Raw genomic sequence first — 72,089 nt, 5'->3', positions numbered from 1 at the left:
GATGCCTGGGTGGCTCAGCAGGTTAAGCATCTGCCTTGGGCTCAGGTCATGATCCCAGGGTGATGGAATCAAGTCCCACATCAGGCTCCTGGCTCAGTGGGGAGCCTATTTCTCCTTCTACCTCTGCTCCTCCCATCTGCTCATGCTTTCTCTCTCTTAAATAAATAAACAGAATAAAATAAAATAAAATAAACAGAAACCTAAAAAAAAAAAAGGAATATTCCTCTACTGAAAATTCGTGCAGATAACTGAAGTTTGTAGAGAAGCCGACAGCCCTGTTCCCAGCCGAACAGGGAAGTTCTGCAGAAGCAGTTGGTGTTAACCATGTTAAGGATGACCAGAAGGCAGAGAGAGATCAAGATAAATGATCTTGCTTTCACAGCATAGAGATCTTTGGAAAATGAGAAGAGGATTGTGTCTATGGACTAGAGGGAGATAAGTTAGATTAAATCAGGGAGAGAATGATGAGGTGTTCAATGTAATGTTTATCAATATAAGAATGCAGACATTCCAAGTTTCAGGGAACTGACATTGGAGACTTCATGTGGCTTTTACCTGTAAATCTTACTTTTTTGTGAGATAATATATTAAAGAATGCAATAGGAACCATGAGTCCATGAATTCTTTTCACTGAACTTAAATCACTGGGAATATTACACAATTTTGAAAAAGAAAGGGACCTGATCATTATAAGAAATATCCAATAGACCAGAGCAAAAGTTAATCTTGCTCACTTGTAAACTGCCAGCATTTGATGGGAGAAGGAACAGCAGAAACGCTGGATTACAGAGCTGGGACCCCCTGACAGGTGGGCAGGAGTTCCTCTAGGGTCCTTTTATTGTCATCTCACACAAACCTGCTATGGTTGTTTCAGCAGCGTGGTGAAAAGTGCTCTAACATACAGCCTTCTGGGAGAGGGCATGTAGACTGCCACGCTCAAAACCAGTGCGAGTCACCACGTGAATCACGGATACACACTCAGACACACCATGAGAATTTTAACAAATATTATCTTGATGCCAGTGGCAAAGCAGCGAGGGTATTTACCTTTCAAACACTTCTATTAGGGGGTGCCTGCGTGACTCAGTGGGTTAAGCGTCCAACTCTTGATTTTGGCTCAAGTCATGATCTCAGGGTTGTGATATTGAGCCCCTTGTAGGGACCCAGAGTAAGCAAGGAGCCTGTTTGAGATTCTCTCTTTCACTCTCCCTCTAATAGCCCCCTCATGTTCTTTCTCTATAAGAATAAATAAATAAATAAATAAACTCTTCTTTTTAAAAAAAGATTTTATTTATTTATTTGACAGAGAGAAAGAGAGAGTGTGCACAAGCAGGGTGGGGAGGGACAGAGGGAGAGGGAGAAGCAGACTCCCCACTGGTAAGGAAACCTGACATGGGCCTTATCCCAGGACCCTGGGATCATAACTTGAGCTGAAGGCAGATGCTTAGCCAACTGAGCCATCCAGGTGCCTCAATAAAGAAATTCTTCTAATAGGTAAATTCCACCTTCTTCTTGAAATGGGGTAAAACTTACTAAGCATTTCAACATCACTTAGCATCAGGGTAATACCAATCAAAACCACAATGAGACACCCCTCAACACACACCAGTAAGAATGGCTAAAATTAACAACTCAGGAAACAACAAATGTTTGGTGAGGAGACAGAAAAAGGGAAACGCTTTTACACTATTGGGTGGGAATGCAAACTGGTGCAGCCATTCTGGAAAACAGCATGGAGGTTCCTCAAAAATAGATCTACCCCCATGATGTACTATACACTGGCTAACTAAGCATGAAAAAATAAATAACCACCCTATGACCAGGCAATTGCTTTACCAGGTATTTACCCAAAAGATACAAAAATAGTGATTCGAAGGGGGCACACATTTACCCCTGTGTTTATAGCAGCAATATCCATAATAGGCAAAATATGGAAAGAGCCCAAATGTCTATCAACAAATGAATGGATAAAGAAGATGTGGTATATGTTTATAATGGAATATTATTTGGCCATCAAAAAGAATGAAATCTTGTCATTTGCAATGACATGGATGGAATTAGAGCATATTATGTTAAGTAAGTCAATCGGGGAATGACAAATACCATATGATTTCACTCATATGTGGAATTTAGAAAACAAAACAGATGAACATAGGAAAGGGAAGTAAAAATAAAGTAAAATAAAAACAAAGAGGGAGCAAACCAGGAGAGACTCTTAATGACAGGGAACAAACTGAAGGTTGCTGGAGGAGAGGTGGGGAGGAGATGTGGTAATTGGGTGGTAGCATTAAGGAGGGCACATGACGTAATGATCACTGGGTGTTACATGCAACTGAGGTATCACTGAATTCTACCCCTTAAACTAATAATACACTATATGTTAAATCAGTTGAATTTAAATTACTTTAAAAATTTCCAAAAAAATCAAGAAAAACCCTTAATGAACATTTTATTAAAGCAAGATCCTACTTCATCACGTTTTCAGAATGGACAGAGTTACATCATCAATAGAAATTTTCTAAAAGATTTGAAAGAAAATGGGTAAATATAAGGAAAACTTTTCTCCAGTCAAATATTGTCAACAATATTAAGGAAGGTAAATTGTAAAGTGAACCTTTAAATTTGGGAGGAATTTATGACTGTGTTTAGAAAGCAAACCAGCACCAAAAAACCTGGCTAGCTCATGTAAGTCAGAGTCAGTCAACTTCATTCAAAATGCCAAGCAGGGATCATTTTGGGGACAGAGGACAAGAGCAGTGAGGGCACTTTCTAAGGAGTCTCTACTGGGGGTTTGGCATGGGAAAGGCTGTTCCAGGTGAACGTCTCAGGAGTATACCTTTATAACTTTACAGGTATTTTCTCATATTACAGTCAATGTGTAAAATTCATTTTATTTCCACAGGAGACATAATCTGTTATTGCCATTTTTATATAAAATGCGGGGGTTAGACCAAGCCCTATAGATCAGGGTGTTACTTCTTACAACTTATAGGTGAGAGTGAATAAGGTAAGTTTACACTGGCATCAAAGGAAAACAGTGTTTTCTGTAATAAGAGAGAACTTTACCTCTCTATTAGGTCTTAGAACAACATAAAGCCATGAAGCATTTGACCAAAAACAGGGTCCATGAATATCTCTAAGTAGAAAATGTGACAACCATTTTTTCAATTTTATGAAACATGATTCTTTTCATTAAAAAAGGTTTTTTATTGCCAAAAACTTCAAATAAACACAAAAGCAGAGAGGATAGTCAAATGAAGCCCCATGCACTCGTCCGTCGACTCCAAAAATTATCATTTCATGGCCAATCTTGTTTTATTTACAGTACCACCTACTTTCCTCTCCACCTGGATTATTTTGAAATAATTCCCAGACATATCTTTACATTGATGAATGTGAAACATGCTTTAAAAATTGGTATCTATATTTTAAGTCTCTTAAGTGTACCATTAATACCACTGAAATGTGCAAGTGAGCCAATAATTCAAAAAATGCAGGGCCTGGGTCATATTGCATGGTGCAATCCTTCTATTCCATGAACTTTTACACAAGTGACATCGTATTAAATATATCTCAAGGGAGGTCTAAAAGCAAAAGACGAGAAAACCTAAAAAAAATACTGGAGGATATTTGCAAGGTATTTGTGGTTGATTGTGTGAGTCTCTGTGTGTGTGCATGTGTTTCTGTATTCATCTGCTATCGATCATCTATCTATAATATACCCAAAATTAGAATGATATTTTTGTGCTAAGGAAGAATACATCTTTTCCTACACTTACCACATTTCTAGATACTTTCTCTAGCTCAAGAGGCCACATGCACCCAAGCACACCTCTGGATCAAGGTAGAAATGCGAATGATGAGCAAGAGATCTGAGACTGACTCAAGTCCAAGAGAATCGTATAGCTAGTTTCTAGATGTCTTGGCTATTTCCTGTTATTTGTGGGTTTACTAATAATTCATGCAGTCATGTGGCTTCATGTCTCCATCCTCCGTGCTCTCCATTCCCTGTACCGGGAAGCCCCACTTTGGTTCCTCCCCCAGGCAACCTATCTTCCTCTATTAAGCCTCAGCTCAGCACTTTGAATTACTCCAGACACCTCCTACTTCCTCATGAATGTTATCATCAAACGGATCCTCCCAGTATAGTTGAAATCCTAGTGCTGTTTTACCAAGCAGACCCTAAATACCTGTGGGCAGCCCACTGTTAAGAGCTCAGCCTCAAACCAAGGCTTGACCATCAAATTTGCCATGTTTTATCTGTGCAACCTTACAGAGGTCCCCAACCTTTGATGAGTCATGGTTTCCTTATCTGCAAAATGGGGATAATACCATATATATTAGGATTTATATTTGAATTAAGTTGGATAATACAGGTTGGTATATAGGTTGTCTTTGAGTATCAGTCGGCTACAAAATATATTCCATTGACTCTAAGGCCTATCTTTTTACACATCTCTGAAATGGGGTGTCAAAGTCACTGTTTGACAGGTGGCAGCTCTATAAAGTTGTCATTGTCTTTTTTTTTTTTTTTTTTAATTTGTCAGAGTGAGAGAGAGGGAGAGAGAGCAAGCGAGCATAGGCAGACAGAGTGGCAGGCAGAGGCAGAAGGAGAAGCAGGCTCCCCGCCAAGCAAGGAGCCCAATGTGGGACTCGATCCCAGGATGCTGGGATCATGACCTGAGCCGAAGGCAGCCGCTTAACCAACTGAGCCACCCAGGCGTCCCGAGTTGTCATTGTCTTTGCACACATCAGAAGGGCTGAGCCCAAACTTGCAGAATGAATGAAAAGCCAGGACGCAATACTGAAGCAAACAATCTTTAGCCTCTAGTAATTTCTGGTTATTAGTCTCTTTGTACTAATTGTGCTTTAGGAAAAATGCATTTTCCTAATGGCCAAGTTACGCAGAAACTTTTATAACCCAACCCATGTATGAATGAAACAACTGCATGAACAGTTTAACTATGAATATAAAAAGCTGAGAACATTTTTTGTCATTTCAAAAATATGGCATATTAAAAAAAATGGCATATTTGCCAGTCAACTTATGTATTCATATCCTTTTATAGTATGAATTTAGTGCTATCCCTTTGAATGACTTTTAACTATAGATTGCTATTAAACAAGCACATGATTAGAATTACACTTGGAGTTTGATACATTTTCTTTTAAGGAAAGACTTTGCTCATCTTTGCCATTTTCATTGATACACTAAATGCTCTGTGCACTTAAACTTTTTCCCAAGTGTGTTGGTGTCTCTCTAATCTTTGCAATCAAAGGAACTGGGTAAATCACTTTGCTAGGGAAGCAACACTTGCTTAGTGCACAATAAATGGTAATCTAGAAGATTTTAGATTTATTTTCTTCACAGACTGGTAAGATGTAATTTTCCTCAACTCAGTGTATTGATTTTATGGACCCTATCATAAAAATCCCAAGCCTGAGAAGCAAGTATTCAGCACCTCTGGTTCCATAGAGAACCAACAAACCTCACACAAAGATATCCTGCAATTTTCTCCGGAAGCACATTTTAGTGTTTAATAACCCATACGATTCTCAGAATTTTTTTTCTTATATCCATATTAAATTACCAATGGCGCATAGGTTTTGAGTTTCAATCCTAAATCACTGGAATGAATTACTTTTTCTAGGGAAACAGACATCCACAGAGGCTCTTGAAGAAGTGCTGTCTGTGTAAAATAAACAGAAATTACTACCTTTCTGGCCTGGAGCAAGAAATTTTCAGTCAAGAGCTCAACTCCACAAAGTGCTTGTGCTGCAGGAAGCTGGACCATTGTCATCAAATGATCTTAGTCATAACCCTCTTGAACTCTCACGAGTCATGTCAGCACTGGGACCGACACTGACAGCACAAAATGAACTATGACACAGAGCCAGACAAGTCATAGTTGCGCTACCAGTGTGATGGGTTATGCGCACAGACACACATTTCCAGCCCATCTCAGGAGGCACCCTGAGTCTGAGCCGATGAGGACGGGCTGTGCCAAGCTTTCTGTTAATGTCTGTGGCCCCTGAGCAGAAGTGCCCTTACCCCAGTACTACTGGGAGTCATTTCCAGGGCAGGACCTCTTTTTTGTTTGTGTTTGTTTGTTTGCTTGCTTTGTGCTTGTTCTGGTTTGTCTGATGTTTGACCTTGACATGTTTGATGATTTCTGCTTGTGGACAGTCACACGTTTATAGGGACAGGAAGAAACTCTAGTGACTATATTGCGTAATGTTTCCAGGAGGGATGCCATTCATCCCCCACTCCAGCAAAGCAGTAGGACTGATGGACAAGACACGGGACAGCAGCCTGGAGAACCTCCTGAATGTAGAGCACAGTCCTTGTGAGTGGTAAACAAACTTTTATTGTCTTAAATCACTGCAATTTTTAAGATTTTGTTTTGTTTTGTTTTTTAACCGCTATGTGGCCTAGCCTCTCCTGACCCAACACGATTTTGAATCACAACGTGAAAGTGTTGCATTCTGCTTTTCTAATCTGACATTATGTCACTAGCATTTCCCACATTGTGTAGTATTTTAAAATAATTATCCTTTCCAAAGTGAGGTAATAATCCTTCAAGGAGATGAACTATCATTTACTTAACTAATCCTTTATGATCAATTATCTAGAACCCCTCCCCGCCTTTTAAAATAAATAATGTTGAAACCAGATGAATAAAATTTCTTCAGATTACTATCCAGGAGTTGGCTACTGATTTCTGTATTAAATTATAAGTCAATGTATTTCTTCGTAGTCTCAAACCAGGTAAAGGTTTGAACATTTACAGTGGACCATGGGGAGTGGTCCAATACACTACCTAACAGTTGAACTTGACAATGGTTGTGTGTCACTGAAGATAACACGAGAGGTCTACACAAAACACTGTGCTCCAGTGCACAGTGGACTCAGTCACTAGCCTTGCTTTCTGGCCCGAGAGGCCCTGACGGTGGCTAGTGCTGCTATCACGGGCTTGGCCTCGCCGTCCCCCCAGCAGCCATCAGCGCTGCAGACCAGGGCGAGGTTCCTTACTCCTGTGTGGAACCCTGATGGCACTCACGCTCTCAAGCTCCAGGGAGGGCGCTCAGCAGGGCTTCCACTTAATGCTTTCCAGTCCCTGATGCTACAGAGGCTGGAAGCTAGAAAGGATCTGATTGGGCAGGAGGTGGATAGAGGTTACCGCCCCCAGGAGAGCTGAACCAATGAGAGATGGAAGCAATGGACACGCTCCTCTACTGTCCTCCTCTCAGGCAGAGTCTGGAAACGCTGTAGTTTCCTATATAGCCTCTCTGAGGATGCTGGGCGAGACCAGACTCAACCTGGAATCACCAGGCCGTGTCCTCTAGCAGTGCACTCTCTTGTTCACCTTTCCGGCCTCCGGCCTGCCTGCATTTCCCCTTCATTCTTGCTTCCCTGGCTGAGAGACACTCAAAAGAGGTTAGCACATGAAGTTTTGCTTTTTAGGGATTTTGTTTTCTAGGGAACCTAGGCCATGAAGATTGCTATTACTTGAAAAGACACGGGGAAGAATGAGAGGAAAAAAGTTAAATGACTCTTTGTGTTAGCACTCTGATACTATTCCCACTATTCTAACATGGCTAAACGTGTTGCAAAGGAGACCAAATGCTGAATTCACGCTCATGTTAACTTATGTATGTCACCAAAATGCTTTGGGGTGGGTATAGCTAGGCGAATGGGGGCTTTTCAATATTCCATAAGCACTAGGAATATGCTTTGTGCATATAAGAAGAAAAGGAAAGGAAAGGAAAAAGGAAGGAAGGAAAACAAATAGATGATGTCTAAGTGCTAAACCAACTACTCTGCACCTAGGACTTTTTTCTTTCTTTTAACTCTAGAGCTAATAAGATGCGTAATTATAAATAGAAAGTGGAAGTAGTGTATTAGTATATTTTATGTTAAACTGTTAAAGAAAATATGCGAAATATAAAAAGCCCAAATGTAATACATTTTGCTACAATGGCTTTTTTTTGGTTTCCTGACCAGGTAGTTGGTATATCTAGGGTTTATGGTTGAAAAGTAAAACTGTGAGAAAGAAAAATCTTTTATAGTACTTGTCCAGCAAACTTAAACCTTTAAAATCATGTGTTCAGCTAAAGCAGCAAGCAGAATGATTATGTCATGCCCTTGGATAGTTCTTGCTCACCAACCATGTAAACCGTGAGGCTTTCACCCAATCCTTGTCATGACAGATTAGGAGGAGGATGGGCAAGACACCCACCCAAGGGAGGTGGTGTAGAACATGCTTCACGTCGATGCTCTGAGAAGCTGAGTTATCCTCCAACTGGCCATCTGTCATTGACTGAATGCTGTTTCCAGAGTCATTAACGCTCTTACCTCACATGGGGCCACAGAGAGTTCCCACACCCAGCAACAAGCTGTGTAGCAGATGCCCATATTCCTTAAGGCCTATTCTCCTGTCATTCAGCTATGCTCTGTCTTTCTGTGTCTGGGAACTTTTTCAGGATTTCCTGAGGGCTGGGCTGCCTGAATATACATAGCAGACTGGAAGTATCGGGGAATTAACACTATCAAATCCCTGGTCTCTCTTTAGAATCAGTAACTCTGGGAGCTGCTCCATTTCTCTTTTGCTGAATAATTCTAAAATTCTGAGATGTTTGTTTTTACCAGTGCTACTCAAAACATGCTCTATTGTCTGGTGCAAAAACGTTAGAGTCTGCTCGGGAAAGCATCAGTCCATTTGGCTAGGTGACATGTAATGCAAACCCATCAGGGGTCATCTCTGTTCTCTCTCTGTGTTAGTCTGCTCAGGCCACTATCACAAATTACCAGAGGCTGGGTGCCTTCACAACAAGCTTTGCTATCTCCTAGGACTGGAAACTGGGAAGTCCAAGCCCAAGGTGCTCGCAGTTGCTGTTCACAGCCAGGACTCCCTTCTGATTTGCAGATGACTGTTTTCCCACTGTGTTCTCACTTTCTGGAAAGAGAAAAGCTTTGTTGTTTCTTCTTGGAAGGGTACTAATCCCATCACAGGGCCTTTTGATTCTCGTGGCCTCGTTACCTCCCAAGCTGTCACCTCCTAAAGCCATTATCTTTAGGGTTAGGCCTCCAACATGGGAATTTTGGAGGGAAATGAACATTCAGTTCATAGCACTGTCCTCTCTTCCATCTTCAAGTATTTGTTTTCCATTGTGTCTCTCTCCTCAAATTCACAAATATCCTCACCAGCATAAAGCCTGTTAACAAATTGCTAGCTCAAATCCAACTTTTAACTATACCTTTCAAGGGAATTCTAGTCATCCAGTGCTGGGTTCCCTGAAGTGTCAGGATCATTTATAAGGTAATATCTACTTCTCTGTGGTAACATTTCAAGCACAGTGCCAGGAACGTGTTAGGTACTCTGTAAATACTATAGTCTTTCCCTTTATTCAAGTAACATACACATGAAGATACCTATGGCAATAAATTAAAGGGAGCATGTGTTTCAGTTAAGAGTTAGAACTATGATGCCAGAATGCCTAGGTCAGAATCCTGGCTCCATCACTTGTCAGGTTGGGAAATTCAAGTAACTGCGGTTTCCATAACTTCCTTATCTGTAAGTGGAGCTATTAACCGTATGTTAGTTGCAGGATTATGAGGATTAGATAAGCTAATACATGTAGAGTGCTTAAAGAAGTACATCAGTCAGAGTAAGTGCTACTTATGTGTTATTTTGAATTACTGCTATGGACAACATCCCCCCTTGATGCTTTCTTTTGAGAATAACACAGTGCCTCCTTTTAAATTTTTTATTCTTTAATACTTTTGTTCCTCCATAGTTCCATCAGAATTTCCCTATTTGGTCTGGGATTTTTGTTCTTTCTCTCACATTTCCTTTTATTTTGCAAAGTTGGTAAATCTCATAGATGATACTACAATGGGTAGTAGAAGCCATTGCTTCTACTTTCTATTTTCTTCTTCATTCTTCTACTTTCTACTTTCTATTACTTTACTTAGAGAGATCATGGACTACCCCATTCAACTACCTGCCTTCCAGACTTGCATCAGCATCCCCTGGGGGGCTCTTCATGCACACAGATTCCTTTAGCCCCATCTCCGTCCAGCTAAACGCAGAATATCCGGGCAGTAGGACTCAGAGAGCTGAATTTAATAAGATGCCTGAGGAATTCTCACGATTCTGTTTCTCCCCTGTCCGCAGATGGATATTTGCTTTGGTTCTTTGGGAATGGATCCCAGTATCAGCCTCCTTCTGCTCAGTTTCCTAAATGCCCTCAGTCTTGCTACTGTAAATCATCTCTTGTCATTAAGAGTTTTAGGATGAACATAATAAAGGGAAGGGAAGGCAGAGACTGCTGTATCATTTATTTGCTCTTGGAACAGAGAACTCAGCCCCAGTCTTACTCTGATCGCCATGGTCCCAACAGTTCCCAGGTGAAATCACTAACGTGCATAGGGCTAGAGGAACGCAGCTACCACGGCATCTAAAAGTGGAATGTTTTGGCAGCGACGTCTGTGACCAGACTCTGCCATTCCCCTTGTTCTTAGAGCTGTAGAGGCTGATTTTAGCCTTTCAAATGCAAGAATATCATCCACCTCCTTCACACAGGATTCACTCATTTTTTCTTCTTGTACATAATTTTTAAGTCCATAGAATGTATATGTCCTTCTTTGTTTTTTTTTTTTTTAAGATTTTATTTATTTATTTGACAGAGATCACAAGTAGGCAGGGAAGCAGGCAGAGAGAGGAGGGGAAGCAGGATCCCTGCTGAGCAGAGAGCCCAATGCGGGGCTCCATCCCAGGACCCTGGGATCAAGACCTGAGTCGAAAGCAGAGGCTTTAAAACACTGAGCCACCCAGGCGCCCCTGCCCTTCTTTGTTTTAAGATCACTTTAATGCAAAAAATATATATGACTTAGTGCTTAAATAGTTCAAGTAAGAATTAAATAGTTTGGAAATCTCCTAGCTTTATGGCTAGTATTCTTACTTTTAATGAAGGCCTACCACCTATCTGGCACATTGAAAACACTTCATGTGATATGATGAGCTCTCGGTGTTATAGGCAACTGACGAATTATTGAACTCTACATCTGAAACTGATGATGTACTATATGTTGGCTTTGAATTTAAATAAAAACAAAAGGAAAGACTGCAACAGGTACACCTGGGTTACACAACGGAAACTCCAACAGTTATACCCATGAAGTACCGACGAGATAATACAGTTCACTCCCTCCTCCTGCTGGCTCATAAAGAGAAGCAATAGTTCATAGAAGCACCAGTATTATGCACAATTTTCTCTTAAAATCCTATACAAAAATGTTAAAATTCTATTTTAAATAGTAGCTAGATAGGGGAGATTTTAAAATTCTGATTTGAAAACATCTTTAAATAGGTCTTCTCACTTGTCTATAGAACTTTGCAATGCCGTAAAACTGAACAGTCTTGTGATAACAATAATATTAAATTGGGACAGCTAGAAATGTAGTGCATAACACATTATACTGGTTATTTGCCTTTTATATCAATTGTTCTAAATATCCGCTATGGAGATTGGACTACTTGGCATTTAGTATTCCTTTCAGCTCACGTCTTATTTGTTTGACATTCAGATGAGTCCATCAAGACTTAGTTCAAGCACTGTGTTGCCCCAGAAGCCATATACAGCTTCCCCCACAGGCTCTCTACTGAACACAGGTGTGAGTACATTCTGCATAATCTGCCTCTTAAGAGTCCAAAGCAAACTCTGTGTCAAGATGAAGTGCCCTTTCTAGTTTTCTTTTATATTCCACTTGCTGAAATAATTTCTCACTATTAATCACATCAAATTAAGAATGAAGTAACATTTGCTCCTAACTGTACGTTGGTTACACCAACATTCATTTTTAAAGGATGTGGTTTCTTTACTCCCGTGATTTCTCATTCATTCACAAAATGCCACTTCCCCAAAAATAGGATCTTAAATATTGGTTGAATGGGAGAATGTTCAGTTCGACAACTGAACATTAAAAGCAGTTTTGTCATTATAACAGACTAATGTTTTGTCAAATGGCAGAGAATGATGTTTTGGCAGGAAACTCACAGTTACCCTAGTAAAATAAGATGATTTCTGAGAAGATAACATCAGCTACTTACTAAAACCTGATTATGTGCCAGATACTCTTAAACATTTTACATAGGTTAACTCATTTAATCCTGAAAGTAACCCTATAAAGTAGATGCTATTATTATACCCATTTCACAGATGAGGACATGAGGTAAGGTAAAGTTGAGTGATTTTCCTACAGTGAGATAATTAGTATTAGTATACAGAGTCAGTGTTTTCCCTCAGATAGACCCTAAAGTATGAATTCTTAACCAACGCAGTATATGGCAGAGCAATTTTCTAAAAGATGGTTAACCAATATTTATTTATTGCCACTTAGTAATTAGAACAAAAATAATAATTAGACATGTTGTCTGGAATGACTGGAAAACTAAAGTAACATTTTATGCTTGCATTTTCCATTCTTTGGATTATTCTCATCAGCTGTTTCTTGCACATTCAATATTAGGAGTTTCTTCCCAAATTATTGGGAAGATTGGGAATATTGGGAATATTGTTATTGAAATTATTAAAATTATGTTTAAAATTAAAATTATGTTAAAGAATGCCTACCTTCCACTTTGTAACATCTACCAAAACTCCTTTCGTATTATTTTCTTTTTTAATGTCTTTGTCCTATGTGTTTTTTTTTAAAAACAGCTTTATAGGGGCGCCTGGGTGGCTCAGTGGGTTAAAGCCTCTGCCTTCGGCTCAGGTCATGGTCTCAGGGTCCTGGGATCGAGCCCCGCATCGGGCTCTCTGCTCGGCAGGGAGCCTGCTTCCTCCTCTCTCTCTGCCTGCTTCTCTGCCTACTTGTCATTTCTCTCTATCAAATAAATAAATAAAATCTTTAAAAAAAAACAGCTTTATTGTGACAAAATTCACATACAATAAAATTCATCCATATAAAGTATATAATTTAGTAGTCTTTAGTATATTTAGAGTTGTACAATCATCACCACAACCTGATTTCAGAACATTTCAATAGCCCTCAAAAGAGACTCCATATCCACTAGCAGTAACTCCCTATTTTCCCCCTCTCACCTAGCCTTGTAACTACTAATCTTGCCTTTCTGATCCACTCCTAAGAACAAAGGTGCTATTTGAAGAAATAATAATAGACAGCTTCCAAAATTCAGCAAAAGCATGAACCTACAGATTCAAGAAGTTGGGTAAATATCAAACAAGAAAAACACAAGGAAAAAAACAAAAAGACACATAAACTCGGGAAAATGAAAGACAAAAAACAAAAAACCAAACACTGAAATCAGCAAGAGAGAAGCATCATCTTACCGAGGCAAAACAACTCAAAAGTCAGATTTTTTCTTTTTATCAGAAACTACAGAGGCTAGAAGGAAGTAACAAAAACATTTTCAACTGTGAAAAAAAGAACTGCCAACATAGAATCCTACATCACGTGGAAATATACTTCAGGAACGAAGGGGAAATCAAGACATTCTCGAATGAAGGAAAAATGGGAAAATTTTTCATCAGGAGACTTATTCTAAAAGAATGGCTAAAGGAAATACTCTAAACATAATAAAAGAAAAAAATATCCCAACATCAAGGAGGAAGAAAAATATGGCAGAAAAATATGGCTAAACTTAATAGACTTTGTCTTTCTCTTGAGTTTCCTAAATTATGTTTGATGGTTGAAGAACAATTACAGTATTGTCTGCTATGGTTCTCAATAAATGTAGAGAAATATTTAAGATAAGTTAAGTGGGGAAAGGTAAATAGTATAAAGAGAGGTAAAATTTCTATACTTCACTCTTACATCAGTAGATGTTTGACACCAGTAGACTGATATGTTTTGTACATATAATTTAATACCTAGTTTAACCACTAAAAATTCTGTAAAATGAGACACACTTAAAAACACTGCATATAAATCAGAATGGAATTCTTAAAAAAAAAAAAAAAAAATCCCACAGAGGGGCTGCTACCAAAGGGGCAGGTAAAATAAACCTACAGGAAGGAAGGTAAAAGAAAATAGGGAAATGAAAAACAAAGGGAAGAGACAGAAAAATATTTAAATGGCAGGTTTTATACCTAACATCAGTAATTTCACGAAATGTAAAATGATCAAAATACATTAATTAAAAGACAAAGAGTGGAAGAATGGATTAAACATACCCAAACTTTGATGAAAGGAATCAAAGAACAAAATAAATGGAGAGATATTCCATATCCCTGCATAGGAAGACAATAGTGTCAAGATGTCAGTTGTTCCCAACTTTAGAGATTGAATGTAATCCTGATCAAAATCTCAGGAACTTACTTTTGTGGATATTGACAAACTAATTCTAAAGATTATATGGAGAGGCAAAAGACCCAAAAGAGTAAACACACTATTAAAGTGGAAAAACACATTTGGCAGACTCACATCCAACTTCAAGACTTAGTGTAAAGCTACAGTAATCGAGATGGTAAGATATTAGTGAAAGAACAGACAAATAGGTCAATGGAACAGAACACTGTATGATTCCAAATATATGATATTCTGGAAAAGGCAAAAATATAGAGAAAGTAAAAATATCAGTGATTGCCAAGAGTTGGAGTGAGAGAGGGATGAGTAGGTAGAGCACAAACAGTGTTGAGAGCAGTGAAAATTTATGTATGATAATATGATGGAGAAAACATTTGTCATAGTAGTAGAATATACACCAAGAATAAGCCCTAATGTAAACTATGGACTTTGGGAGATGACGTGTGAACTTAAGTTCTTTGATTGCAATAAACGTACCACTCTAGTGCAGGATATAGATAGTGGGGAAGTTGTCTGTGTATGTGTGTGTATGTGAGGGAGTAGGGGCTACATGGTAACTCTCTGTACTTTCTGCTTAATCTTATTTATTTATTTATTTATTTTGCTTAATTTTTTATGAACCTAAAAATCCTCTAAAAATAAATTTTTAAAAAATTACCTAATTACATGTCCTGTACAAAAATTTCATAATAATGTAGGAATATAGGCAGTCTGAAAGTAAAAAGAAGGAAAATGATGTATTATGGAAACATTAATAAAAGATAATGAGAAGTAGCTATATTAGTATCATATAAAGTAGACTTCAGAGCAAAGAAAATTATCAGACAGACAGGGGCATTCTTTAATAAAAGGGTCAATCCAGTAAGAAAACACAGTAATTCTAAATGTATATGCAACAAACAACACAAGTGAAGAATATAAATGAAAAAAAGGGCTGATTCTTTGAAAACACCAACAAAATTGAATATATTCTAGCAAGATTGAGGTAGAAAAAAAGAGAAGACACAATTTACCAATATCAGAAATGAAACATGAGGTATCACTATACATCTTGTAGTCATCAAAAGGGTAATAAGAGAATACTGCAAACAAGTCTACACACATAAATTTGATAACTTAGACAAAATGGACCCATTCATTGAAAAACAAAAGCCGTCAAAATTCACATATTATGAAATAGATATAGCTCAGAAATAATTGAGGAAACTGAATTTTTAATTTAAAAAGTTCTCAAGAAGAGATCTCCAGGCTCAGATGACTTCACTAGAGAATTCCAATAATGCTTAAGGAATTTAGTGCATTGCTATACAGTCTCTCCCAGTAAATAGAAGAAAGAACACTTGATACTTCATTATATAAAGCTAATAATACCTTGACACTAAAACCAGACTGAGTCAGTATTAAAAAAACAAACAGGGGGAGGAGCCAAGATGGCGGAGAAGTAGCAGGCTGAGACGACATCGGGTAGCAGGAGATCAGCTAGATAGCTTATCTAACCATTGTGAACATCTACAAATCCAACGGGAAATTGAAGAGAAGAAGAGCAACAATTCTAGAAACAGAAAATTGATCACTTTCTGAAAGGTAGGACCTGCGGAGAAGTGAATCCAAAGCCACGGGAAGATAGACCCCAGGGGGAGGGGCCAGCTCCCGGCAAGCAGCGGAGCAACGGAGCACAAAATCGGGACTTTTAAAAGTCGGCTCCACTGGGAGACATCTCTCCAGAGGCTAAACCGGGGGGAAACCCAGGTGGGGTCAGCATAACCCCAGGTCCCGCGGGGTCACAGAAGGACTGGGGGTGTCTGAGTGCCGCAGAACTCGCAGGTATTAGAGCGGGGAAGCCGGCTACAGCGACAAAGCCGAGGAGTGAGCTCTAAGCCCGGGGTTACCTTGTGCCGGTCGCAACCTGGGTGGGCTCGGAGCGCGGCTGGAGGCTGCGGAGACAGAAGCGACCCGGCGCTTTTCTCCAGCTCCAGCAATTGACTGCTTTCCTCAAGGTGCGACCGCAGGCCAGGGAGGCGGGGCGGTTGGGCACTTTGCTCTGAGAGCACACTGAGGAGCGGAACCCCAGGCTCTCTGCTCCTCCGGGCCGAGAGATTGGGAGGCCACCATCTTCATTCCCGTCTTCCGGAACTCTACGGAAAGCGCTCAGGGAACAAAAGCTCCTGAAAGCAAACCCGAGCGGATTACTTAGCCCGGCCCCTGGCAAGGGTGGTGCAATTCCGCCTGCGGCAAAGACACTTGAGAATCACTACAACAGGCCCCTCCCCCAGAAGATCAACAAGAAACCCATCCAAAACCAACTTCAGTCACCAAGAACAGCGGAATTCCACAGCAGGAGAAAGCAAATCCTACCTGGACAAAATGACAAGGCGGAAAAACTCACCTCAAAAAAAAGAACAAGAGGCCGTACCGAAGGCTGGAGACCTAATCAATACGGACATTGGTAACATGACAGATCTAGAGTTCAGAATGACAATTCTCAAGGTTCTAGCCGGGCTCAAAAAAGGCATAGAAGATATTAGAGAAACCATCTCCTGAGAGATAAAAGCCCTTTCTGGAGAAATAAAAGAACTAAAATCTAACCAAGTTGAAATCAAAAAAGCTAATAATGAGGTGCAATCAAAAATGGAAGCTCTCACTGCTAGGATAAATGAGGCCGAAGAAAGAATTAGTGACATAGAAGACCAAATGACAGAGAATAAAGAAGCTGAGCAAAAGAGAGACAAACAAATACTGGACCACGAGGAGAGAATTCGAGAGATAAGCGACACCATAAGACGACACAACATGAGAATAATTGGGATTCCAGAAGAAGAAGAAAGAGAGAGGGGAGCAGAAGGTATATTGGAGACAATTATTGGAGAGAATTTCCCTAATATGGCAAAGGGAACAAACATCAAAATCCAGGAGATGCTAAGAACGCCCCTCAAAATCAATAAAAATAGGTCCACACCTCATCACCTGATAGTAAAATTTACAGGTCTTAGCGACAAAGAGAAAATCCTGAAAGCAGCCCGGGAAAAGAAGTCTGTAACATACAAGGGTAAAAACATTAGATTGGCAGCAGACCTATCCACAGAGACCTGGCAGGCCAGAAAGAACTGGCATGATATATTCAGAGCACTAAACGAGAAAAACATGCAGCCAAGAATATTATATCCGGCTAAGCTATCATTGAAATAGAAGGAGAGATAAAGAGCTTCCAGGACAAACAAAAGCTGAAAGAATTTGCAAACACCAAACCAGCTCTACAGGAGATATTGAAAGGGGTCCTCTAAGCAAAGAGAGACCCTAAAAGTAGTAGATCAGAAAGAAACAGAGACAATATACAGTACCAGTCACCTTACAGGCAATACAATGGCACTAAATTCATATCTCTCAATAGTTACCCTGAATGTTAATGGGCTAAATGCCCCAATCAAAAGACACAGGGTTTCAGAATGGATAAAAAAACAAAACCCATCAATATGCTGCCTACAAGAAACTCATTTTAGACCCGAAGACACCTCCAGATTTAAAGTGAGGGGGTGGAAAACAATGTACCATGCTAATGGACATCAGAAGAAAGCTGGGGTGGCAATCCTTATATCAGATCAATTAGATTTTAAGCCAAAGACTATAATAAGAGATGAGGAAGGACACTAGATCATACTCAAAGGGTCTGTCCAACAAGAAGACCTAACAATCTTAAATATCTATGCCCCTAACATGGGAGCAGCCAACTATATAAACCAATTAATAACAAAATCAAAGAAATACATCGACAGTAATACAATAATAGCAGGGGACTTTAACACTCCCCTCACTGAAATGGACAGATCATCTAAGCAAAAGATCAATAAGGAAATAAAGGCCTTAAATGACACACTGGACCAGATGGACATCACAGATATCTTCAGAACATTCCATCCCAAAGCAACTGAATATACATTCTTCTCTAGTGCACATGGAACATTCTCCAGAATAGACCACATCCTGGGTCATAAATCAGGTCTCAATCAGTACCAAAAGATCGAGATCATTCCCTGCATATTTTCAGACCACAATGCTCTGAAGCTCGAACTCAATCACAAGAGGAAATTTGGAAAGAACGCAAATACATGGAGACTAAACAGCATCCTTCTAAAAAATGAATGGGTCAACCAGGAAATTAAAGAAGAATTGAAAAAATTCATGGAAACAAATGATAATGAAAACACAACGGTTCAAAATCTGTGGGACACAACAAAGGCAGTCCTGAGAGGAAAATATATAGCGGTGCAAGCCTTTCTCAAGAAACAAGAAAGGTCTCAAATACACAACCTAACCCTACACCTAAAGGAGCTGGAGAGAGAACAACAAAGAAAACCTAAACCCAGCAGGAGAAGAGAAATCATAAAGATCAGAGCAGAAATCAATGAAATAGAAACTAAAAAAACAATAGAACAAATCAACAAAACTAGGAGCTGGTTCTTTGAAAGAATTAATAAGATTGATAAGCCCCTGGCCAGACTTATCCAAAAGAAAAGAGAAAGGACGCAAATAAATAAAATCATGAATGAAAGAGGAGAGATCACAACCAACACCAAAGAAATACAAACAATTATAAGAACATAATACGAGCAACTCTACGCCAACAAATTTGACAATCTGGAAGAAATGGATACATTTCTAGAGACATATAAACTACCACAACTGAACCAGGAAGAAATAGATAACCTGAACAGACCCATAACCAGTAAGGAGATTGAAACAGTCATCAAAAATCTCCAAACAAACAAAAGTCCAGGAGCAGACGGCTTCCCAGGGGAATTCTACCAAACATTTAAAGAAGAATTAATTCCTATTCTCTTGAAACTGTTCCAAAAAATAGAAATGGAAGGAAAACTTCCAAACTCATTCTGTGAGGCCAGCATCACCTTGATCCCAAAACCAGACAAGGATCCCATCAAAAAAGAGAATTACAGACCAATATCTTTGATGAACACAGATGCGAAAATTCTCACCAAAATACTGGCCAATAGGATCCAACAGTACATTAAAAGGATTATTCACCACGACCAAGTGGGATTTATTCCAGGGCTGCAAGGTTGGTTCAACATCCGCAAATCCATCAATGTGATACAATACATTAGTAAAAGAAAGAGTAAGAACCATATGATACTCTCAATAGATGCTGAAAAAGCATTTGACAAAGTGCAGCATCCCTTCCTGATTAAAACTCTTCAAAGTGTAGGGATAGAAGGCACATACCTCAATATTATCAAAGCCATCTATGAAAAACCCACCGCAAATATCATTCTCAATGGAGAAAAACTGAAAGCTTTTCCGCTAAGGTCAGGAAGACGGCAGGGATGTCCGTTATCACCACTGCTGTTCAACATAGTACTAGAAGTCCTAGCCTCAGCAATCAGACAACAAAAAGAAATTAAAGGCATCCAAATTGGCAAAGAAGAAGTCAAACTCTCACTCTTTGCAGATGATATGATACTATATGTGGAAAACCCAAAAGGCTCCACTCCAAAACTGCTAGAACTTATACAGGAATTCAGTAAAGTGTCAGGATATAAAGTCAATGCACAGAAATCAGTCGCATTTCTTTACACTAACAACAAGACAGAAGAAAGAGAAATTGAGGAGTCAGTCCCATTTACAATCGCACCCAAAACCATAAGATACCTAGGAATAAATCTAACCAAAGAGGTAAAGAATCTATACTCAGAAAACTATAAAGTACTCATGAAAGAAATTGAGGAAGACACAAAGAAATGGAAAAATATTCCATGCTCATGGGTTGGAAGAACAAATATTGTGAAAATGTCTATGCTACCTAAAGCAATCTGCACATTTAATGCAATCCCCATCAAAATCCCATCCATTTTTTTAAAGAAATAGAACAAATAATCCTAAAATTTATATGGAACCAGAAAAGACCTCGAATAGCGAAAGGAATATTGAAAAAGAAGGCCAAAGTCGGTGGCATCACAATTCCAGACTTCAAGCTCTATTACAAAGCTGTCATCATCAAGACAGTATGGTACTGGCACAAAAACAGACATATAGACCAATGGAACAGAATAGAGAGCCCAGAAATAGACTCTCAACTCTATGGTCAACTAATCTTCAACAAAGCAGGAAAGAATATCCAATGGCAAAAAGACAGCCTCTTCAACAAATGGTGCTGGGAAAATTGGACAGCCACATGCAGAAAAATGAAATTGGACTATTTCCTTACACGACACATGAAAATAGACTCCAAATGGATGAAGGACCTTAATGTGAGAAAGGAATCTATCAAAATCCTTGAGGAGAATGCAGGCAGCAGCCTCTTTGACCTCAACCGCAGCAACTTCTTCCTAGGAACATCACCAAAGGCAACAGAAGCAAGGGCAAAAATGAACTATTGGGATTTCATCAAGATCAAAAGCTTTTGCACAGCAAAGGAAACAGTGAACAAAACCAAAAGACAACTAACAGAATGGGAGAAGATATTTGCAAATGACATATCAGATAAAGGGCTAGTATCCAAAATCTATAAAGAGCTTATCAAACTCAATACCCAAAGAACAAATAATCCAGTCAAGAAATGGGCAGAGGACATGAACAGACATTTCTGCAAAGAAGACATCCAGATGGCCAACAGACACATGAAAAAATGCTCCACATCACTCGGCATCAGGGAAATACAAATCAAAACCACAATGCGATACCACCTCACACCAGTCAGAATGGCTAAAATTAACAAGTCAAGAAATGACAGATGCTGGCGAGGATGCGGAGAGAGGGGAACCCTCCTACACTGTTGGTGGGAATGAAAGCTGGTGCAACCACTCTGGAAAACAGTGTGGAGGATCCTCAAAAAACTGAAAATAGAGCTACCCTACGACCCAGCAATTGCACTACTGGGTATATATCCTAAAGATACAAATGTGGTGCTCCGAAGGGGCATGTGCACCCGAATGTTTATAGCAGCAATGTCCACAATAGCCAAACTGTGGAAAGAGCCTAGATGTCCATCAACAGATGAATGGATAAAGAAGATGTGGTATATATACACAATGGAATACTATGCAGCCATCAAAAGACATGAAATCTTGCCATTTGCGATGACGTGGATGGAACTAGAGGTTATCATGCTTAGCGAAATAAGTCAATCGGAGAAAGACAACTATCATATGATCTCTTTGATATGAGGAAGTGGAGATGCAAGGCGGGGGGGTTGGGGGGAGGAAGGAAAAGAAAAATGAAAAGATGGGATTGGGAGGGAGACAAACCATAAAAGACTCAATCTCAAGAAACAGACTGAGGGTTGCTGGGGGGAGGGGGGACGGGAGAGGGTGGTGGGGGAAATGGACATTGGGGAGGGTATGTGCTATGATGAGTGCTGTGAAATGTGTAAACCTGGCGATTCACAGACCTGTACCCCTGGGGATAAAAATACATTATATGTTTATTTAAATAAAAAAATTAAAAAACAAAAAACAAAAAAACACCTACAGATTAATATCACCAAGTATAGATGCAAAAATCCTTAAGAAAACATTAGCAAAATGAACTCAAGCAATAGATACAAAAATTATACACCATGAACAAGTGGGGATCATTCCAAAGATGTAATCCTTGTCTAATTTTCAAAATCATTTAATATAATCCACCATATTTATAGACTAAGAAGAAAAATAACATGACCTATTCATCAATGCAGAAAAAACATCTGAAAAAAAAATTCAACACCTATTCATGATTTAAAAAAGTACTGTCAGGGTGCCTGGGTGCCTCAGTGGGTTAAAGCCTCTGCCTTTGGCTCAGGTCATGATCCCTGGGTCTTGGGATCGTGCCCCGCATCGGGCTCTCTGCTCGGCATGGAGCCTGCATCCCCACTCTCTCTACCTCCCTTTCTGCCTACTTATGATCTCTATCAAATAAATAAATAAAATCTTTAAGAAAAAAACTGTGAGAAAAAGAGGAATAAAGGAAAACATTCTCAGCTTGGTAGAGAGCAACTACAAAATACCTACAGCTAACATAATACATAACAGTGAATACCTCTGTGGTTTCTTTCTAACATCAAGGATTAATACATGATGGCTACTCTTACCCACTCTTAGTTAACAAAGTTCTGGAAGATCCAGCCAGTACAAGATCAGAAAAGATCAGAGATGAAGAAATAAAACCATCCATATCTGCAGATGGTATGAAGGTCTATGTAAAAAAAAAAAAAAAATCACCAGTCAACTACATAAGAATTCTCAGAAATTACAGGCAACTTTAGTAAGATTAAGGAGACAAAACAAACATACAAAAATTAATTGTATTCTATATACTAGCAATAAACACATAGATATTGAAATTAAATACAGACTTCATTTATAACTACTCCCAAAAATTAAAGACTCAGGTGAAATCTAAGGACTCATGTAAAGGACTTTATAAAACACAGATGAAGGTAATCAGAGAAGACTTAAATATATAGTGTGTCTCTCCAAATTGATACAGATGTTCATTGCAATTCCTACCACAATCTCAGCAAGAATTTTTTTTTTTTTTAGATACAGGCAAAATCATTTTAAAATTTATATGGAAATATATGGGTCCTAAAACAACTAAAACAATCTTGAGAAAGAATATAGTAGGAGGAATCATTCTATCCAATTCCAAGTTACATAGCTACAATAACCATGAGTGTGGTTTTGACAGAAGGATAGACCCACAGATCAGTGGAACCAAGTAAATCACATGGACACATAGATCAATAGAACAAGGTAAAGAATCCAGAAATAGACACATACTAATATGCCCAACAGATTTATGACTAAGGTGCAAAAGCAATTATATGCAGACAGGATAGTTTTTCAACAAATTGTTCTGGAATATTTGGATATTCATGGGCAAAAACAAAAACGAGAAGAGCAATAAATTTCAAATTATATTTCAGATCAATGGAAAAATTAACTTAAATAAATCATGGATATTAATACATAAATACATTGTTTAAAACTATAAAACTTTTAGACAAAAACCTTAAGAGAAAATTTTTAGGATCTAGGCAAAGAGTTCTTGGGACTTGACATGAGAAGCATAATCCATAAAATAAAAAATTAATAAGGTAGAATTCATGAAAAGTAAGAAGTTTTGATCTAAAAAGACCCTGTCAGAGGATGGAAAGACAAGCTACATCCTGGGAGAAAACATTTGCAAACCATATATCTCACAAAGGGTTAATATCTAGGCTATAGAGAGAACTCTAAAAATTCAAAAGTAAAATCAAAACAAACAATCCAACTAGGAAAGAGGCAGAATGACTTAAGAAACATTTCACAAAATAGATGTAAAAATGGCAGATATGCATGGAAAGATATTCAATGTTATTAATCATTAAGGAAGTATAAACTAAAACCATAATGAGATGTTAATAAACATCTATTAGAATCATTAAAATGAGAGTGACAATGCCGTATGTTACTGAGGATGCAGAGAAACTGATTAGTTATGTAGTGTTGGCAACAAGGTAAAATAGTATGGTTACTCTAGTAAAGCTTTTGGCTATTTCTTAAAAAACCAAACATGGAACTATCACCATATGACTCAGCTATTTATCGCAGCATTTATATATCCCGAGCCTTTATCCTAGAGAAGGAAAAACTTATGAATACAAAAAAGCCCATACACAAATGTTTTTAGAAGCTTTATTTGGAATACCCCAAACTGGACACAGCCCAGGAGTCCCTCATCTGGTGAATGGTTCAACAAACTGATCTGTATGGAATATTACTCAGCAATAAAAAGGAATGAACTACCAGTACCTGCACAACCTACATCTAGATGAATCTCCAGAGAATTATGCTGAGTGAAAAAGTCGTTCCTGAGTGGTTCTATAATGTAGGTTCCATTTATATAACATTCCTTTTTATTAATATTTTTAATAACCATAAAAATTTACCTATTTAGAGTGTGCTATTCAATGGTTGTAGTATATTCACAGAGTTGTGCAAATATCACCAAAATCTGAATTCAGAATATGTTCATGACTCCAAAAAGAAATCCCGGACCCATTAAGCAGTTACTCTAATTCTCGTCCTGGAACCATGAAATTGCTTTCTGCCTTTATGGATTTACTTCTCCCGGACATGTCATATCAACTGAATCATGTAATAGATGGTCTTTTGTGAATAGCTCCTGGTTTCAAGGTTCATCCATATTGTAACATGTATCAACACTCTATTTTTGTTGAATAATATTATATCATAGAAATATTCTCCCTTTTGTTTATCCCTATATCAATTGATGGAAATTTGGGTTATTTCCACTTTCGGGCTGCTATGAATAAGTGCTATGAACATTCGTGTGTAAGTTTTTGTGTGGATGTATGTTTTTGTTTCCCTTCAGTATCTGACAAGGGCTGGAATTGTTTGTTCATATGATAACTATATATTTCACTTTTTGAGGAAGTGCCCAACTGTTTTTCAAAGTGGCTGCATTGTTTCATAGTATCACCAACGATGAGTTAGGGTTCTAATGTCTTTATGCTCTCACTAAAACTTGTTATCTTTTTATTATAGCCACCCTAGTGGATGTGAAATGGTATCCCATTGTGACTTTAATATGGATTTAACTAATGACTAATGATGTTGAGTATTGTTTCATGTGCTTAGTGGCCATTTGTAAATCTTACTTAGAGAAATGTCCATCAGAAACTTTGCCATTTTAATTGGGTTGTCTTTTTATTATTGAGTTTTTACATTATGGATACCAGCATCATATCAGATATATGATTTATAAATATATTTTCCTTATTTTGTGGATTGTTTTTTCGCTTTCTTTATGGTACAATTTGGAGTGCAAAGTTTTTTAATTTTGATGAAATTCAACTCATCAATTTTTTCCTTTGTTGATTGTGCTTTTGATCTCATAGCCAACCAGTCAGGTCAGCTGAGTGTAAGAGAAGGGTTCAACTTTATCATTTACTTATTATTTATCCATTTTATGTGGATATCTAGTTTTTTTTAGGGTCTTTTGTTGAAAATGCCCTTCTTTCTCCATTAATTATCTCAGCACTCTTGTCAAAAATGATATATGTGAAATGACAGAATTATTGAGATGGAGAAGAGATTAGTGGTTGCTAGGGGTTTAGGAGATGGTGGAGACAGGGGGGAAATTTGAGATATTTTTATAAGACTATAAAGCATGTAACTGAATATGAACATAATGTAAGATACAGGCCAAAAGAGAAAAAATAATAAAAGAAGAATATGCTGAAGTTAGGCTTTTTTTTTTTTTTCTGTTAGGAAGAGAAATGACAGAGGAAAAATTGTAATCTAAAGTATTCTTTATCCAATAATTACACTGTGCTTTCTAAAGAGAAAATGGTCAACAAGTTTTAGGAAGAGAAAAATATTGCATGATATGTCTAAGGAGATTGGCTTGGAATCAGTATCAGAACAGGGGAATATCTGTTCTACCCTAGAGTGACAGAAACTTGGCATAGTGAGCTAATGATGGGGAAGAAAGGTTATGGTCAGGATCTTAAAGTCTCAGCAGGAGCAAACAGCAAATGACCAGAAGGGAGAAGGGTGTGTTGGTGGCTGCTAGACCACAGATGACAAAAGACATCAACAAATTCCATCCTATTCCTTCCACTTCCAACCTTTCCTTGGCATCCTTGATGCCAAGGAAATCCGTATAACACAGTCACCATTCTGGAGAAGTTGATGGGGAAAGACCTTAATTTAAGATTAAGCTTTAAGCAGCCCACAGAATAAGTTCTCTAAAATGCAAATTATGTTGCTGTAGAAATGTCAGAAAAAATGCTTTTGTAGTATACATGAGTTTGTAGACTGAGATTTTATCTGCATTAAAATATTAATATAACACTAAGAATCAGAATTATAATTTAAGAGCACATGGTTCTTCTTTTAATTCAAAGGATATTCACAGGTATCTGGAAAGCTCAGTCAGTTCAGCATCTGATTCTTGATTTTCACTCAGGTCATGACCTCAGGGTCATGAGATGGAGCCCTGTATCAGGCTCTGTGCTGGGCATAGAGCCTGCTTGGGATTCTCTCTCCCTCTCTCTGCCCCTCCTCCCTCCCTGCTCATGCTCTCTCTTTCTCTCTCCCTCTCTCTCTCTCTCTCTCTCTCTCAAAAAAAAAAAAAAAGACTATTCAAAAGAATATCTGAAAATCTCTCTCTAATGTATATTTGATCTTCAGACATCTTATTTTTTTTTTAACCCCTATAGACAGATTGGCATGATTATGATTAAAACACAAAGGAGTTATAAAACTTCTCTAAACTTTTCCAGACCTTCACATTTAATTTTAGACAAAATCATTTCTGGTTGTTTTACTGGATCTCAAGTTTTGGCAAACATAGTTACTGTCACATTTTACATACTTGACAACTCTATGGAGTCAGTTTCTGTTCAGGGCAGGTACTTTCTTTGAAGTGTTGATCCGATCCCTATCCTTATCTCTTGTCACTGCCAAATTTGCCCTCTTATGTTGACTGATGACTGAAAAACACTTCTCAGAAATGGCCTCATATTCAACATCTCTTCATCCTGGCCCCTCAATTCCCCTCTTCTGCCTGCTTCACAGGGTCCCTGTCAGAGTGAGTGGACTATAAAGGACTTAGTCCAGTTATGTAGATGATTTAATAAACAAACTGGATCAACAGTGTACTAATCTAACCAGCTATTTGGTGATCAGTTATTATGGGGCCAGTGGATAGAGTTCAGGAGATACTGCTGAAAAATTTCTTAAAAGATGATGTCAAGTGTTACGTGACTTTACTCAACTTAGACTATTCATCATGTTCCCATTGTATAAAACACGGCACTGTCAGCGAGCAGACGTGGATTCTACCTTCACTGGTTTATAGTCCATTTAGAGCTGGCAGGCCAGCTGCCAGTTCTTATCAATAAAGTTTTACTGGAACACAGCTGCTCATATTAAATTACATACTGTCTATGATTGCTCTCATGCTACAATGACAGAGTTGAATAGCTGTGACACAGACTACATGACCTACACAGTCAAAAATATTTACAGAGATATCTCACCTTTAGTGAAAGTTTGGCCTACAATAGTAAAAGTTCTGGTCTACAATAATGTCACAGATAGAATAACAATATCACATGTAAATCATTGAAGGAATTGAGAAGAAAGTAAGAGGCATTCAGGCATTAAGAAAGATGCCTATTCTAGGGGCGCCTGGGTGGCTCAATAGGTTAAGCCTCTGCCTTCAGCTCAGGTCATGATCTCAGGGTCCTGGGATCCGGCCCCGCATCAGGCTCTCTGCTCTCTCTCTGTCTGCCTCTCTGCCTACTTGTGATTTCTCGCTCTGTCAAATAAACAAATAAAATCTTAAAAAAAAAAGAAAGATGCCTATTCTAGATTAGACACTTAACAAATATATGTATGTATTTATTTATATATGTATTATTATTTACATATATGTTATTTACATATATGTTCAATATATATAATACACTGAAGCTGTCATTTTATTTGAACCTTGCAATATTTGAATTTGGGAGAGAGATTTATACTGGACATCCAGTCAAGTGGAACAATGCAAATGAAATTTCAAAATGTCTTCCTCTGTGGTCCCTCTACAACCTACTTACCTATAGTTAGTTACTCCCTGTATTCCATCCAGTAAGACTTCTTGCTCTTCTCCTTAACACTCCTGCTCTGTTGCCTGCCTCACATGCATTGATTCTATCAAATGCCTCTTCTCATTGTTCACCCGTGGAATCCTACCCATCCCTCAAGACTCACATAATGTATTATCCTGTTCCTATAAAGCCTCCTTTCCTTGTCCTCATTTTTGGAAGCATGTCCTCTGACATTTGTCTTCTTTAAACTTTATCCACACTTTTCTTGTGACATTCACACTCATGTGCTATTCTTAGATACATACAATAGACCGCGTCACTGTCAGTTTTTAGGGGGCAACATTTATGGTTTACTTGTTTTAGTTCTTCTCAATAGTAACAGCTTATCAGTAAGAATGTAATAAATGATAACTGCTACCTGGCCTCCTCCCTGTTTCAACCCTCTGCAGAACATTTATTGTTATCTAGTATTTTCTTATTGATTGTTTTGGTGAAGGGCTGTGTCTCACCATCAAAATGTGGACTTGATTTGAGTAGGGACATTGTCTTTTTCATTGTCATGTCCCACTGGCTAGTACATCCTAAATGCTCGATCAAAATGTTAAGTGAATTGATGATTGAGTGAATAAATGAAATCCTAAGTAGATTCAGGAAGTATTGGTAGTGACGTCATACACTAAAAGAATTTTATTTGGAGTCTATTTATTTATTTTTGATATTTACTGTTCAGTAATAACTTTAATAAATAAGATTCCCACATTATCTGAGCTAGCACTCTTATAGTTACAGTTTCCTGAATAATTATATGGGAAATAAAATGCAAATTTGAAGCCATTAATTCTTCAAATATAAATGTCAGTTTATCTGTAGAAAGGTATAGCATTCTTCAAGATTAATTATTATAAAATATGGGCATTTTTAAAGGTTTTATACTGATGCTGAAGTTAAGGAGATTGGAAAACTCAGTAATTATCTACTAATGCTTCCTACTGCCTTATAAATTCTAACAGGATAATTACTAATATGCTCCATTATTATTCTCAAGGATACATGATGGACAAGAAATTTCTAGGCAATTATTCTTCTCTGGTCTGGTTTGAAGGTCCTAGGCAGATAAAGGGACCATTTAATCATTCAAGAAAAGCACCCATTTACTGAAAAGCCCTGATAGACTTTTATCATGACCCTGGAAATATAAAAAGGCACTCTAGGTGGGGAAAAGCAACTATTGCACACTATTGACATGGCTGCAGAGATGATAAAGGGAATAGATTTCTGGTAAGTCATTTGTTATAAAAGCTCAGGAAAAACAGAAGTTTCTACTTAAAATATTCTCTTTATTGCTTGCTCATTTTCTTTGACTTGCTAAACTCACATTTAAATCATACCCATATGTTCTCAGTTTAAACTACAACCATATTTCTAATCTCACCCATTTCCCAGCTCAGAAAATGACTCCACATCACTTTCAGTGCCTCCTTTTATGTTCATGTGTGATAGAGAGTACGCACACTTAGGGTGTGTGTTGAGCAGAAGAAGCTTAAAATAGCAAGGCACATTTCACACTTTCCATTGGCAAGTGGAATGATGGAGCACTCAGACTCTAATCTCAGACAGACTCGGGCTTGAATCCTGGCTCAGACAACACTAAATTGCTTGAGTAATTTATTTCAATCCTAGTCATCTGTAATTGGGGGCAACAACAGTAGCAATCTCATTTTTTAAAAATTTATTTATTTATTTATTTAACAGAGAGAGAGAGAGAGAGAGAGAGAGAACAAGCAGGGGGAGCAGCAGAGAGAGAGGGAGAAACGGGCCCCCTGCTGAGTAGAGAGCCTGATGCAAGACTCCATCCAAGGACCCTGAGATCGTGACCTGAGCTGAAGGCAGATGCTTAGCTGACTGAGCCAGCCAAGTGTCCCAATAGCACCAATTTTAAAGGGCTGTTGGAGGATAGAATAAGGTAATGCATTGAGGTGCCAAAAACAACTCGTGTGCCTTGCAGTATGCTGAGTATTTTTAATATACTGTCTCACTTAATTCTCAGAACAGCCGTAGAAAATCAGCAGTATACCCCACTGTCAGATGAGGAAATGGAGGCACAGATTATTGACTGAGACATAGTAGGATCTCAATAAATATCATTTTTGTTGGTATATATGAAGGACTTTTATGTATTACTTGATTAAAAATATGCTAAAATGGAGTCAACCAATATCACATTAACTGTTGAACTAGGCTGAACATTGTACAGGAATTTCTTCTTTTTTTAATATTTTATTTATTTACTTGACAGAGAAAGACACGGTGAAAGAAGGAACACAGCAAAGGCTGTGGAAGAGGGAGAAGCAGCCTTCCCACTGAGCAGGGAGCTGGATGTGGGGCTCGATCCCGGGACTCCAGAATCATGACCTGAGCCGAAGGCAGACACTTAACGACTGGGCCAGCCAGGCGCCCCTGTACATGGATTTCTAAATGAATCCTCCCATCTTCTGTCTGTAGTACTGCATTATGCCCATTCTACCAATGAGAAAATTAAGGGTTAGAGAGTTTAAGTTATATGTCTGAGGTACTAGAGTTAGAAGGAAAAAAGGCTAAGATACAAACCCAGCAGCCTGATTTCAAAGACTGCAGAGGTAATCTGTGTTACTCCACCAGCTCCAGCCCTTCACCCACTATCCAGGTCATTAAAGAAGAAAAGTGCAATGGCTTTGACAAAGAGGTGGGTTGTGGAATAATAAGAAGAAGAGCATCTAGAGCGACTTTAATGCAATTTAGCATACGTATTAATCTAATTACACTAGGCCAAGTCCTTAGGGAATACAAAGCAATACGATATTTAATTGACTCTAAGATGCCACCACTTGTAATATGGATCATTACTTTATTTTCAATTATGGAACAAGTGTCCGGGGTGGGGGATGAGTAATAGGAGACCCTGCCTTAAGTTGAGACAAAGGCTATACACTCTTATATATGAGTTAACAAGAAATACACGTACCTGAGTGGCTCAGTCAGTTAAGTGTCAGGCTCTTGATTTTGGCTCAGGTCATGATCTCAGCGTGGTGAGATGAAGCCCCACATGAGACTCTGCGCTCAGTGGGGAGTCGGCTTGAGGATTCTCTCCGTCCTTTGCCCTCTGCCCCTCCCTGCAACACGCTGCATGCACTCTCTCTCAAATAAATAAATCTTTTTTAAAAAAAGAAACTGCCTTACTCACCTTTAGAGGGAGAATGAGAGAGTGTGTGTGAGTCGGGGGAGAGTCAGAGGGAGACAGAACGGGAAAGAATTCCTGCTGAGAGTGGAGCCCCGTGTGGGGCTTGATCTCATGACCCTCAGATCATGACCTGACCCAAAATCGAGAGTCGGAGGCTTAACCGATTGAGCCACCAAGTCTCCCCTAAATAAATAAATAGTTTTTTTTTTTTTTTTTTTTTTTAAGGTTTAAACAAGACGTAAACCTGACAGGCAGAAAAGCGCAAGGGAAGTTGCATGTTTCAATCTTGCCATTGCGTGAGGGAAGGAAAAAAAATCTCCCTTGAAAAATGTGAAGCTGGTATTCACTCATCTTTGTGGTCTAAATATACAACCCAAATTTAATCTGAAGTGGTTTCAGATCGGTAGTTTCTGGCGGAAGCAAACTCAAATACTCTCCACGAGAACACGGGCCATTCAAACCTATGATGATCCAAATTGCCATTGATTGTAAAATGCATTCTGATTTCAGAGGTGCTAAAATGTGCAAAAATGCATCTTAGAATAGATGAAAGAGGATGTGAACTGCACTTCCTGCTTTAAAAGCGTTTAGAGACATCTGATCTCATTATGATTAACTAGATAAAACACAAGCAACAACACAAGTTAGTACATTAAAGTGCAAAATGAGTGTTACAGATGTGTAGGAAAATGAGAACTCAAACTTGACAAACTTCTGGGAAGAACAGTAAGGTGGGAAGTCTTCATGGGAAGGTGGGACTCAATCTGGACCTTAATACCTGGGTTGGGTTTGGCGGGGGGAAGGAGGAGAGACACAAGAAATATGGTGTGGGGTCAGCTAAAATTAGACTATCCTTAGACTGTAGGAAATGAGGAGTGGAGTCTGGTGGAATGGAGAGCCTGTATTGAGCAGGGAAGTTTAGAAAGATATTATAGAAGATGTTACAGAAGACTATTAAGAGAAGGCCAAGACAAAGAATTAGGAATGGAAATGACATTCGTTTATCCTGTTAGCCACCTAATCAAACAGTGGCCCAACCAACAAGCATTAAGTGGTTGCTACATGCCAGGCACTGTGCTGGGGATTAAGTATAAAATGATAAATAATAGAGTGTCTCATCTTGTAAGTTATAATTATTTAGCAGAAGAGCCAAGTAGACAATTGGGATTATACCACAGTATGTCCTATCATATTAGCTACAATTTATTGAGCAAATATTATTTCCCCAAGTACCATCTAGGGAATGTATATGTTATATATCCTAAATTAAAAGCAAACATATACTTATTTTAGAGATAAGAAAACTGAGGCTTGGAGAGATGGAGATTTCTGTATACCCCTTCCTCATACCTAATTAAAAATGGATTCTATTACTTATGATATACTCTTAATTACACAAATTATGTAAAGCCACAATCACAAAATATGAAAACTCTGGAGAATAATTTTGCAATTTCTTTATTATATCTCAGTATTAAGAAAAATACACCGAGTGATGATGTTCTAATTCCATTAATATACCTCAACTCTATATAAACTCTGGGGTTCACACACATTATTCCAATTCAGCACAACTCTGAGGGGTCATCTTCTCTGTAGGATAAATGAATTTATTTCGGCTTCTCCCTGTAGGCAGAGTAATGCTTCCCTCCCCCCTCCAAAGATATCCGCAACCTAATCTCCTGAACCTGTGAATACGTTAGTTTGAATAGAAGAGAGGAATTAAGGTTGCACATAGAATTAAGGTTGCTAATCAGCTGACTTCAAGATAGGGAGAAGACCCTGCAAGATCTGAGTGAAACTAACGCAATCTCAAGGACCTTAGATGTAGAAGAGGGAAACAGGAGACCAGAGTGACGCAGTGTGAGAAAGATTCTACAGGTTACGCCTGGATTCGAAGGTGGATGAAGGAGACAGGAACCAGGGAATGCAAGTGGTTTCCAGAAGCTGGGAAAAGATAAGAAAATGGATGCTCCCCTAGAGCTTCCAGAGGAATGCTCATCCTATCCTGGAAGCCATTTTTATTTTAGCCCAGTGAGACATGCATCAGACTTCTGTGGAACTGTAAGATAATAAATTTGTGTTGTTTAAAGCTACACAGTTTGTGGTTATTTGTTACATTCTCCTGATCAATTCTGCTCCCTTTCCTCCCTCAGGGGTATTGATTCTGAAAGCATTTTCTAATCAACTTCTTGCAGCCAATCCTTTCTCTAAGTCTTGTTCCCATGGGACCTCTGACACTAACAAGTAAAATTTTTCCCCCATTTTTCCTACTTGAAGTATAGATTCATGTTCACCTAATCACTTTTGGCGTTGCTGAGACTATTATCTCAACTCAAAGGCACGAATAGAACTGTTTTATTTTCAGTTTTGCAACTTGGATAGACTAGGTCAGTCTAGGAGGGATCACGGTCAATGATGTGACCAAATTCTGTGAGTTTGGTGAACCAAAGACTTCTTCAGTGATGTCAGGCAAGCTGCATAGTCTTGGGGTCACATGTGGGAAAATCCCTCAAGAAGATTCTAGGAACCCAGTGCAGAAGACTGGTAAGCAGAAGACTAAGAACCAAAGAGCCTGGTCAGTAAATTTCCTGTGTGAAGGGACTGACACAACTAATACATGTTAGGTCCCTATTTCTATCCCCATGTGGATTTCTGAGAAATTCCTCTACTCCTTGGGAATTTTCTTTAGAGTGTATTTTCCAGGGAGCAACAGGAAAAAGCATCTTTTGTTTGTGGGTACTTTAAAGCAAATAAAGCTATTATAGAAGGCGAAAGGAAAAAGTGTCAAATTGTCTCCTTTCTAACTTAAAAACAAAACTGAAATAACAGGACCCTAAAGGGAAAACAAAATGTGCTCAGCGTTACCACCTGTCAGTGCAACGTATGGTGTACAGTGGAAGAGGGGATAAAAGCTACCATTAGTGTCACTGAGTCTGCACTGGGGACCTGTGAGACATAGGAAACGCATTAGGCACATAATGTGCTCATCTGAGCGCTTTTCTGAAGATGTCATGAGGCTTTTCACATTAGTCTGTGTTTGAGGCTCACAGCCTTCTGAACAGAATCACCAGATACCAAACGGACTGTGGTGCAGACCTAACTTCATCCATGTTGTGAACTCAACTCAAGGCTGGAATTATCCCATCCCCATCCTTGAAGGAGGGCTAGTGGCTGTGACACTTGTGCAAAGAGATCCAGAAAAGGCGATTTCTTCATTTCTTTCTTTCTTCTTCTTTCTTTCTTTCTTCATTTCTTTCTTTTTAAATATCAATAAGCAGCTCTTTATTGAAGGACTGAAAGAGTTTAATAGAAGGCACAGGAGCACTATAAAGCTTTTTCAGATCATAGGAATCTTTTTGTATGTATATATGGAACCCAGACTTTTTTGTTAAAAATGTCTGCTGAACAATCAGAAAATGCTTATTTGTCATCTTTCCCTTTCGTTTTTCTGTATACCATCTCTTGAAAACTGGCCAGAATCTTGTTTGCTCTCTTTCGCCTCTCTTCTTGGTTAAAGGATGCCAGGGCTCTCTTCTCATCAGCACCATAGATCTGGTTCTCTTTCTGCAGTCGCATGGCCTGCTACCACTCATTACATAACCCGAACATTCAAATGATGCAATTTCTTCACTTGTCAAGCCAATTTCACCTCTTCTTGGGATACGTTTATCCGCTATTACATATTCAGCCATAGCTGCACCCTCACCAGGTAACAGCGCATGGCCGTAGTTCAAAGGTTTATCATCCTGAGAGGCAAGTGTTTTGGGAGCCTCCGGGCCAGTTAAGTCTGGGGGCTCTTCAGGCTTTGATCGATCCTTCCAGGGATTCTCCAGAAACTCTTCCTGGGAATCTTTAGAGCTTAAATCACTGGAATCTTTTCTATTCTTCTTAGACTTCTTTTTCTTGTATTTCTTCGATCTATGTTTCTTCTTCTTTTCCTTTTTCTCGGCTTTCTTTTGCTCTTCTTTTTGTATCTTTACTGGAGTCTGAGTCAGAGTCAGAGTCACTGTCACTGTCATCGGAGTACTTCTTGCGTTTTCTTTTAGAGGATATCTTCTACTTCATTTCTTTCTTTAATGCTGTCCATTTCTTTCAAACACTGCTTTACCTGCTTTTCATAAATTTTGATATGCTGTGTTTTCATTTTCACCCACTTAAAAATGTTTCTCAATGTGCCTTCTGATTTCTTCTTTGACCCATATTCAAAAGGATATTGTTTGATTTTCAAATATTTGGGATTTTTCTGAAATCCTTCTGTTACTAATTCCTAGTTTATTTCTGTTTCGTTCAGAAAACCTACTTTGTATGATTTCTTTCTTCTTAAACTTACTGAGACCACTTTGAGTGTCCAGAACCGTCTCCAAGTGAGTATTCCCTATTGAAGAGAATGTGTGTGGGCAGAGTGTTTTTCTATGAAGTCAGTTAGCCTTAGGTTGGGTTTGTTAATCAAATTATTCAGCTATTCTTTATCCTTACTGATTTGCTCTTGACTTGCTCTATTAATTGTAGAGAAAGGGATATTGAAACTTCCAAGTATAACTGTGGATAGGTCTACTTTAATTTCTGAGTTTTTATTTCACGTGTTTTAAAGCACTATTATTGGTGGCGTACATATTTAAGAATGTTACACGCTCCTGATGAATTCGTCTCTTGATATTAGGAAACATACAATTTTTAACCTAATAATATTCCTTGTTCTGTAATCAGCTTTGTGTTTTATTAATTAATGGCACTCTAGCTGTTAAGCAATTACTGTTAGTGCAATTATTGTTATGGTTGGTTTTATACCATCTTGCTATTTTTTCTTTCTTTTTTTTGTTGTTCTTTTTCCCTCTGTTCCTGCCATCTTATGATTTAATTGAATATTTTTATAATCTTTCTTTTATCTTCATACTTGGCCTATTAGCAAGGCCTCTTTGTTTTGTTTCTAGTGATTATTCTAAGATTAACAGAATACATTTTTAATTGTCATAGTCTACCTTCAAACAATAATATACTACTTTATTATACGACTCCACAGTCTACTTCCATTTACCCTTCTCAACCTTTGTACTATTGTTGTCAATTACCTTACTTCTACATTTCACTCATAAATCCTACCAAAAAAACACAATTTTTGCTTTAAACAGTTTTCTATCTTATAAAGAAATTCTAAAAATAAGATAGATAAGGTGAAGTATGTCTTTTATATTTATCCAAATAATTTCCATTTCTGATGTGTCTCATGACTCTCTGTAGACACCTGTGTGACATTTTCCTTTTTCCTGCCACACATTTCTTTTTTTTTTTTTATTTTTTAAATTTTTTTATTTTAATAAACATATAATGTATTTTTATCCCCAGGGGTACAGGTCTGTGAATCGTCTGGTTTACACATTTCACAGCACTCATCATAGCACATACCCTCCCCAATGTCCATTTCCCCACCACCCTCTCCCATCCCCCTTCCCCCCCGCAACCCTCAGTCTGTTTCTTGAGATTGAGTCTTTTATGGTTTGTCTCCCTCCCAATCCCATCTTTTCATTTTTTCTTTTCCTACCTCCCCCCAAACCCCCCCCCTTGCATCTCCACTTCCTCATATCAAAGAGATCATATGATAGTTGTCTTTCTCCGATTGACTTATTTCGCTAAGCATGATACCCTCTAGTTCCATCCACGTCGTCGCAAATGGCAAGATTTCATGTCTTTTGATGGCTGCATAGTATTCCATTGTGTATATATACCACATCTTCTTTATCCATTCATCTGTTGATGGACATCTAGGCGCTTTCCACAGTTTGGCTATTGTGGACATTGCTGCTATAAACATTCGGGTGCACGTGCCCCTTCGGAGCACCACGTTTGTATCTTTAGGATATATACCCAGGAGTGCAATTGCTGGGTCGTAGGGTAGCTCTATTTTCAGTTTTTTGAGGAACCTCCACACTGTTTTCCAGAGTGGTTGCACCAGCTTGCATTCCCACCAACAGTGTAGGAGGGTTCCCCTCTCTCCGCATCCTCGCCAGCATCTGTCATTTCTTGACTTGTTAATTTTAGCCATTCTGACTGGTGTGAGGTGGTATCTCATTGTGGTTTTGATTTGTATTTCCCTGATGCCGAGTGATGTGGAGCATTTTTTCATGTGTCTGTTGGCCATCTGGATGTCTTCCTTGCAGAAATGTCTGTTCATGTCCTCTGCCCATTTCTTGACTGGATTATTTGTTCTTTGGGTATTGAGTTTGATAAGCTCTTTATAGATTTTGGATACGAGCCCTTTATCTGATATGTCGTTTGCAAATATCTTCTCCCATTCTGTCAGTTGTCTTTTGGTTTTGTTAACTGTTTCCTTTGCTGTGCAAAAGCTTTTGATCTTGATGAAATCCCAATAGTTCATTTTTGCCCTTGCTTCTGTTGCCTTTGGCGATGTTCCTAGGAAGAAGTTGCTGCGGTGGAGGTCAAAGAGGTTGCTGCCTGCATTGTCCTCAAGGATTTTGATAGATTCCTTTCGCACATTGAGGTCCTTCATCCACTTTGAGTCTATTTTCGTGTGTGGTGTAAGGAAATAGTCCAATTTCATTTTTCTGCATGTGGCTGTCCAATTTTCCCAGCACCATTTGTTGAAGAGGCTGTCTTTTTTCCATTGGATATTCTTTCCTGCTTTGTCGAAGATTAGTTGACCATAGAGTTGAGGGTCTATTTCTGGGCTCTCTATTCTGTTCCATTGGTCTATATGTCTGTTTTTGTGCCAGTACCATACTGTCTTGATGATGACAGCTTTGTAATAGAGCTTGAAGTCTGGAATTGTGATACCACCGACTTTGGCTTTCTTTTTCAATATTCCTTTGGCTATTCGAGGTCTTTTCTGGTTCCATATAAATTTTAGGATTATTTGTTCTATTTCTTTAAAAAAAATGGATGGGATTTTGATAGGGATTGCATTAAATGTGTAGATTGCTTTAGGTAAAATAGACATTTTCACAATATTTGTTCTTCCAATCCATGAGCATGGAATATTTTTCCATTTCTTTGTGTCTTCCTCAATTTCTTTCATGAGTACTTTATAGTTTTCTGAGTATAGATTCTTTGCCTCTTTGGTTAGATTTATTCCTAGGTATCTTATGGTTTTGGGTACGATTGTAAATGGGACTGACTCCTCAATTTCTCTTTCTTCTGTCTTGTTGTTAGTGTAAAGAAATGCGACTGATTTCTGTGCATTGACTTTATATCCTGACACTTTACTGAATTCCTGTATAAGTTCTAGCAGTTTTGGAGTGGACCTGCCACACATTTCTTAACAGTTCTGGTGGTAAAAGTCCAATGTGATGAATTTTCTAAGGTTTTGCATATCTTAAAACTCTTACTGGCTTTTATTATTTTTAAAGATATTTTCATTCTTTGTGTCTTTGTAGGTAATCTTTTTTCCCCCCAGTATTTTATAAAGATGTGCTATGTTATCTTTTGGCTTGCATAGTTTCTGACTAGAAACCTGTATAAAAGAAAAGAAAAAAAGAAACCTGTACTCATCCTTATGTCTTTATATATATCATGTTTTTCCTATGGCTGGTCTAGAATTATTTTCTTTTTATCACTGATTTCAGCAATTTGATTATAACTTGGTTTGGTTTTCTTTATTTTTATTCTACTTGTTTTTCTTTCATTTTTAAATTTTGGTTATTATGCATTTCTTGGGTCAGCGGGTTTATAGTCTTCATCAAAATTGTTTACATTTTCAGCTATTATCACTTCAAATATTTTTCTGAACATACCCCTACCCTCAACTTTTTCTCTCCTTCTTGAACAATCTAATTACATACATATCTGATTATTTGATATTGTACCACAGGCCATTTTTTTCCTTCAATATTTACTCTCTATTTGCTTCATTTTAGGTAATTCCTTTTGCTATATCTTTATGTTCACTGATCTTTTCTTCAGCTGTGTCTAATATGCTGAAAAAAATGTTATATTTTCGTCTGTAGAGGTTTTATTTTAGACTTTTAATGAAAGTTTTAAAAAAGATTTCTTTTCTCATATTGTTCATGTTTCCCTCTCTTTTCTAAAACATATGTGGGACATATTTTTAATAGCTATTTTAACATCCTTGTTTAATTCCATCACCTTGGTCACTCCTGGGTCTATTTGTATTGATTGCTTTTACTGGTTATGGATCATATTTCCTTGCTTCTTTGTAGGTCAGGAAATTTTTAATTGAATTCTGTACATTGTGAACTTGCTATATTGTTGCATGCTAGATTTTGTTGTGTTCCCTTAAAAAGTATTGGATTTTGTTCTCGCAGGCAGTTATTTGTAATAGGTTTGGTCCTTTGAAGGCATACTTTTAGGCTTTGTCAAGGCAGATCCAGATTTGTCTTTAGTTTAGAGCTAATTTAGCCCCCACTGCTAGTATAATTCTCATCTGAGGATGCTGTGAAAATACCTCACTTTAGTTAGTAGGAAAACAACTATTTACAGCCTTGCATGAGCTCTGAGAATTGTTCACACTATTGCTTTGTATTGGTTCTTTGCTCAGGCTCATATGTGAACCAAAGCCTTTATGGGACCTCTCTCCACAGATCTCTGGATCTCTCTCTGTCTGGGTTTGTGTCTCTCTCTCTTTCTTTCCATAACTCCCTCTTTTCTCATATACAGCCCTGAAACTTCTATTTGCCTTGGGCTTTGTGATATGTGATCTCTGTCTCTTAAGTCATTGAGAATGCTGGCCTCTGTCTGGTTACATAGCTCTGCTCTGCAGCCTGGGAACTGTGTTTAGGAAATAAATTTGGGGGAAATCTTTAATTTTTATCTCATTTTTTCATTTATCTCAGGGATCACAGTCCTGTACTTCTACACCATAACCATTAATTAATATGCAGTTAAGTATCATAGATATTTGAACCCTTTTTTTATTATCCTATTTTAAGATCATAGTGTATCTTGTTTTTTTATTGTATACTATGCAACACACAGACTTGCTCACTATAGGCATGGAAGAAATACTTACTATAACAAATGAACACTTTTCCATAAAAATGATACAGTAAATTAAGAATTTTAATTTTCTCCAGCTATCAAGACTTTGACACATTAATAGTTTTAGAAATGGTGGGAGAACACAAAGCCCATCTTAATATGTCCTCCCAGGTAATACTCATTGAAAGGGCACTGATGTTAGAATCACAACACATAATCAGGATAGGCTGGTTGAAGTCTATCTCTATCAACTAATTAGATGTTGACCTTGAGCAAGTTGCACTGATTTCTTTGAGTTTAAGTGTCCTTTACTCTAAATTGAGAATCGTGCTACTTGCTTCATTTATGCTTAAAAATGATCACATAGGTCAAATGCCTAGCACTGAACCAACAGTGAACACTCAATTAATTACATCTGCCTTAATGAACTAAAAAGAAAATGAAAGTTACATGGTACGTAAAAGAGAAAATAAGATTCTGCTAGTTTGATTGACTTTGATACATAATGGGCCAAGATACATAAACTTATTTCATATAGATGAGTTCCACAGTGGAAAGGTTTGATTGAAGATAGCTGTCTAAAGAAAGAATGAGGCATTCAGAAAAAAGGATGTTGATCAGTCACAAAGTGGAGAGTCACTGGCATACATGAGTAGTGCCCACCAGAGCCTTGTTCTAAAGAGAACATGTTCTAGAAAGAAGGGCCACATGGTGGCCCCAAGTCTATGTTGAGGAGATGCAGGCATCTGACTTTAGTAGTCTGATGGTACTAAACATTATAAAACTAATCACCTTGTTCTGGTTCCCCATATATGAGGTAATGTTCAAATAACAATTTGGCTCTTCCATGTAGCTTACTTATAGGGGGACAGTGTATTGTTCAGAGTATGCAAGTGTTTGGCCCTTTATGGTTAGTAATCTATTTTTTGCTTAAATAAATTGTATTGCTCAAGAATACATCGATGTTGTATGAGCTCAGTCAGCGAGGATCAGTGGATCAGTATCTACTGTTCCAGTTGCTCTGGGGCACACACAAGGTCAAAATTCTGAGACTGGAAGGGAAAGGGGCTAGAACAAATTCAATGCCAGATAATCTCTCCAGATAGTGTCCAATTTTGAGCATTTAACTTGTTCTACTTAATATTTTATGTCTATGAGTAGAGAAAAATAGGTATTTACCTATTAATCAAGTTCCATAAAGTGAAGTAGAGTTGAGAAGATAGTCTGGAAGTATTATAGTACTACTGAGAGGACGTGAGAAGTAAAGAGAGGAGAGAATTTGCTAAAATTCAATCTGTACCCTGAGGTAACTTGATCAGTTACCTTTATCAGTCGGTAAAACACTAAGTCCATTTGTTCTGCATTTCACACTGTACAAAGTAGGATATTCACATTCTATGAAGGACATCCCTCAAGGTGTTGCTTAGCAAGGATGATAAAAGGGAAGAGAAAGGTTTCAGTGGAGCAATTCATGGCTCTGAATATGATGCTTTTGATACTGACTAAAATTAAAATGCCTTGGATATATTAAAAACAGATCTTTGTCATATTAATCTCTGCAAATATCCTCTATATAAAGCACACTCTTGTTGATTTACATCACAAGTCCTGGTGCAAAATGGTGAAGATACACATGACATGAAACATCCAGACGTCACTCATATTCCCTTACAATAGCAACATAATGGAGGATGACTGGACACTTGTTGGCCGGCTGCCTGTGAAGTTTCCTTTTCTTTCTGACCCTTTTCAATAGCTCCCAGTTTTCTTTTTGGGGGGATTCGTGTGCTTCTGGGGAAGCTATATCTACCCACCACCATTGCTATAGGGGTGGAACAAATGATGGAGAATTAACGAAGCAGTACATTTATCTCATTACGCCCGCTACAGTGATTAATTCAGGGGTGGATGTGTGATTGAATTCAATTAAATTGAAGTGAATATACAAAGTTTTGCTTAGAACTGTGAGACACGGGCACATGACTGTCATCCAAATGATGCAGGTACAGATGTGAGGCCTAGGAGTAGAGCAGCCAATTTTAACACCAGAAACAAAAAGAAAGGAAGAACCAAGAGAATTAGGAAGACAGAGACAAAGCCCCTATGACATCATAGTCCTAAAGATGAATCTGTGTCTAATGATGGATTTATATTTGTACATCTCAGTTATATAAACTAATACATTCTCATTTATTGATTAGGTCAGGTGAACTGAATTTGTTTGTTTGCAACATAAAGTTTCCATGTGAATACAGAAACATATTGTACTTAATAGGACATTATTATGACTGGATACTTATTTTCTCTAATTTTTAAATAAAAAACAGAGGTATATAGAAATTTATAAACCCACATCGATTTTTAGTGTTATAATTTCACTGAAAACAATCTTTTTAGGAAAGATTCTAACAGTGTGAACAATCCTCTAATAACCCAAGTGCTTACTTATCTGCGCCATCAAATCGATTTAATCTTGGCACTAAAATTTCAGTTTCACAGTTTAATCTTAAACCAGTGTGAAGAGCACCTGAAAGTAATAACAGAATGTTCTTGGGCACAAATAGATTTCTTAAACGTACAAAGTTGAGAGATAAGCTCTCAAAAAAAAAAATTTGAAAAAGAGAAAGAAAGAAAGAAAGAAAAAAAGAAATAAAGAAAAAGAGAAACTCAAAAACTCAATTCATCAAGGAAAACAGGATGAGAGAAAGCCTAACAGCATTTCGTCTCACAATCAAATTGGTTGTACCCTCTCACTTCCCACATAGATCTAACATTTCAAATCTTCAAGAATGAAGGTAGCACACTGAAACATTTCATGTAAAGATGGAAGCGTTCATGAAAACATGATTGTATCCTAAGATGCTACGTGAACTTTTTTACTCTATCACACCAGTTATGCCACACTTTCATTATTCACAATTTAATTATGAATGTTCAACTTTGGAGGACTGGGTCAAATACACACCCTCAGAATTTTGGTTATTTCCTGTTCTATAAGATTTAGAATCATGATATCAGTAATAGGGCTTTCTTTCTTTCTTTCTTTCTTTCTTTTGGTCACAACAGAAACTCATTCTAACCTGAGCAAAAGGTATTTTTAAAAAAGGCTATTACAGTTGGCACGCACATGTGCGTGTGTGTGTGTGTGTGTGTAATCCAAGGTGTGAAATCTCACAGAATTGATACAAGGCTAATGTAGCAGGCCTGGAAGCAGGAAACAGCAAAGAGAATAACAAAGGGACACATACGTGCATACAACTGGAAACAGGCAGCACCATAACCATCTCTAAATGGCTCTTAGCAGCTTGGACAGGAATCCTGTCCCCCTACAAGAGGGATGAAATACCTTCAACCTTCCCTCTTTTTTGGTCAAGATGCAAGTTCCCAGGAGACATGGATCATATGGTCAAATGGAGGCAACATGCAAGGAAAAAGAGGTTCTGGTCTCTTTGGCTTGCGCTTCTGCAATGAGAAGTGAACCCCTGGAGTTCCTCTCCCCAGAAGAAATTGGGGTCCTATTAGGAAGAGGCCTGGGCTCTATTCAGATAAACGGGTGCAACTGGCAACTGCAGGATCTCCAGAACAGGGATCCAAAGGGATTCTTAGCTCCTCGGATAGCCAGGATACTACAGGAGTAAACACCATGATTGCTGGCATTTTGTTTTGTCATTTTAAGCTGGTCAGAAAATTGACATGTTTCTAGAAATATACATCTTAAAGGTAAAATGCTACTCCTCTGGTAGGACAATTTTGAGGAGGGAATTACATAGAGATCATGCTGTGTGACTCTTTGAAATGTAGTATGAGGAAAAGCTTGAGACTGTGAGCCTGCAAGCTATGTTCTGCCTCCTAAGGAGATTGGCCCCTTTTAAGTCCCCTGCCAATCATAAAGAGCACTCTACTGAAGGGAAAGAGCCGGTTTCTCAAATCCACCTTTAAGGAGAAAAGAGCAGATGAAGTCAGTTAATTCATGAAAATGTCTTTACAAGTATCCCTCTTTTCTGAAAGACTTGCTCTAGGTGGTGTGACTTTGTAAAGGCAAAAACCCTCTTTTTTCTCTTGGTTAGAGAAAACAGGTACTAATGTAGGACTTTCAGAATAGCAAAGTAGCCCAACATGAACCTTCACACTTGCAGAAAGTGGAGGACATGGGTCACTTTACAGCAGGTTTAACGGGAGTGCTCTAACTTTCATAGGATGGCAGGGGTGGGCGGTGAGGGAGGGGGCTGTCATGGAAATGGCACACCGTGAAAGGAAATAAAGTGGTGTATTTATTCCAAGTCTTTGTCCTCTAAGTTTCTAGTAAGCAATGTGCTTTATTTTTCTTGTCTATAGAATCGGCCGTGATGAACCTGATTTCCAAGTGCCTTGCCTTTGCTGTATTGGATTGTATAAAGCTAGCGGAAGGAGAGTTCATCCTTAGACTAAAGCCTGTGAACAAAAGCTTTGGAGTTTGCTTCAGTCGTAGCTAAGCAACACGAAAGAGGTGGTAGAATGAGGAAAGGGAAAAATGCATCATTATTCTTTAACTCCCAGGCCCTGTCCTTAACGCTCAGAATAGTCACAGAAGAGCAATCCCACTTTCCTATGACACAGCCCTTTGTAAATGTAATACACTAGTGCAATATCTAAATACTCCACGTGTTCTGACGGTTCCATCCATCACAATACCATCCTCACCACGTCACCGCCACAGAGGAATGGATGCAAGATGACAGTCCTTCAACCAGGCAAAGAGAACGCACCAGAGAAAATATATAATGTGAAATCACTTAAGCCCTTTGATACAGCTTTGCAATATGTATCTCTTCCCCCATTCTTTTGTTGTCTGTGTGTAAAAGCCAGCATGAGTACACACTTGGCACAAATTCATAAACAAAACTCATTTCCCTAAAATAGAAAAACATAAACTCAGAAAAGGCTGTAGCTACATTAAAATTGATTCCGATTCTGTTATGACCTACTCAAGATTAGTCAAAGATTAAAGTTAAAAAAAAAGTGTCACCTCTTTACTTTGTCCTTTTTTATATTGCTGTTGAGAAATACAGTCTAAAATTTGTAGGCAGGTAGAGTATAAAAGTAAAAATTTTGCATTTACTCTAATTTTTTTCTTTTGTGCAATAATTCCAGAAAAAATTGACTATGTTTTTATGTACATTTAAATGTTTATAGATTCACTTCAAAATAAGTATAAACAATATAGATATATAGAGGTATATTTCTATAATTAATAAATAAAATAAACTGAAAGACCCAGTTCTTTCCTTTTCTTTTCCTATGTTTGTTTTTAAATATATTGCCCTGTATATACCAATATTTAAGATTATCAGGTGTTGACTCAGCAATAAATCTAATTTTTCATCCAGATAGCTTAGTGCAGACTATTATACAAATATATGTAATCTCAAACCAGTACATTTTTATTTAGCATACCATCGAGGAAGACAGCTTGAGTGGTATAATGGAAATCATACCAGGCATAAAGTGAGAAGACAGCTCTGGTCTCAAAGTCTTCTCTTATGGCTCATGAAACTAGTCAATATTCAAGTTTCAAAATAAAATTTATTCTGTTGCACATTTTGATATGCATTTTTATTTTAATAACATTAAAACGTGCACTATCAAAAATCATTAAGGATACTATTTCATCTTAGGTACTGGGGATATTCCAGTGAACAAGACAAAGATCATGCCCTCTGGGAGCTTAAGTTCTAACGGAGGAGTGAAAGTCAACAAGAAAATAAGTGATATTATTTGTGATAGATAAGTGCAATCAAGAAAAATAAAGCAATGTAAGGGGAAAGAGAATGCCATTTATTCATGGTCATGAGGAGGCTTCCTCAGACAAGAGGGAGTTCGAAGGAAAAAGACAGTAAGATGTGGGGGAAGAACATTTCAAGCCCAAGCAGGGAAATACTAGAAGTTATTTCTGTCCTGGAACAACACAGTAATTTAACAAGACTCGTTTGTGTCTGTGAACTACGCAAACAAAAGCCATTGAACTATGTGCATCTCCAACTCAATTTCTCATAGACTAGCATTTCTTTTTACATTACCTGACACAGGAAAACTGGCAGAGGGGAAGTACGAAGGCAGACAGACAGAACTGCGGAGCCTCAGCGGATCTCATTTTGGCATGAGCTAAGTGACCCCGAATCTAAGGGCTGATGGACGGACCCCTCAGGACTCACAAATGACCCTGGCAGGTGAACTCTACTAGTTGGAGCCAGAAAGAGGCCTGCTCAGCAGTGGGGTGCTGGGCTCCCCAGGAGCATGGCCTGACTGAGTGAATACACCGGGAGATGCATCAGCTAGGCTGAGGAGAGACACAGGCAGACTCTACAGTTGAGACTGGATCTATTGCGTCTCGGCAGGGATCAGCCAGAAGATAGCCAGAACCAAAGAGCCAGTGCAGGGGGACCAGCCCAAGACCTCACGTGGGGCCAGGACCCCTTTCCTCATCCTGACATCAGGAGGACAGGAAGTTGTCACTCCCGGGAAGCCAGCCACAGTGTGGGGAAGGTGCAGGGGAGAGTGGAGAGGAGCAGGTGTGTTCGGAGTGAACCACATCCACAGGCTTTTTACCCTACAGACGTGATCTAGACTGAAACTAACTGGGGGGACTGATCATCTACATGTCCCCGACCTTCTTGGCCCAGCCCTGGGAAGCAGAGGTTGGTAAGCAGTCATAGGTCCACCAGAGAAAATAAAAAGGTGCTATTTTGTTTGTTTTTAAGAATCCAGTGTGTTGGGACGCCTGGGTGGCTCAGTTGGTTAAGCAGCTGCCTTCGGCTCAGGTCATGATCCCAGCGTCCTGGGATAGAGTCCCACATTGGGCTCCTTGCTTGGCGGGGAGCCTGCTTCTCCCTCTGCCTCTGCCTGTGCTCGCGCTCTCTCTCTCCCTCTCTCTCTCTGACAAATAAATAAAAATAAAGTCTTAAAAAAAAAAAAAAAGAATCCAGTGTGTTTAACTGTGACCTGTCCACTTGGAGGTCCAGGGCTGTGAGAAGGGCAGCTTCATCCAGAAACCAAGGGGTGGCCTGTGGCTCAGACAGAAAAGGGAATCCCGGTCCCCAGCGTTCATGGTCGCCCAAGGAGAGTGGAGCCTGACTGGGAAGGGCTGGGGAGACAGAAAATAGCCAAAGGTCCAGACCCGTAGCATGAGCTTGCTGACCCAGGGAGTACAGCTGACGGGCCTGGAGGAGGGTATCTGTGCTTTGAATCTGCTTTCAACGCACTGAATAATGCAAGTGTATTTGTGTTAGGATTCTACATTGTGGAGCGCCAACTCTCCCAAACTGCCTGGGCTAAGTATTTTGAAATCCCTAAAAAGGCAGTGAGATTCAATTATGTACTTGATACCATGTCCTACCGCACTGTTTGTAGAGGTTATTCCATTGGAGGAATGGAAGGGGAAAAGGTAACAAAAGGAAAGTCTCTCGATGCCCAGAGGGTTACAACATAAAAACTTCCCAAGACAGCAATGATTAAATGGGCTCCTGGTTGTTGTTGGGAAGCCCTCCTTGTTCCCACAGCATTCCATTCTTGCCCGGATTGAGGAACGTGGATCTGAAGGATGTGAGGGAAGATGTAAGGAAAGGGGTTCCCCATTGTTTGCCAAAGGCTCTACCATTTAACCTTCCCTCATAAAATCCCCATAGCCAGAACTGGGTTAAGACTCCACATCTTTCATCCTTAATGCCCTCCATACCTTTCCTTTGTGAGTTACTGAGTTAAATGTTTAGTCTAGGAGATCTGATAGGTTATTCTCCATTATCAGCTTTGTTATCTCACTGGAGAGTCCAAAATGAAGGCTGCATTAAGGTCACAATCTTTGTATTTTTCCAGTTCATCATCTCTCTCGATGCGATCAAGTAACTGTCTTCATTTTCTTCAGAAAGATTTTTAAAAATGTGAACTCTCATTTTTAAAGGTATAGTTCAGGTGTGGCTCTCTCCTCACTATTTATAGACTTAATTATAGATTGTAAAACTAATTATAATCTCTGTGGTGTTTCCCTGTGAAATTGCTCCAGATATCCTACATTAATCTTCACTACATCTTTGTGAGGCATGGTCATAAAAATCTATTAAAATTCCTCTAATAGAAAGAAGACAAGGGAAGTGGTTTGCCCAAGGTCACTTGCCAAATCAGTGCTGGGACCCGGCATAAAGCCCAGGTCCCATGATTCCCGCCCTCATGTTCCATCCGGAAACCTTGTTGCCCCTGAACCATGACACTGACTCAGGCCTGGCTCCAGTTCAGCTAAGACGTTCCCCCGAGGTGTCTGGCTGGCCAGAGAGGGTGCAAGGCTGACTCTTTTTGGACCCTTACACCAGAAAGCAGCATAGACCAGAAGAATTACGGAATGACAAAGAAGCAGTCTGCCATCTCCATCCAGTGCGACAAACCATGCTGGGGGGCATATCAATCTCATAAACCCTTCATCATCACAGTGACAAGCAAAAACAGAGGTGCAATATTCCAGACAGACATATTAATCTATTAAAAAGTTGAGAGCTTAATACATGCAGGACTCTGAGGTATTTCTCATGTCGCATTCCATTTAATCCTTCCAAAGCATCACAAGATACATGTAATTATCCTGACACCCAGCCCGTGTCCTCTGTTCAGGATCTGAACCCAAGTCTCAGGGCATCCTCCACTGTCAGAGCAGAAGGCGGGTCCTTACGGAGCGGGTCAGTGCTGCTCCTGGGGACGGGAGAGACAAACCGGGTAGATCTCTCAGAAGCCGGCTCACTAGGAACCAGGAGATGGAGGGGAATGTGTGTTCCTCATGTTACCTCCTGGCTGTGGTGCTAATTTAACTTTGTGACCCTAGCAAATTTTGGGACCAGTGTCAAAACGAGATTGCACAGAGATATAAACAATATTTAAACAAAATAGATGCTGGAGGAATGGAATAATGGTAACTATCCTTATGGGAGAGGGATACATGGAGAAATGTCTCTATGATAGGTTTGGCCTCTTACCTTTCCGGGTATCACTGCTCTTTTTCCAAGACAATGAACAATCCCTGCTTTGCAGACAGATTGTTGCCTATAAATGCAGTATATTCTGACATTTAAAAATATGCCCATCCAAACTGGGACTGGTTGGAATTAAAGTGTGGCCAGTAGGGATAAAGAACAGAAATGAGTGGGTGATATGTCTCTTTCTGAAGTCTAGAAGGAAGGTTTCACCTGCCAGTGATTGCACAGTGAGTGTATCAGTCATTTCTATGCAACAAGCTACCCCCAAACAAATGATTTATTTAGCTTATAATCTGTGAGGCAGCAAGTGGGTCTGGGATCAGCTGAGGGGGTCTTCTGCTGGTCGATGAGCCGGGCTCTCTCATACATGTGTCTTTGGTAGCTGTCAGCTAGGTAGCTCAGACTCCAAGTATTTATGGGATTATTTAGGTGGTGATTGGATCACATCTTTCGGATCACGCAGCCAGCCAGCCCGGACTTCTTCACATGGTTCCAAAAGCAGCAAGAGAGGAATTCCTAATGCCCTTGCACTTTTCAATTTTCTGTTTATATCATGCTTACTTCTAATTAATTAGCCAAAGCAAGTCACAAGACCAGTCTAGACTCATGGAGGTGGAAGTAGAGTTTACCTTTGGTGGGAGGAGCTACAAAGCATCAGGGATGGTTCTGCAGTTACCTGTGGCTTCAGTAACTCATGCTGTTCTCACATGCAACATATGTTCTTCATCTCAGACCCCTAAGAAGTCTTATCTGGTTAGGGCATCAGATTTGATGTCCAAGGTCTCAGCATCTTTTCTAATATGCGTCCCTTATATCCAGAGACAAAAGAAAATAAGATATATGCCCCTGACACACACTCTCCCTACATCCATGCCATATAGACAGACCATACCATATCATACTGTGTCATGCCAGATAAATACGACATACCATAACAGATTCTACCAATAAAAAAAGTGACCATTTCATAAGAATTCTGAAATGCTGTAGGACAAACACAGAAGCAGAGGGTGCTCCTTAATTAGAGCTTGGTTATGCTCCCTCTGAGTACTTTGCAGCCCATTTCCTTGACCGTGACCTGGCAATGGCTGCTTGATCCATTGCTCTTTTTTGGGGTTTTGGTTCCTTCTCTGAAAAGTCTTTTCTTTTTCATGAAAAAAGTGGCCCATTTTGCAGGTGAGCAGGTATTTCAACCTGCTTTCTGCTGACACAGCTTTGGGAGTCTAGAAGCATTTTTGTAATTTGAACAATCTCAGTCTCTGTAAATTAAAGCTAATGCCCTTTTGCTTGGATAAAACCCTTAAAACATGTTTTTCAGTTTTCTTAGAAGATTTTTTATATAGTTGAAAGGTGTTTCTTGGTATTATCCTAATCTTTTATATACATCTTAACAATTTTTCTTAGAGCCACCCTCTTGATTTGATCTTTACCATTAAGATCGAATTTTTTTACTGTATAGTAAAGCAGAATGTGAGTTACTGTCTAACTCAACAGGTCCTGAGCCTTGTAAATTCCCTCTAAATTCTGCTTTAAAACTAAACAATTTTTTAAAAGATTATATCTATTTATTTGGCACAGAGAGAAAGAGTACACACACCCACAAGCAGGGGGAACACCAGAGGGAGAGGGAGAAGCAAGACTCTGCCCAGCAGGGCCCCGATGTTGGGCTTGATCCCAGGACCCTGGGATCATGACCTGATCCAAAGGCAGACGCTTAGCTGACTGAGCCACTCAGGTGCCCCGAAACGAAATAATTCTATTAGAAATCCTCTAAAAGCTACATCTTTAACTCATCTCCCTCTTCCCATACTTGATCACAAAAGAAATTTCTGACACTTCTGAGATTCTTTCTGGTGATCTCCTTAGCAAATATCAAAGTTCATTAGGTACCTCCTCTTTCCCAGGTCGTGACAGGTGTTAGTTTTGTCAAATGTACTCCTCTATATAATGCAGGTCACTGTCTTTCCAAATTTGCAAACAGCTATTTGTGCCTGCTGCCTCATCTTAAAGCCAGGGCCGCATCTTCTAACTTTTTCTTTTGGCAGCACCCCCCATCTAGCTCCCAATTTCATCATTAGTTACGTTGTACAGCATGAAACCCGCCCCCACCCAAAGTCAGTTGCTTAACACAATCACCATTTATTTGGCTTACAGTCTTGTGGATCGGCACTGTGGATTCACTCTGGGTCTGAATGAAACTGAGCCAGGGACCTCTGTGTTACCTGGCCGGGCATGAGAAATGGGGGTACGGAGAGGCCATGTGGTTTTCATCATACAGTGGGCAAGCTCGGGCTTTCCTGCGCAGTGGAGATGGTAGGAGTCCCCAGCACAGTCCTGAGGAAGCTCTAAGACAAAAAATGAAGTTTTGGCTTGTGTCACTTTTGCTACTGTCTCACGGTCCTAAGAAAGTCACAGGCCGGTCTAGATTCAAGGGGTCATGGAGGAAGCTCTTCTCTATCATCTGTCCTCTCTTCCCTTTACCCATGAGTCGCTCTTTTCCTTTTCTCTTTCCACTTCACTCTTTTGTTAGTCATATTCTTCTAAGAAATGGTGTTCTTTTTTGTTTGGTTTGAAAACTTTCTTATTTGAATACATCCTTATTTTGCTCTGGCTTGATTCATAGCTTGTCTTGGTGTATAATCTAAATAAGAAATATTGTTCCTGCTAAAGTTTGAAGTGTCCCTTCATTGTCCTCTGTCTCTCAGGGTGACTGTTGAGAAATGTGATGAGACTCTAAATTTTGATCCTTTGTATTTGACCTGACTCCCTTAAGTTGTGAAACTGGGTCTCAGCTTCCTTCTATATAAAAAGTATAATAATCTGGGGTGCCTGGGTGGCTCGGTGGGTTAAAGCCTCTGCCTTCGGCTCAGGTCATGATCCCGGGGTCCTGGGATCGAGGCCGGCATCGGGCTCTCTGCTCAGCAGGGAGCCTCCTTTGCTTCCTCCTCTCTCTCTCTGCCTGCCTACTTGTGATCTCTCTCACTCTGTCAAATAAGTAAATAAAGTCTTTTAAAAAAGTATAATAATCCTATCTTTTTCAATGTGTTATGTGGAAGCACATAAGAAGGCGACATATATAAAGTGGTTGGCAGAGGTTTGGCAGATAGGAACAGTGCAATACTCTAACTTCACCCTCGTTTACCGGCATAATGAAAAATAAGGAATAAGGATTTGGCATGTCTAAAGCCACTTCTCATTATCCCCCATAACTACCCTCTTCAAAATGTCCTCAGAAATATTTTGCAAATTAACTGACAGAGAAAGAAGAAAGATGGTTTCGGAGCTTTCTATTTGTTCTGTCATTTTTGGAAGGGGTTTTTTTCCTTGCCCTTCTAAGAAGGCTCTATCAGTTATTAGCATTACATGGCTTTGGCATCTGTCTGGCAGTGCCTCAGACTAAGCTGCTCGATCAAAAGTGAGAGGAGAGCTTTTGGATCATATGCCAACCAAGCTGATGCTGACTTCTGGTAAGGGACAACTTAGATGATTATTGTTATCACTGAAAGCCCAAACTTCCCTCCCAGAGGTGATCCCATTCGAAAAGAGGGGTGGTGGGGGAGCTGCTATTATTGAACTGCCATGAATCTGAACACAGTGATGAAATATTCATTCCAAACCTTCCAGAAGGAAGACGGTTGTCTGCCCCTGCTAATTAGTGCTGAATTCTGGAGGATTAGGGAAGTTGATCCAATATGAGATTTTAAAAATCCTTACCCGTTTTCATCCCTTACTTCTTTTCCCTCGGTTACTCAGATGATAAAAAGGCGCTTAAAAGTGACATAGCATCTCTTTATCATGCAAATGTGAATATGAAATGTGAATAAAAATTAAATCATAAGTTATAAATTAAAGAAAAATAAAAACATTAAAATTGTTCTGAAAACTCCACTTTTCCCTGAGGAAATGAAGCTTGCAAATGTGTTCCTTTTTCTTTTAAGAAAATATTTTTTACCGATGCAGGTGGGAAATCAGAAAATATATTCAAATGCCTTTTGATTTTCAGCATATACATCTTATTGTTTACTGCAGGTAGTGCAGATATAGCTTACTGCAGGTAAGAGTTTGAAGAAGAATGTAAAGTCCCAGTTAAGATCTTGCAGAAATAAAAAGCAGAAGGAGATGGGGCAAAGAATGATTCATCTAAAGTTTTAGTCAGTCATCGCTGTTACTCGTGCTCCACCAATTTTTCATTATCTAAACCCACGATGACTCAATTTATTAAAACTGTAGGACCAGGACTGACACTGGATTCCCTCTTGACCTGGTCCATGTAACAAAATGATAAGCAAAGCAACATCAGGTCTCAGATCATACTTCCAAGAGCTAAATTAAAACTCGATATTGGGGCGCCTGGGTGGCTCGGTTGGTTAAGCGTTTGCCTTTGGCTCAGGTTATGAGCCCAGGGTCCTGGGATCAAGTCCCGCATGGGGCTCCTTGCTCAGCAGGGAGCCTGCTTCTCACTCACCCTCTGCTTGATGCTCCCCCTGTTCTCTCTCTTGCTCTCTCTCTCAGGTAAATAAATAAATAAAGTCTTAAAAAAAAAAAAAAGGAAACTCAATATCTACTTGCCACATGCCAGTACTTAAGGACATTTCTTTCCATTTAATTGCCTTGTGGCCTTATTAATGAATTGAAGTCCACAGAATCATTCTCCAACTTCAAAAAATTTACAATGCTTTATGGAAGACTGACAGATAAACTGAAACACACAAATGCCTTCAGCTACTTTAAATAAAAGGTTGGCTACTACACATGCTATAACAGAAGTATAAATACACTGTAGTTGTAGGGTTATCTAATACCTCTGCATACTAAGGCTCAGACGTTTGGTGAAATTACGAAATTATTAAGCTGTATAAGGGGGCAGCAACGCAGGCAGTGGCTGGAGGCACAAAGACCAATTAGGACGCTTTATTCTAGGCCAGAGGTCACGAGCACTTGAATCTGGGAATACAACTTGAATGAGAAAGGATCAGATATGAGAATTATTATGACAGAAAACTGGGGTTCCATTCTAAGAAAAAGAATGAAGGAAAGAATCATAAAATGGATCTAAACATTTCTACATCTAGTCTTGAGAGTGATCAGACTTTGGAAATTTGACCAAAATATAATCTTTTCAGCCCTGAGAGGGACACCATATTCTGTGAAAACTGCAGACTGAGTGATCCTGTAGGCCAGGCATCTCAAGTGAACCCATATTCCACAGAAGTCCAGTATGTTCCTGGTATGGGATTAGGTACTTTGGAGAATACACCTTAAAATCAAACCTATTCATTACCATGGATTGCCTGCAATCTTTTAGAACTGAGGGGTCTGCTATGTTCTGGCAGCACTCCTGACCCCAGGGGAGGTCCAGAGCCATAGATTCAAGGATGCCAAACACAATGCATGTGTCAATTTCGCTTTTTTTCCAATTTGTCATTTTCACTTTATTTGTCAGTTTATTAATTATTTGCCAATTTCGCTTTATTTCAATTTCCACCAAGGGTTGTCCTTCTTAGTCCTTTGGCAAGTAGTGGAACAGCTTTCTAAGGCTTGTGGAAAGAGGATGAAGAAGTGGTCAGAATCATCCCGACTTCTCCAGTGCTGCTGCACTGAAATCATCCTCACGAAGACCAGTGGTTTCTGTCATGAAATCCAATGGACGCTTCTCCATCTCTGTAGCAGTCAGGGGTGACAGATAGGACAGAAACAGAATTCTAATGGACCTCATCAAAGAAAGGAAATTCATTGGTTCATAAATCTTGAAAGTCCCAGGCCTCCAGCTCTTTACCAGTTGTTCCAATGAAATTCCTAGCATGGAGTCCCATTGGCCTGGTGGGCTCAGGGAGGTCACCTGATTGGTTGGATCTGGGAACCAGTTGGGTGGGGCTCACTCAATCCAAACTATATGAACCAAGAGTGGGGGAGTTTTCATAGGAAAACTAAAGCGTATCACCAGAAGCAGAAGGAAGGAGTGCCTCTTCATGTCAGTGATTATTGTGTATGACTAGACAGAAAGAAACCTTAGACACACTCTTCCTTTGCTCTCTGGTACTCCTTTTTCCACTCTAACTTCCCAGTCTTCCTCACAGGATGTACCAGACCCACTTTCACTTTGCCCTTTCAAAGCTTCATTCTGTACTTTGGAAAGTTTTTCTGCCTCTCAGTGATTTGCCTGGATTCCTAGCTATAGAGGCCCCATTGAGACTCACATCATTTCAACATTTGCAAAACCCCAGCCCCTGCCAACAGGGCCACAACACCTGACTGTCGTCTGTCTGGGACCCCCTGAGGGCTGGGCTTCGGCAAAGCCCCATTGTGCCCATTTGGAGAAGGAACTAGAAGTTCCAGCACTGAGACTTAAGAAAACAGACCCACAAAGACTTTTGTTTCCTCAGTGGCTGCCTGGAAGGGCTGGTTCTAGTACAACTAAGAAGTGCCAGCAAGTTAATGCACAGGGAGGGTAAGTGATTTGTAAGAGGCAAGAAATGAGAAGGAACAAGAAGTCTGCCTGACAGAATATTTCAAAGGCAACGTTTACACAGGGTCTCTCTCTTGAGACTGCATGACCGAATGCCAGGCTGTGTTTTCTTGTGAGGCTGTGACCACCTAGGTAATGCACCCTGTGTATTTGCTTTCCTGCCTTTCCAACCCCATTCCTATTTTTGTCTTATTCTTACTGCCCTGCCACAGTGCCCCCACACCCCTCCAGTGAAGTATTAGTGCATCCCTTGCTTTGGCTTAGCTTCTTAGGGAACCTGGGCTAAGACACTGGACTGTCTTTCTCCTCAGGTTTCCTCCTAGACCACTTGTCTTCTCACAACACACGTTCTTCTGGAAAGACACTGCCCACTTCTGAGGTTTCTGTGATATATATATTTTTAATTAAATATTTATTTAATTATCAATTAAATAATTCAATTAATTATTTAATTAAATTAGTTATTTAATGAGCTATTCATAAATTAAATATTTAATAGTTTAAATATATTTATATATTTATATTTATGTACATTTATTTCTGTGATATACCTGTGTATATATCTGTGATATATATATAATATATATATAATATATATCCTATATAACATTATACACATTAACAAACATATATGTTATATATATAAAATGATACACTATAATCTGCGATCTGATGACCTCCAGACTTTCACCTCTATCCTGGGCTCCTCTCCTAAGCTCCAGTCCCACGGACCCAGTTCCTACCGGAGGTCTCTCCGGGGAGAGCTCACAGGAATCTCCAACTAACATGCCTCAAACTTATCCATGTGCCAAATCCACACTGCTCTTCCCTTGACATTTCCTCTTTTTGTTTTTGACATGTCTTTTCCTAGTAAATGGTACCACCATGTTTGCCTAAATCAGACACCTGGAACTACCTTGACCCCTCCTGTCCACATCGTCTCTCACCAGGTCTTGATAATTCTATCTTCTCATCGACATTATCCCACCTTCCCTGCTGTAACCTCTCTAAGCCATCATCCAGTCTCTACTGTGGTCCTAGTTATCCCTTCCTCCAGGGAGTCCTCCTGGAGGACTCTCTACTCCTTCCGCCAGTTTGGGCTGGGGTTCCTGCTACGGCTGTCATTGCACCTGTACCTGTGTTCCCACTGTATGTAGCCATAGAGGGTTGTTTAGATATCCTCCTTTCTGTATACAGGGAGGGCCTCTGCCTACCTTACCCATAACTGCTTTACCACAAACCTGGCACAGTGATAGGCTTAAAAATATGTCTGATGTTTAAGCACATTTGTGAATGTTTTTGTCTTCTGATTTTGTCAACTCTAGAATATCCAGTTTCCTTTCCCAAGAATTTCAGAAAACTAGCATGAATCATCGTGCTTTTGCAGATTCTTTTAACAGCTTTCATTACAGAATTATATGAGGTAGAATTATAATGACTTTTAAGACATCAAGCTTTTAGCTAGATTATAACATCAATTATTAAAAGATATCACCACATAGATGTGAATGAGATTGTTACTCCATGTTTCAAAGTTCGTTTGCTTTCTGTTTTACATTCTGGTTTTGTTGAAACATAGAACTTAAAATCTGTAGTCTTTAAAAATTGATTTCAGTGCAAGTGACTCATTCACCTTTATCGTCTACCAGAACCTGTCACTTGTGCTCAGAGAGCCCAGGACACAAGTCACATTATTACACACTTATTTTATAGTGCAGACATTATACTAGTGTTTTTTTTTTTCCCTTGGACTTTTTATTTTTTGATTGGCTTAGCCTAATAGACCCTTAAAAGTTTCTTTTTTTCCCCTTGTAGTGCTTGTTTATTTTAGCATGGTAATTATTTTATGCAGTGGTTTAAATCTGTTACTTAAAAGTGGCCAAAAGGCACATAAAAGCATTTCCAAAAAATACTTTTTCACTTAAAATAAGCAAGTCACCAGACTCTTTTTTAAAATATTTATGACACTATTTATGAATCTATTAACATACGTGTTTAAAAAATTCCAATGCATAAATATTCTCTGTGCCATATAACACAATGTTTAGCATTAAGACTAATTTCTTATTTTTTAAATTTTTTTATTAACATCTAATGTATTATTAGCCCCAGGGGTACAGGTCTGTGAATCGCCAGGTTTACACACTTCACAGCACTCAACATAGCACATACCTTCCCCAATGTCCATAACCTAACCACCCTTCCCCTCCCCACTCCCCCCGACAACCCTCAGTTTGTTTTGTGAGATTAAGAGTCTCTTATGGTTTGTCTCCCTCCCTATCCCATCTTGTTTCATTTATTCTTTTTCTACCCCACAAACAGCCCACATTGCCTCTCAACTTCCCAAATCAGGGAGATCATATGATAATTGTCTTTTTCTGATTGACTTATTTCACTCAGCATAATACCCTCTAGTTCCATCCACGTCATTGCAAATGGCAAGATTTCATTTCTTTTGATGGCTGCATAGTATTCCATTGTATATATATACCACTTCTTCTTTATCCATTCATCTGTTGATGGACATCTAGGTTCTTTCCATAGTTTGGCTATTGTGGACATTGCTGCTATAAACATTCAGGTGCACATGACCCTTTGGATCACTACATTTGTATCTTTAGGGTAAATACCCAGTAGTGCAATTGCTGGGTCGTAGGGTAGCACTATTTTCAACTTTTTGAGGAACCTCCATGCTGTTTTCCAGAGTGGTTGCACCAGCTTGCATTCCCACCAACAGTGTAGGAGGGTTCCCCTTTCTCCACATCCTCACCAGCATCTGTCATTTCCTGACTTGTTAATTTTAGCCATTCCGACTGGTGTGAAGTGGTATCTCAATGTGGTTTTGATTTGTATTTCCCTGATCCCAAGTGATGTGGAGCACTTTTTCACGTGTCTGTTGGACATCTGGATGTCTTCTTTGCAGAAATGTCTGTTCATGCCCTCTGCCCATTTCTTGATTGGATTAATTTGTTCTTTGGGTGTTGTGTTTCATAAGTTCTTTATAGATTTTGGATGCTAGTCCTTTATCTGATATGTCATTTGTGAATATCTTCTCCCATTCTGTCAGTTGTCTTTTGGTTTTGATGACTGTTTCCTTTGCTGTGCAGGAGATTTTGATCTTGATGAAATCCCAATAGTTCATTTTTGCCCTTGCTTCCCTTGCCTTTGGCGATGTTCCTATGTAGAAGTTGCTGCGGCTGAGGTAGAAGGGGCTGCTGCCTGCATTCTCCTCAAGGATTTTGATGGATTCCTGTCTCACATTGAGGTCCTTCATCCAGTTTGAGTCTATTTTTGTGTGTGGTGTAAGGAAATTTTCATTCTTCTGCATGTGGCTGTCCAATTTTCCCAACACCATTTGTTGAAGAGACTCTCTTTTTTTCATTGGATGTTCTTTCCTGCTTTGTTGAAGATTAGTTGACCATAGAGTTGAAGGTCTATTTCTGGGCTCTCTATTCTGTTCCATTGCTCTATGTGTCTGTTTTTGTGCCAGTCCCATACTGTCTTGATGATGACAGCTTTGTAATAGAGCTTGAAGTTTGGAATTGTGCTGCCACCAACTTTGGCTTTCTTTTTCAATATTCCTCTGGTTATTCAAGGTCTTTTCTGTTCCATATACATTTTAGGATTATTTGTTCCATTTCTTTGAAAAAAATGGATGGTATTTTTTTTTTTAAGATTTTATTTATTTATTTGACAGTAGGCAGAGAGGCAGGCAGAGAGAAGGGGAAGCAGGCTCCCTGCTGAGCAGGGAGCCCAATGCGGGTCTCAATCCCAGGACCCTGAGATCATGACCTGAGCTGAAGGCAGAGGCTTTAACCCACTGAGCCACCCAGGCACCCCAAAATGGATGGTATTTTGATAGGGATTGCATTAAACGTGTAGATTGCTTTAGGAAGCATAGACATTTTCACAATATTTGTTCTTCCAATCCATGAGCATGGAACATTTTTCCATTTCTTTGTGTCTTCCTCTATTTCTTTCATGAGTACTTTATAGTTTTCTGAGTATGGATTCTTTGCCTTTTTGGCTAGATTTGTTCCTTATCTTATGGTTTGGGGAGCAATTGTAAATGGGATCCGCTCTTTAAAGCTTCTCTTTCTTCTGTCTTGTTGTTGGTGTATAGAAAGACAACAGATTTCTGTGCATTGATTTTATATCCTGACACTTTACTGAATTCCTGTACAAGTTCTAGCAGATTTGGAGTGGAGTCTTTTGGGTTTTCCACATAAAGTATCATATCATCTGCAAAGAGTGAGAGTTTGACTTCTTCTTTGCTGACTTGGATGCATTTAATTTCTTTTTGTTGTCTGATTGCTGAGGCTAGGACTTCTAGTACTATGTTGAATAGTAGTGATGATAGTGGACATCCCTGCTGTGTTCCTGACCTTAGCAGAAAAGCTCTCAGTTTTTCTCCATTGAGAATATTTGCTGTGGGTTTTTCATAGATGGGTTTGATGATATAAGACTAATTTCTAATAACATATTCAGTTCATATAAATTATTAATTTTCAGGGTCCTAAAATGTTCTTTAAACTTATCTAACATAAAATGAAGTAGAGGTAGTGATAAGGGAGTTGAAACAGAGAACAATTCAGCTCTTTAACTGGTTTTGGATTAGAATTCCCTAAGCAGAAGTTGTAAAATTTCTTATACATCTGTGCTGCAGTTTCTATTTCAATTTTGTATGTAAACATGACTCATTTTTTTAGTTTTAATTTTTTAAAGATTTTATTTATTTATTTCAGAAATAGAGAGAGTGGGGAGGGGAACAGAGAGAAGGAGAAGCAGGCTTCTAGCCTAGCAGTAAGCTGGACATGGGGCTTGATTTCAGGACCCTGGAATCAGGGCCTGAGTCAAAGGCAGATGTTTAATCGACTGAGCCACCAGGCGCCCCAGAACTCCATTTTTTAAAAAATTAGTCTAAGCTACATTTGGTGAAAACTAAGCTGTAGCTTCCCCCCACCCCCCAACAACACTAGGTTCCTTAAGTCTATTTCTGAAGGCCTACTCAAAAATAAAGTGGGGAAACAAGGCAGGAGGAAACAACCTAAATAGCTTTTAACTTTATTTTTTAATGAGTGTATATGTTAAATTGCTTTATAATGTTAGTTTAAGGGGTTAGCAGGAATTGCTCTTAAGACATCGTCCCCCTCTCCTTTCTATCTCCTGAGAAACCTACAGTTTGTCATTAAAAAGTTATAAGTGAGTGACGCAAACTCTAATCTCACTAGCAAGAACACCCAGATTAACCTTGTGTATCACAGCCACATTAAGAGTAGTAAAAAATAGAAGTTAATTACAAAGGAAATAAAGGTCTGTGAACAAAGAAATTTAAATTGTCAAAGAAGGAAATAGTCTAATGAACCAGAAACTTAAATGAAGAAGAAAAGTTAGCCTTGAAAAAAAAAATCTAATAAATCAAATTAGGCATTCTACCATTTATAATAGTGCCTACACTTGGCACGAATTAAGTTTGGTAGGCTCAAGGAAAATAAAAAAATAATACTCAACTGATCATGAAATAACCACTTTGGAAAGTTAATGCTGACCTAATTACCATATTTAAAAAATATTAAATATTGGTTACTTATTTTTTAACATTATTGCAGCTACCAAATCTTCTCTGGAATTTAGGGTATTTGATAGTAAATATTCAAAGTCTGGGATGAAAACCACTTTTTTTTTTTTAGGATTTTATTTGTTTATTTGACAGATATCACAAGTAGGCAGAGAGGCAGGCAGAGACAGAGAGAGAGAGGGAGGCAGGCTCCCTGCTGAGCAGAGAGCCTGACGCGGGGCTTGACGTGGGGCTCGACGTGAGGCTCGACGTGGGGCTCGAGCCCAGGACCCGGAGACTATAACCTGAGCTGAATGCAGAGGCTTTAACCCACTGAGCCACCCAGGGGCCCCTGAAAACTACTTTTTAATCCATGTTCTTCCCACTAGAACCTACAAGCCTATTGTTATTAAGAACATAAGACAGCAAAAGCCTTTTTTTGTTGAGACCACACTAAAATAATTTATCCTTATGAGAAAGATTTTCTGTTTCTAAAAGATGATGAATAAAATATCATCACCAGGAAATCTGGTTTTGTACGCTCCATTGGTCTCAGATATGTTTTGGCTTTATCAGGTTGTATACGAAGTCAACTGATTCTTGAAAGTGATGAAAGTTTCAAATGGTAATACGAATTAGCGGGGAAAAAAATTCTACATTTCTAAAACAGGATTTTGCTATCTTGGGGAAATAGAATTAAGAACAAAATCTCCCAATTCAAAAAAGTGTTCTCCATTAAATTAGCAGGGACAGAAAACAGTTGTTATTGAATAAGCATTAAACCAGAATGTGATGATTAAAGGCAATTTATGAAGGGACTGCAGAGAAAGAAAGAAATCGCATCCTTTTGTAAAGCCAAGCAGATATAGTCCCCATGTTCTCAAGAGAAACCATAAGTCGTCCTCAAGTTAGAGGAGTTGGCATCACCGCTTATTAGATATAGTTCATCCTAAAATCACCTGATAATTCCAGTGACCATATCTGTCTATTGATTGGTTTTAGACAAAGGAAAATAAACTTCTTCTATCTTTACTATAAGAAGTTGTTTTGTAACTGGGAGCCAAGAGCTCATCAAATTAGGCTCCTATCCTCATGGAAACTGGGAGAGAGGGGTATAAGCTCTCTTGGTGATTGCATTTCAAAAGAGATGGCTCACAGGTCCTAGAGAAAGACACTCCTGGGTCGTAGTGCTTGCAAGAGGCTTATTCAGCTTCTAAAAAGATTTATATGTATTTCAAAGGCACAGAGAAAGAACTTTTAATTACAAGTTTTCTAGGATAAGTGCTCTAATAAAAAAGAGGGGAGAGAAATCTCTTCCATTATTTTCAACAGGGAAAATTAAGCACCCCCCCTTTTTTGGACATTATAGCTCCCTCAATTAGGTTTTTTTTGTTTTTTTTTGTTTTTTTTTTTTTTTTTTTTACTAACTGTGGACATTTTTAGATGAAAGTCATTTATATATTATTTCAATGAATATGTACTTAGTACTTAAGGGGAAAAAACCCTTCTTGTCACAAATTGTCACAAATATAGAATTACCACATATCAAGAAATACAGGTTTTACTGAGGGCTCTAGTGCTAGTAACTCTGTTATTAGTACCAACATACTGACTGACAGTGCAAGGAAAATTGAGAAGTTAAAGAATTTTGCTAAAATTAATGTTCTCTCTCTTTTTAAAGATTTTATTTATTTATTTATCAGAGAGAAAGAAAACCCACATGAGAATAAACAGGGGGAGTGGCAGGCAGAAGGAGAAGCAGGCTCCTCATCAAGCAAGGAACCCCACACAGAACTGGATCACAGGACCCTGGGATCATGACCTGAGCCCAAGGGACCCGCTTAACCAACTGAGCCACCCAAGAGTCAAATTCAATATAGTGTTATCTTGGACTACACTGACTTAAAAACATGACTTGTCTAAATCTTTGAAAAATACCTGATTTATGGGTCAGTAATTCTCAATGTGGTCCAAGGATTGTTTGTAGGAGAATTGCCTAGGGCAGTGGTTCTCAGATGTTAACATGAGTAAGCCCCACCTGAAGGGACTGCTAAAATCCTGGTTGGGATTGCTAAAGGGATTGCTAAAATCCTACCAGTTTTCCTCTGGTAGGTCTGGCATGGAGGCCAAAGATTTCCATTTATAACAAGTTTCCAGGTGCTGCTGCTGCTGGTGGTTGGAACCACACTTTGAGAACTGACGTAGGGTATGTGGTAAGTACACATACTCCTAGGGACGATGCTAGCACCAGATTTTCTGGAATTGGGTTCTTGACGTCTTCATTTGAACAAGCACCTCAGTAAGAGTTCACAAATCACAGTTTGAGGACCACTGTGACAATTTGTTAGGTTAATTTAACTATCATTGACCGACAGATCAGCCACACGTCATCTGTGAGGCTGGAAATGATACTGGAAATGAGGCTGGAAATGACTAACCCCACACCTGGCATGGTGAAAAGAACACACAAGACTTTGCATACGAACCCTAATCTGCTACCCACAACCTTTGTGACACAGAGAATGTTTCCCAAATTATTATAAGAAAGGTAAGAAATAGTGTCTTTAGTATTTGATTTGATCAAAGTAGGCTTTTCATTCATTTGAATGACATAGTCATACTCCAATGCAACAGAGTAATAATAAAAACTTATATTTATTAACCACCTACTATGGGCTGGGTCGTGTTCTAGAAGCCTTACATATATTAGCTTGTTTAATCCTAATACATATCTTGTGAAGTGTGTGGCATTATCACCTCTGATTTAGAGAGGAGGAAACAGGAGCACAGAGAGCCCAAGCAAGTTGCTCAAGGCTATTCATCACGTTAATTTCCTGTGTGTAAATTTTAAGGTTTCTTATTTACCAGAAACTATGTACACCTACAGTATAAAAAAGTACAAATAAATTGATGTCCACATTAATGTAAAGAGTTGTTCACAAAAATGGATCTGAATTCCTTCAAATTCTGGTCGATGCTATCATTGCAAAAATAAACTTAATGGGTAAATATTAGTGAATGTTTTGGTGATAGTACTCTGATTTGTCACTAAAATGAACATCCTTTCTCAATTCCAGCCAAAGTGGTGATGATTTTCATAAGTTTTTGCAAATAAATATAAATCACTCAGTTATTTAAGATTAGCAACAAGATTTTAAACATATAAGAATTTGACATCTATAACTTTGAAGATAATCTTTTAGGAAGTCTAAATTATCCTGTTACAATGTATTTGGATACTATTGGTAAATCCAAAGAGGATTCAACGTTTAATTTTTTTTTCCAGAAACTTTAAACAGAGGATCTCAAATTTAGAATGACACATTTATGAATGTATTTTGAAAGACCATTTTGAATGAGTATCTCCTTAGTTATTATCCACTGGCAAAAGTTAACATTCAGAAATAGTAAAAATCAGCAAACCTCAGTCTACTATTCATAAATTATTTGGTCTTTTAATTTCTGACTTTTATTTTGAGAAAGAAAGTGCACAAGGAGGGTGTGAGGAAGAGAAAGAGAGAGAATCTTAAGCAGGTTCCACACCTGGTGCAGGGCTCGATCTCATGACCCTGAAATCATGAGTTAGTCACTTAATTGACTAAGCCACTCAGGCACCCCTAATTTCTGATTTTTAAGAGTTTATTTAAGCACTCGAAATTTTCTAATATTTTTAATTAATTTTTTAATCAAAATTCTGCATTCAGACTATTTTGTCAGTATAACTGGTGGCCGTAACAGATACTAAAAAGGAAGGATTTAAAACCACTTTATGTAAGTCCTGAAAGACACAAATAAGTTTTCAGCTGTTAACACGATCAGGGTAAAAACAACCACAACTATGTAGTTGGAAAGAATTCTGATTAATCAATTATAAAGGTGACTTAGGAATCTCTGAGAGTGGTACTAATATAAGTGACACTGATCTAAGAAAAGCATTAAAATGATACCCATGTGAGAAATAGCATTACATCTACTATTTATCAGCTACTCAAAGCTAAAAATGGGTACATTTGGGACAAGAAAATAAAGGCATGCTTATAGAGTGCTGTTAATATTTGAGTAAATAAATATTAATAGTGGAGAATGAAACTCAAGAAGTGGTAAACAAATTTATTTTTTTTAAAGCTTTATTCATTTATTTATTTGAGAGAGAGAGAGTGAGGGAGATCACAGAGGGAGAGGGAGAAGCAGACCTACTGCTGAACAGAGAGCCCAAGGCAGGACTTGATTCCAGGACCCTGGGATCATGACCTGAGCCAAAGGCAGATGCTTAACTGACTGAGCCACCCAGGCACCTTAAGAAGTGGCAAATATATTTAGAAAAGAGACCATGAAGACTAAGTGAACATTATTCATTCTAGTAAAAGACTAACTAGTAGTTAGGGCCAAATATAAAACACAATCAAGACCCTTAATTTCAAAATGTGATTTCTTTAGTGTATTTTAGGACAAGCAGAATTCTTACTCTACCTTTTTTTTTTTTTTCTGGAAGAAATACCACTAATTATAAATAGTCACAACAAAATTTTTATTAGAAATGATGTGGGTAGGGGTGAGTTCAGTTCATTTATATCATATTGCAATTCAAACACACATCTTGAGTTTAAAAACATGCTGACTGTTGGGGTCCATTATCGAAGGAATGAGACTGAGACAAAGTGAAAGTTATGCAAAGCCTTATTCTATGCCAAGCATTAGAAGTCAGACTGACCGGCCAGGGCTGCCTTCAAAGAGAGCGACCCCGTCCTGATCTCACAGGCTGGTTTTATAGGGCATAACCGCAGACCCAAGGTACGTGGCTTCTATTGTTAAGGTGTTTACTCCCAGAATCGATCCCCGGAACCCATACCAGAAACTACTGGAGCGTTTATTCCCGGAATGAACTCCGTGGATGTCAACAACAATATGGCTACCTAGGCAATATGGAGTCGCTCTGACTAAGCACGCCCTAATAGTTAAACAGATTTTAACATTAAATTGGCCCTAACACTGACCATCAATGCTTCCTTCTAGAACTTTCATTAAGACAGATCTATTTATCATGGATGTTTTACTTAACATGGTGAACTGTAGGTTTAGTAGTTTAACTGCTTTCTCTTCTTTCTCCCTTTTTTTAAAGATTTTACTTATTTATTTGAGAGCACAAGCAAGGGGAGAGGCAGAGGGAGAGGGAGAAGGAGGCTCCCTGTTGAGCAGGAAATCCGATGCAGGGCTCGATCTCAAGACCCTGGGATCACAGCCTGAACCAAAGGCAGATGCCCAACCAACTGAGCCAACCAGGCACCCCCTAGCTACTTTATTTTCTTAGTGCCACTAAACATCTGGTCAGAAACAAGCAACAATATCTCTCACCCTGACCACTGTTTTAAAATACAACGTATAAGAGTACTGTACCAAAAACACATTTTAAAACACTCTACCGCTCCTGCTAAAGCTTCAGTTTGCAGCCATTTTTATGGAAAAGTTCTAGTATCGAATACTCACTTAAAAAGAATCGCTCACTGGGACCCTAGTGATGCCTTCAAAGATGCAGAGGTCTTTTTTCAGTTTTACATTACACACCTTTGTTCTTTCATGGGTTTCTTTCAAAGGTTTTCCTCAGTTTGCTTCTGCACCTTTATTTTTGTTTGTTTTGCTCATTTCCCTTAGTAGATTCTCGGGTATATAAATAATCATATGGATGAAAATGATCAACTACATATTTAACACAGGCATAGCTGTACCTTTCCATAGTGAGAAGAAATTGCAAAATCAGAACAGCAAGTGGAATCCTCTATAAGAGGGACATAGTTACATTTCCAAAGAGGTCTGCCCAGAGAAGCTTACATTAGATGGTGGGGTTTGGTTTTTTGTTTTTTTGTATTTTGGGTTGTTTTTTTTGGCAAAAAGGGATAGAAAGCTTCTTTTCCAGTGGGATTTCTGGAATTCCCTTCTTCTATGTTTAGTATTTCCATGCATCTCCTCAGGGCTAGGACTTCAGAGGTGGAAATGGGTATAGATGTGCATTTAAATCACATGAACAAATCTCAAGGGGTCTTTGCTCAGCGCATACCCGCCTCCATTCATAGTAGCCCTGCTTCACATCACACTTGCATCTTCTCCCATGTAGATGGTTCTTCAGGATCATAGGTTATAAGCAGCCATCTCACGTTGACCAGTATGACATATATATCATCATCTGCTTTCATGAACCAGTCAGCATATTCTTTTTTTTTTTAATATTTTATTTATTCATTTGACAGAGATCACAAGTAGGCAGAGAGGCAAGCAGAGAGAGAGGAAGGGAAGCAGGCTCCCCGCTGAGCAGAGAGCCCGACGCGGGGCTCGATCCCAGGATCCTGAGATTATGACCTGAGCCAAAGGCAGAGGCTTTAACCCACTGAGCCACCCAGGCGCCCCCAGTCAGCATATTCTAGACAATGATCATGGACATACTGGAGGGCTTTAATTGTCTTCCAGTGCAACTGGTCTCTGCCTACTTTGGTGCTTAATTCTTTAGTAGAAAAGTCTATTTTCTTCTGGGTTCATAAACCATGCTCTATTACAACAATGGGTCCTTGTAGCTCTAATATATTTGGCCACTTGTAGGATTTGAGGTCCTGTCATAACCCAGCAAAGAATTTTCACCTGATATAAGGTTCCAGGTCCAGTGAACTATGTTTCCATGTTTATGATAACTAGTTATCTGCTGTCAATGTCATCTGTCTTCCTAGATGATTCTGGCTGGTATCATCTGGATGTCTTACATGAGGGTAATTCTTCAGAATGTTAGGCTGGATATCACCCTGTTCTTCCAGCAAAATACTAAATAACTGAGACCCTAAGAAAAATAGGATTGCTGATCCAGAGAGTAAAGTTAAACAATGCAGCCAAGAATTTGAGGCCATTTTCATTAGCATATTTTTGACTTACTAGGTTGGTGAGACCAGTCCAGTTGGCAGAGACAGCCCAGTGTGCTCCCACGCATGTGCTCTACTCTCCAGCATTATTTTTAATAAGCCGTTTGTATGTGTACATGTATGTGGGATTCTGTGTTACTTTATGTGAGCATATACATCGTTTCCATTACATTTGTTGCTCTGTAACAACTGTGAAAGCTGTCAAATTTATCACTTTGAATCAAAGTTGCTCATGGCAATTTTCAGGGTTATTAAATATATTATAGGCTCAGATCATAAATGAGAATTTTAGAAATCTCCAAAAATTCTTCCCAAAATCAACTTCAAAACAAAGATAAGTCTGTTAGGAATGGACATTCTAATGACTTTTAACAAACACTAAAATATGTAAATTGAGTTTCTTTTTCATTTTATATTCAGAAAAAGGTATTATAGGCTTAATAAGGATATTTTATTTTGAAGCATACTCTCTTCTAAATTGATTTGTTTTGTATTATGTCTCTGAAAAATCATTTCTAGATCTTCAGTTATTTAAATGTTGGGGTTGAGTTGATTACAGGGGTGGAAGAAGGGTGATAAATTTAAGGACCTTTCTTGTAAGGAATATTAAACATAGAGTCCCTCTCTGGGTGTTAGTTTAATCCATCTAATGAGACAATGCAAAAAAGGTCACATTTTTCAGGGGTAATAAAAGTAAGCATGGTCTGCCTGCATATACAACCAGAGCACTGACTGCAGACAACCATATAAACAATTAATTATGCAAACAAGTCAATCTGCCTGCAGTTATTAATCAACTGTTCTGCCCCTAGCAGTGTGCTAGACAGCACATGATGCAGAGTGATGGCCTTCCAGATACATGCTAATTTCTCGGGAATTATTTTGGGAAATAAAATAACAAAAGCTTTTCAAGTTAAAGGCAATTGGTATTTAAAAATCAATGTGCAGTCATTATTTGGTTTTCAGTCATAACCCCAAATCACTGCTCTACACTTGTCCTTTCCACTGACTCGAAGAGGTCACTTAAATTTACAAAGGACCCTAAATCACAAACATAACTGTCTAGTAACTTTGGGATGGGTGGATGAGACTCAGATAGACAGAAAGACAAATTGAGTTATGTTCTTCTGGTTGTCTAAGAATATCACTTTGAAGGATTTGGCTGCTTTAAGTACTTCCTTAAAAACAAAACAAACAACACAACAACACCAACAATAAACCAGCTTTCCTCCTTAAAGAGAATGTTGTGCTTTAGCTTCCTTTTTAAACATTAGAATATAAAAATCTGACATTTGAATCAGCTTCAGGATTCCAAGAGGAAAGAGATGGCATGCTCAAATTAGGTATTTCAAAGAGCCTTTTATTTACAAAGAAAAGAAAAGAATTACCAGGGTAGAGCCAGGGTATATGGAACCACAGGGGACAGAGCAGGAATCCAGTAGCAGCTGATGTGTTACCAGCCCCGGATCTGAGAGGCGGAATCACAGATGCTAACAGAAAGGAAGCTACGCAAGCATGTCTTGCAGAGATGCCAAGCAGGATCTGTTTGTGGCTGTCATTTCTCCTTCCTCCTGCAGATGCTTTAAACATTTTAAAGTTGTCCTTCTTAGTTCTTTACCAGTAGATGAACTGGCATTTGAGGAGCTGAAAAGAGGATAAGGAAACAATCACTTCTTCCAGGATTTTACCACTGCTACTGTTCTCTCCAAGGCCCCTACTGATCTGACACTCAATCCAATGGACAACTATCTGCTCTTGTAGTTATCATTTATAACTCATTTATAAATGATAAAAGTCAGTTATAAATGATAAAAACCCAGCTAAAATTGGCTTAGGAAAAAGGATAATTTGGATCATGTAATTGAAAAGTCTCAGTTCATAGCTTTTCCCCAATTGTTGTGAAATGACCTGGCTGGTTGGCAAGCCATTCCTTTGAGCATAGAGATGACTGTCTGATGGTATGTGCCTGGGTCTTGTTCTAACTCTGGGGCTATTAGGGGAATTTACTCCAAACAGGGCACAAGAGCCAAAAGTAGAGGAAGCATGTGTCCCCACAGCAAAGTTAGAATGTTGTTGCCTGAAGAAGGGACAATCCCTTAAAATTCATTACAGTTGTTACCTTGCTTGTCTTACTTGTGAGAAATATTTGGCATAGATGGCCCCTCTATGAAATACTTTCTCCCTGCCTTCTTTGAGATTATTTAACTTTCTGACCACCTTGGGCCATTTCTACCAGTACTTTTCGTAGTTCGTATACTCGTGCCAAGATTTGTTTAGACCCACCTCTCTCCTTAATCATGGCAGCCTACCCTGATCTCAGGGTAGATAAGCCCAGTGGTGGCTCATATTCCAACATTTGTAAACTCCTGGCTTCCACTGCCATTGCTTTGTCACCTTTTCCACCTTCTGGTCTTTGTTTCCAAGTGGGAACAAGGGTCTGACCTCTGTAGATCCTGTATAATGCCTACCATGGGGATTGCAGCAGCTCCAGCACCCAAGTTGAACTTTGCCCTTTCTTACCCTGAAACAAAACCCCTTTCATGGGCTTCATATGACTTTTCTGGAGAAGCCCTGCATGAACAGGCATGTGACTAATTTATCTTGTGAGGCTGTGGCTAGTTGGGCAATGCATCACCTTTTACTTGCTTTCCCTCTTTCCTAGACTTACTTGTGTTTTTATCCATACTGTACCTGTTCAGGTATGGTACCCTAAAGAAAGTATCAGCACACAGCTTTGTCTCAACATTTACCTCTCAGAGAAACTGGCATAAGATACAAGACCCTTTCTTTGCCTGTCATGCAAATTTGATATTTATCGGGGGTACTTCCCAGGTCCTCTCCATTCCTCACAACCCACATTTTGCCTGGGGAGGCCTCATCTGCTCTCATGATTGGAATCCCTGAGGATTCCTAGGTCTCCGTCCTAGGCTTTGCTCCTGAGTTCCAGAACCAGATCCAAGCGAACATCACTACTCAGATGCTCTGCAGGTGTTCAAATACAATATGCCCCTATGTCCAAAAGTTAAGTAATAGAATCTTGCACTTATTACTCCAAACTGCTTGTGCTTTGACATTTCATATCTTGTGAATGACATCTTCAAGTAGCCTGTGCCTAAGTTAGAAATGAGAATCATTGCTGACTCCATTCATTCCACGCTGTACAGCCTGTCTCTCCCCAGGCTTTGGCACTTCCATCTCCTAAGGGCACCTTGGTCACATCCATCTTCACTTCAGCTTCACTGTCACAGCATGTCCAAGCCATTCCCCCATTTCTCCTACAGCTCTCCAGCCCATATTTTAGAGAGTGGCCCTTGTAAAACACATCTCAAAGGCTTTCTGTTGTTCTTAAATTTTCCTTAGTATTATGTAGTCTGGATCTATTGTATTACTCCTGCATATCTTTATGGCTACTTTTTCTGTCATGAAATCTAGGCTTCTGCTCTACTGATTTTTTTTCCCTCACAGTCCCATGATCTTGGTCACCGCTAAGTCTTCACATATTTATTTTCCTTGCTTGAAATGGCCTTCCCTCTTCTCTTCACTTTGTTGACTTTTACTCATACGTCAGGTCTCAGTCTACATATTACTTTTTTCAGGAAGCCCTCCTGGATCTTCTTTTCCATTAGTTCATGAGAACTGCTCTTGCTGTAGATTCCATGGTCCCCTGTATGTCTGCTCTCATTGCACTAGAGCATTTAATCAGAGGGGTTCACTGTCCTTCTCTTTTGCATATAGGGATGGGCCTATATCTACCTTGTCCATAACTGCTTCGCTCAAAAAGTGCCATGGTGGGGCGCCTGGGTGGCTCAGTGGTTTAAAGCCTCTGCCTTCAGCTCAGGTCATGATCCCAGGGTCCTGGGATTGAGCCCTGCATCGGGCTCTCTGTTCCGTGGAGAGCCTGCTTTCTCCTCTCTCTCCGCCTGTCTCTCTGCCTACTTGAGATCTCTGTCTGTCAAATAAATAAATAAAACCTTTAAAAAGAAAGTGCTATGGTGACTGACACACACTAATTGCTTAAATATATAATGGAAAAAATAAAAAAAAGAAAGCCAACACAAAAACCTCATTTAAAA

The 72,089-nt window shown here is 38.9% G+C and overlaps 2 pseudogenes across 2 annotated transcripts; both read right to left on the bottom strand.

Annotated features, from left to right (window-relative positions):
* Positions 1 to 34,572: 34,572 nt before the first annotated feature.
* On the bottom strand, positions 34,573 to 67,244 carry LOC308341609 (NF-kappa-B-activating protein-like; annotated as a pseudogene). The gene is made up of 2 exons: positions 67,170 to 67,244; positions 34,573 to 35,208 (listed from the first exon to the last, which is right to left on the bottom strand). The product of its transcript is annotated as an NF-kappa-B-activating protein-like (transcript).
* A 244-nt stretch (positions 67,245 to 67,488) lies between these two features.
* On the bottom strand, positions 67,489 to 68,004 carry LOC308341608 (glycoprotein-N-acetylgalactosamine 3-beta-galactosyltransferase 1-like; annotated as a pseudogene). Its single transcript has one exon. The product of its transcript is annotated as a glycoprotein-N-acetylgalactosamine 3-beta-galactosyltransferase 1-like (transcript).
* Positions 68,005 to 72,089: the final 4,085 nt, after the last annotated feature.

This window comes from Martes martes (assembly GCF_963455335.1).
Source record: "Martes martes genome assembly, chromosome: 4".
NCBI lineage: Eukaryota > Metazoa > Chordata > Mammalia > Carnivora > Mustelidae > Martes > Martes martes.
This window is presented reverse-complemented; position numbering and strand designations above follow the sequence as displayed.